The sequence below is a fragment of the Cupressus sempervirens genome, chromosome 2 (assembly GCF_028749045.1).
Source record: "Cupressus sempervirens isolate cs-2001-9-10 chromosome 2, ASM2874904v1, whole genome shotgun sequence".
NCBI lineage: Eukaryota > Viridiplantae > Streptophyta > Pinopsida > Cupressales > Cupressaceae > Cupressus > Cupressus sempervirens.
The window spans coordinates 329,548,627-329,620,715 of record NC_143119.1 but is presented as its reverse complement, the minus strand read 5'-3'; the positions used below and the strand labels follow the sequence as shown (position 1 = coordinate 329,620,715).

Here is a 72,089-nt window from a genome sequence, read left to right as displayed (position 1 = left end):
CACATCTTCCGCACAATCTATGAAAATGACATTGTCATACATCTAGTATAAAATTCTACAAAGACAAGAAACTACCAAGAAAACGTTGCCTCAATATAATTATAGATAGAAAGGAATGCAAAGTCTTCTCATGGTTGTAACTAAAACTTTTTAAAATTTAGATTATATAAAATAATCGAAAGGAATTTTGCATTTGATATTATAAGTTTTTATAAAACATTTAATAGTAGTTTGAATGACTTTTTAAGAGACCTTACATCTATTGTCTATTTAATAAGCTTCAAAATTAGATTTCCATCATGTAATACAATGTAATTTAGGCAATAATAGGGTTAAGGTAGTTATTCATTCCTTTTCTTTTGGATTGTTTTATTTAGGAGGAATTATTTTATTTGGAGAAGAAATTTGATAGTTAAGTATAAATTGTGGTTATTGTTAAGGATATTGAGATGATTATTGTGAATGTCTAATATTTTAATGTTTTTTCGATACGGATGATCTTTTGGGAAGATCTAATTCTTCATCTTTGCGAGCATCACCTAGATGCAATAAAGTGTTAAATGTTCCATTCATTCTTTTGAGATATGAGTTCTTCCTAACCATTACTTATGAAAGAAGAATCAATGACTTTGACTTGACATGGATTAATGTAACTATAATAAAAAGATAAGAATTTTCTCATTGAAAAGAGACAAAGTTTGATCTTCCATAAGAGTGAGTTCATTCATAAAGCTTAGTATGATTATATCTATTTATTTATTTAGATAATATTATATACACATAACTAACAAAGGCCAAACTACCATACATGTACCAAAGTAAATATTAAGGAATTTAATGTTTTAATCATGTACTATCATTTATATGATTTTTCAATTTATTATTAATGATAATGTAAAAGAAATAAGAGAAAGGTAAGGATAAAACTTCAACTTTTATAAATCATCCAAACCAAACTATGCATTAATTTGTTGAACACGAACTTCCATATCCCTAAAGAACCCACATAAGGTAAATCAAACAAGTAGTTCATTAAGAGTCCATGTAAACCAAATTTAAAGATGCAAAGTATGACATTGTTTGCTTCTATGTGTGGATTAATATGTTGAAACTCATATTGATTCGAATGATAAATTAACTCTTTTATTTGCTTTACATGGGATTAATCTAAAAATAGAAATAGGTTATATTAGAATTATAGTTAAAATAACATATGATGCCCATGTTTATTGTTTGAGTAAGAAAATAATGCATAACACTAACATTACCATGTTTGTAGTGTAATGCCCCGCCCGGAGATCCTTGGAAACAAGGATTCAAATCAAGCCAAGATATATATATTTTTTACAAATATGAATGCACATGACAACATCATACAGGGATCACAACGATTGCAACGGAAGACTTCAACACAATCCCGGCAACCAACGAATCTCCAAACGCCACTACCCAATTGACACACCCAAACAAAAGCCAACAACCACCACAACAAGATGAGGGCACAAGAAATGACCACTCATCAACAAAACACCAAGCTAGGGTAAAATGCAGAATCCCAAAATTTGGCTAAGCCTGAAATCCTAAAAATTGGCTAAGTCTGGATTTCTGAAGCCCTGAAATTTCCTAGAATCCATAACTTATCTCTGAGAGGTCTGAAGCCTATCTCAAATGATTTGTCGCATATATTAAAATATATCTTAACTATATACGTCAACTTATACTTAAACGATATATTTTAAACCCCGAAGGACTACAACAGAAACCCAAAAATTGAATTTCAAATGAAACCTCCTCAATTCAAAATGCAACAACATAGGCTTGAAGAACGCCCAAAAGGGTATCCATAACAACTCTCAAAAAGATTGGATCACGAAGAAAAGTGCCCGCTGATGGCACGCGCAGGTTTTTCACAAAAATCGTGCGACACTTTTTACTAAGGGAGGGCGACACTTCTCCCTTACTGAGTGCGACACTTCTCAAGAAGGCGTGCGATACTGGAAAAGTATCGCGCGACATTTCCCATAAAGCCGTGCGACACTCTTCCAGTGTCGTATGACACTTCTCCAGTAATACGTGCAACACTTTACAGTCTCATGCGACATTCTTTCTATGGGCATGCAATACTTTATCAATGCTGCACAATGCTGAACAAATATCACCCATAGAAAGTAAAAACACTTCTAGAACTCAAAAATGGGAAAAAAATTGACAAAAGAACCTCCACACCGGGGAGTACCGGATCCACGAAGGCTCGAGGAATGAACACTTGAGTGCAAGAACAACATAGAATGAAGAACACCAAACCATCTAAACTATAGTAGCAAGAACACACTGAATTAAACATCGCAGAGAACAAAAGCATCATCGCAATGTACATAAATACATCTCAAGAACAAAACAACCAAACTAAGTACGCAGTTCCTCCCAACCATCAATAGCATCATAAGACCATCGTGGGTCCTAGCCATCCCCCGCGTGTAACATCCCAAGCCACCGACCAGATCGTCGGTACTGTCGTAATAGCGACGTCACTACTAAAAACATGCAACAATATAAGCATAAGGAAATCTAACATGCTAGTAGAAAAGCATAAGATAATCCTACAGTAGATAACATCACCTATCACATGCTAAACAACAATAAGCAATAGATATGCTAATACAACAATTCATAGCATCTAATCATATGCTAAACATCATAATAAGGGAATGCATCAAATAAACTAACATCATCTAAACATGATATACAAGCATCCCAATGACAGCATAAATCACAAGAAAGCATACTCCGGAACCCAAAGTACCAAGTGAAGACATCCAGCAACGGTCGCACTAGGACAAAGATCATCTCTGTACACCGATCCCTAGCAGTGGTGAAGGTAGCTACACCTCCCAACCACATGGCACCCATGGGTCCACACCCGTCATGGTAATGGAGATAATAATCCAACCAAAACCACACAAAAGAACATCCATGGCTAACACTCACGCCAGACAGTATGATGGTTGCAACCAAGAACCTAAGACAATGCAAGGAGTAAAGGTCCTGGTCAGACACTCAAAAGGCTACTAAGTAGGGGCTGACATCATGGAGAGTCGCTTGGCATCGACAAGCCCAAGCTTGGATCGTGCGTTTCAACTCCTCAACGGAGGGCCCCACACACACATTTTATTATCTTAAGTTTTATTACTAGTCACACATTTTCTTTAATTATCACTTATTTAAAACTTCCTCTGCCAACCCTATGGGACTAAGGTCACCAGGCTGCGAGATAGAAGCCACCTCCATATGCTAACCTACCCTACCCATGCTCATCCTACGACAAGTTCCCGTGGGCATGCATACTCCCATCCCAACCCAAATGATCATAACTTTCGGCAAATCCACAGAAGATCGGGCCTCGTAAGTCACCCAACAAATGTACGCGTACGTACTCGTGTGTGGCGCACCACCATCATGAAGATCATAACACAAGGATATGAATGAGAACACAATGCAAAGAAAACACCCAATTGAAAGCAACACGGGAAGGACGAATTCTACAGGAATCCCAAAGCCAATAAAATCATACATCACTAAATCACTCAATCGGCCTCAATTCGAGAGTATGGATTCTACACGAATCACAATGATGCAATAAGACCAAACTTCATGAACTCACTCAACCGGCCTCAATCCGAGAGTATGGATTCTACACGAATCCTAGCGTTCGTGAACAAAAGCAAAGGTCCAAAAGAAACCATAACAAATATAAAATCACTCAACCGAACACAATGTCAGGAGTACGGATGCAACACGCATCCCAATGCAACATAAAATTGCAAAACTGGTCTGACTGATATCCAAATGGATCATCAAGGTCCACGACCCACATTGTGCCAAGAAAACTCGAGAAAATAGGGCGGTACGCAAAACGAGGTAAAAACCCAAAAAAATTGGAAAACTTCAAAATTAAAACCCATTTGGCCTTTGGGTTCAAAACCCCCAAAAATCCAAAAATAAATGGAATCGGACACCATATGCAAAAATTGCCAGCATAACGGTGCAAAATCCCAAATCCTCATCCCAACAAATAGGAAAATGTTCATACCTGCCCAACTGGGTAGAACTAGCATACAAAAACAGAGGGGAACACTAGTTCTCAGCCTCCAAACAAACGGCTACCAAAAACAGAAGCAGAAACAATAAAACAGGAAAGCCCTACCTCACAGCCAAAAGGGCAAAACGAGAATCTGAATCATAAAATAAATATCCCGCAGAAGTAGCTGAAAAATCACGGCAATCCAAGGTTTCCCCGAGCTGGATCCAACGAGCCCAACCTCGCGATCATCCCACTCCCGTAGCTCCCACAACAAACAAAACAGTAAATCCTCATGAAGAGGATTTTGGGTTTTACTCTCCAACTTTCCCATTTGAAAGTGAGAGGTGAGGAATTAAATTGCTTTTTGGATATTTATTCACTTTTCAAGTGAATAATCGATTAGGGCATTTAACCACCCAATCTAGTTAAACCCCGAATCGACCCAAACGAAAACAGGCTATTCCTATAAATAGGAATTCATCTATGGCAAAGCTGCCAGAAATTAAAATAAATCAATTAAAAAGCTCGAAAACCCAAAAACACATAAATCTCCTAAACAACTTTCGCAACAAAGCGAAACTCTAAATGCACAGACACGCTTACTGGTCTAATCACATAATGAAAATGAGTTCGGATTTAATAATCATCAAAAGGTTTAAATTAAACATTTAATTAAGGATACGTCGACCATACAAGGATGACATTGGTAAAATATGAATGGTTGAGTCACTAACTCCATGTGCCACTGCCAGGGATATAAATCCTGCACACTAAACAACACGATCAAGTGCAATTGCATATAATAACATAGCCGAAGCAATAAATGCATTAAATCACCTAATTTAACCATTTATTTAACTATATTAAAATAATCTATTTACATCACTCACATTCGTAAAAGGCATAGCAACGCAGGAATGAAGTAAATAACCATAGCATTAAATCCATCACATAACAAAATCAGAGGTATGTCCAAATACCAGATAACCAGATAACATCATAAAACACACTGTCATCTCAAAATGGCATCATCATGCAATATGATTAACTGAACAACATAGTAGTCTAATATCTATGATACTGGAATCAAAGAGTAACATCTGACCCTCGGGTCCTCTCAAATGTAAACATAATATGAGTAACAGATATCTCTCTAATCAGAAATATAACAAGGTAAATATCTGCAGCACATAACCCAATAAGTCAACATGGACAATCCATTTAATTACTTACGCATTAAATAAGGCACTTAAAACACATAAGCGAACACAGTCATAAACATGATTAACCACTGCTACAGGTACCCAGTCCAGTGTAGCATGCTAATAGAACATAGTGCAATCTCTGCACACATCTCAAGGTAATCACGGAACAACCTTATGATACCACATCGATCCTGGTAACCACTGGCACAAACCTCAGTGAACCAAAAATCACATCATAATCTCAAAGATCAGTCAAAAGCATAATCAAAGCAACTGATACAAAAACATAAATCCAAACACCTCAACGGTGTAGACCACTCAAGGTCACAATCATGATCCCATCACAACAAAAGATCAGCAAGGTTGCATCCATCAGGATGACTTACAAAATTCAAATGGGAGAGGCACTACATCATCCCCCCCCCCCCCAAAGACTAGGCTTACTCCTGGAAGCCTGCAATCCAAGAATAGAAACCAAAACACACAAGAACCAAAATCAAAAGCAAGCAATAGGAATGACTCAACAACTTTGTACAAGTCAAACCCAAATCACTCCAACATTCTCAAACCATCATGTTAACCCCCAAATAGGTTAACCACGAGAGAAAGGGTGACACATAGGCACAAGGTCCTCCAACAAGGAACCTTCTATGCGCTAGGAAAAACCATCTAGCCATAAAATCAACAATACAAGGTAAGGAACAAGCCTCTCTACCTTGTCAAAAGGTGCCCAACTACAACATGCACCAACTACAAGACCACAAACAAGGTCAAAATAAGGCACACTTCCAACAAGAGTTGGAATCATGGGGAAATAACCATCCCAAACTCCCAAGAAAACTATCATGTCACACATGATCATTCTAGAATCCACGTAAACTCACCCTTAGAATAAAGAGGATGAAAGTTTACCAACAAAAGGACACACTCCAAAAGACTACTCACCACCAAGCGTAGGAGCATGACACCTCACCAAGGCACAAAAACTCAACTACCACTGGAAACTAGGGTAACACAACCCAACCAGACAAGATATCACCTTCTCACAAGGTTCAAAGACTTTCGTCAATGGACACAATCATCAAATGTCTGCATACCAACTTAAGAGATGGTACCATGTGTCCAACGATACCATGTCTCTCTAGCACCATGCTAGGAAAACTACACCCAATCTACTGCTAAAATCAATCTCTAGCCTCAAGTCAACGGTTAAAGAGAAAACTTGACTGAGACAGTCCACATGAAGATATACGCTTAGGGAGAAGGATACTACAGAGTATTAGGACTGAGAGGGAGTCTCTCTCTCAACCTCTACACTAAACAGTCCATGATGCGTTAGGAAACTCACAATTTCACCAACCATCAACATACTGACTAGAAAGCACTAACTGAGCTAGTGGCATAACCATACTAGCCTACTCTCACAAGAGAGAAAAGGATAAGGAGATGCACCCAAGGAAATGTCCAAGAAGGAGAATCTAGACTCATCAAAGAACTGAATCACTCCCAAATGACAAGGCAACATCATCCTCAACCAAGGAACGCTCACAAACCACACTACACTCACAAGGGCGGTTCAGTGCAATAGGAAATACAAAAACCCAAGCACAAACCCCAACAAGTACCTAGTAGATTATAAAGACAAGATAACTCTTCCGTTATTGAATAACATGAGGAGTTAAAGTTCTCCAATGGCCATAAATACAATATGTCATGATTGAATTGGCCTCTACTTGAAAAGGTACTCAGAACATCGATCAACAACTCCAGAAGCCAAAGCCTCACAACTGAACTCGGATTGAATCCATTTGAAAAGCATCGAAAAGATATCGAAAGGAACTACAACAAGAAGAAGCTAAGAGAGACCTAAGACCTACGATATGAGCCACCACTCAAATCAAAACAACAAAGACAAAATCAACAGCCTTGGTCACCAAGACAAGCAACAGACGAAATGTCCAAATCCACACAAGAGCACACATGCCCAAAACAACATAAGGCATGGAATGAAAGGTAAATCACACATTGAAACCATCATTACTTTTCTTTCATAAATTCATTAATTAAACATAATATAAGCACTAATGCACAATGAACTGAAAGGTTTCAAGCAAGGGTCCAAGAGTCACCATAAAACAAGTACATACCTTTCAATTTCTTTCAAAAATAACATTCCATTTACTCATCTTTTAAACCATCCAATTACATTAACACTTAAAATCTATCAGACACACTAGCATGTTCTCCATGATAATATCTCTTGTACATACTACCAGAGGTTCGAGATGAACATGATAGAGTCACAACACACAATAGGGCAGCAGTGAAACACATCTAGAATAGTCATCATGAAACAAAATCAAAGAGCCCAAATGGGGGAATTATCAATTCCAACAGTAAGTATCAAAAAGAGCTCATTTCAACAATAAGTCAAATGTGACAACTGCCACAAAGAGAGCGATAGATAAAATTTGATGACTACTCCAAGAGAGGAAAATACTAAAAACCAATGCTAGCCCAACAACATGAGGAAAGTACCTCCAGCCCAATAAAATAAGGCATCAAACAAATCACATTACAGGTGATGACTGAGTACAGTCACACAAGAGGGATAAATCACCACACAATGCTAAGGAATACATCATCCTAGCAATGTTAGAGAACACACTCACACACATCAAACAATATACCATCAGTAATCTCCTGCATATGCAAAAAACAAAAATTTTCATGCAATGCAACATTTAAATGTTCATCAAATTAATACAGTTCTACATAAGCTTAAGAAGCAATCAGATTGGGAACTTAAGTCATTAACCCAAATATATAATGCAAAACTACAACTTTGCAATGATTCACAATAAACACTCATTTTCAATGAAAGGAACCATTTCATCATTATATCAACAAAATAAAGAATCACAATAAGATTCATTCATCAACTTACAATCAGGAGAAAACAGGGAAACAATGCACCCACTCCACAAGGAGAAACAAAAAGAGGCACACAAGCCAACACATGGACACCAATTAGTGGTTCAATCCAAAAGGAGTCACACAAGCAACCAACCAACAAGGCGCAACGATTTCGCTCACAAAATCAGGAAGACTCACTTCCTTCTCCTCACACTACTCTAGTTGCATCTACTGGACAAGCAAGTCCATCATGAGTAGATACCAAAGCAACAAAGATCACAAGTTCTCATCAAGACACTCACACTCAACAAACGCAGCAACAACTACAAGGGCAACATAACATAGAGATCCCAATGTTTGAACATGGGCTCTGATACCAAATGTAATGCCCCACCCGGAGATCCTTGGAAACAAGGATTCAAATCAAGCCAAGATATTTTTTTTTTTACAAGTATGAATGCACATGACAACATCATACAGGGATCACAACGATCACAATAGAAGACTTCAACACAATCCCGACAACCAACGAATCTCCGAACGCCACTACCCAACTGACACACCCAAACAAAATCCAACAACCACCACAACAAGATGAGGGCACAAGAAATGACCACTCATCAACAAAACACCAAGCTGGGGTAAAATGCAAAATCTCAAAATTTGGCTAAGCCTGAAATCCTGAAGCCCTGAAAATTGGCTAAGTTTGGATTTCTGAAGCCCTAAAATTTCCTAGAATCCATAACTTATCTCTGAGAGGTCTGAAGCCTATCTCAAACGATTTGTCGCATATATTAAAATATATCTTAAGTATAAGGAATTAAATATACGTCAACTTATACTTATGAATTTCAAATGAAACCTCCTCAATTCAAAATGCAACAACATAGGCTTGAAGAACGCCCAAAAGGGTATCTAGAACCACTCTCGAAAAGATCGGATCATGAAGAAAAGTGCCCGCTGATGGCACGCGCAGGTTTTTCACAAAAACCGTGCGACACTTTTTACTAAGGGAGGGCGACACTTCTCCCTTACTGAGTTCGACACTTCTCAAGAAGGCGTGCGATACTGGAAAAGTATCACGCGACATTTTCCATAAAGTCATATGACACTCTTCCAGTGTCATACGACACTTCTCCAGTAATACGTGCGACACTTTACAGTCTCGTGTGACATTCTTTCTATGCGCGTACGATACTTTATCAGTGTCGCACAATGCTGAACAAATGTCGCCCATAGAAAGTAAAAACACTTCCAGAACTCAAAAACGGGAAAAAATTTGACAAAAGAACCTCCACACCGGGGAGTACCGGATCCACACCGGGGAGTACCGGATCCACGAAGGCTCGAGGAATGAACACTTGAGTGCAAGAACAACACAGAATGAAGAACACCAAACCATCTAAACTATAGCAGCAAGAACACACTGAATTAAACATCGCAGAGAACAAAAGCATCATCGCAATGTACATAAATACATCTCAAGAACAAAACAACCAAACTAAGTACGCGGTTCCTCCCAACCATCAATAGCGTCATAAGACCATTGTGGGTCCTAGCCATCCCCCGTGCGTAACATCCCAAGCCACCGACCAGATCGTCGATACTGTCGTAATAGGGACGTCACTACTAAAAACATGCAACAATATAAGCATAAGGAAATCTAACATGCTAGTAGAAAAGCATAAGATAATCCTATAGTAGATAACATCACCTATCACATGCTAAATAGAAATAAGCAACAGATATGCTAATACAACAATTCACAGCATCTAATCATATGCTAAACATCATAATAAGGGAACGCATCAAATAAACTAACATCATCTAAACATGATATACAAGCATCCCAATGAAAGCATAAATCACAAGAAAGCATACTTCGTAACCCAAAGTACCAAGTGAAGACATCCAGCAACGGTCGCACTAGGACAAAGATCATCTCTGTACACCGATCCCTAGCAGTGGTGAAGGTAGCTACGCCTCCCAACCACGTGGCACCCGTGGGTCCACACCCGCCGTGCTGATGGAGATAATGATCCAACCAAAAAAACACAAAAGAACATCCATGGCTAACACTCATGCCAGACAGTATGATGGCTGCAACCAAGAACCTAAGACAATGCAAGGAGTAAAGGTCTTGGTCAGACACTCAAAAGGCTACTAAGTAGGGGCTGACATCATGGAGAGTCGCTTGGCATCGACAAGCCCGAGCTCAGATCGTGTGTTTCAACTCCTCAACAGAGGGCCCTGCACACACATTTTATTATCTTAAGTTTTATTACCAGTCACATTTTCTTTAATTATCACTTATTTAAAACTTCCTCTGCCAACCCTATGGGACTAAGGTCACCAGGCTGCGAGATAGAACCCCCTCCATATGCTACCCTACCCTACCCATGCTCATCCTACGACAAGTGCCCATGGGCATGCATACTCCCATCCCAACCCAAATGATCATAACTTCTAGCAAATCCACGGAAGATCGGGCCTCGCAAGTCACCCAACAAATGTACGCGTACGTACTCGTGTGTGGTGCACCACCATTCCGAAGATCATAACACAAGGATAGGAATGAGAACACAATGCAAAGAAAAAATCCAACTAAAAGCAACACGGGAAGCACGGATTCTACAGGAATCCCAAAGCCAATAAAATCATACATCATTAAATCACTCAATCGGCCTCAATTCGAGAGTATGGATTCTACACAAATCCCAATGATGCAATAAGACCAAACTTCATGAACTCACTCAACCGGCCTCAATCCGAGAGTATGGATTCTACACGAATCCTAGCGTTCGCGAACAAAAGCAAAGGTCCAAAAGAAACCATAACAAATATAAAATCACTCAATCGAACACAACGTCGAGAGTACGGATGCAACACGCATCCCAATGCAACATAAAAGTGCAAAACTGGTTTGACTGATATCCAAACAGATCATCAAGGTCCACGACCCACATTGTGCTAAGAAAACCCCAGAAAATAGGGCGGCACACAAAACGAGGTAAAAACCCAAATTTTTTTAGAAAACTTCAAAATTAAAACCCATTTGGCCTTTGGGTTCAAAAACCCCAAAAATCCAAAAATAAATGGAATCGAACACCGTATGCAAAAACGGCCAGCATAACAGTGCAAGATCCCAAACCCTCATCCCAACAAACAGGAAAATGTTTATACCCGCCCAACCGGGTAGAACTAGCATACAAAAATAGAGGGGAACACTAGTTCTCAGCCTCCAAACAAATGGCTACCAAAAATAGAAGCAGAAACGGAGCAGAAACAATAAAACAGGAAAGCCCTACCTCACAGCCAAAAGGGCAAAATGGGAATCTGAACCATAAAATAAATATCCTGCAGAAGTAGCTGAAAAATTGCGGCAATCCAAGGTTTCCTCGAGCTGGATCCAACGAGCCCAACCTCGCGATGATCCCACGCCCGTAGCTCCCACAACGAACAAAACAGTAAATCCTCATGAAGAGGATTTTGGGTTTTACTCTCCAACTGTCCCATTTGAAAGTGAGAAGTGAGGAATTAAATTCCTTTTTGGATATTTATTCACTTTTCAAGTGAATAATCGATTAGGGCATTTAACCAGCCAATCTAGTTAAACCCCGAATCGACCCAAACGAAAACAGGTTATTCCTATAAATAGGAATTCATCTATGGCAAAGCTGCTAGAAATTAAAATAAATCAATTAAAAAGCTCGAAAACCCAAAAACACATAAATCTCCTAAACAACTTTCGCGACAAAGCGAAACTCTAAATGCACAGACACGCTTACTGGTCTAATCACATAATGCAAATGAGTTCGGATTTAATAATCACCGAAAGGTTTAAATTAAACATTTAATTAAGGATACGTCGACCATACAAGGATGACATTGGTAAAATATGAATGGTTGAGTCACTAACTCCATGTGCCACTGCCAGGGATATAAATCCTGCACACTAAACAACACGATCAAGTGCAATTGCATATAATAACATAGCCGAAGCAATAAATGCATTAAATCACCTAATTTAACCATTTATTTAATTATATTAAAATAATCTATTTACATCACTCATGTTCGCAAAAGGCATAGCAACACAGGAATGAAGTAAATAACCATACATTAAATCCATCACACAACAAAATCAAAGGTATGTCCAAATACCAGATAACCAGATAACATCATAAAACACACTGTCATCTCAAAATGGCATCATCATGCAATATGATTAACTGAACAACATAGTAGTCTAATATCTATGATATTGGAATCAAAGAGTAACATCTAACCCTCGGGTCCTCTCAAATGTAAACATAACATGAGTAACAAATATCTCTCTAATCAGAAATATAACAAGGTAAATGTCCGTAGCACATAACCCAATAAATCAACATGGACAATCCATTTAATTACTTACGCATTAAATAAGGCACTTAAAACACATAAGCGAACACAGTCATAAACATGACTAACCACTGCTACAGGTACCCAGTCCAGTGTAGCATGCTAATAGAACATAGTGCAATCTCTACACACATCTCAAGGTAATCACGGAACAACCTTATGATACCACATCGATCCTGGTAACCACTGGCACAAACCTCAGTGAACCAAAAATCACATCATAATCTCAAAGATCAGTCAAAAGCATAATCAAAGCAACTGATACAGAAAGCTAAATCCAAACACCTCAACGGTGTAGATCACTCAGGGTCACAATCATGATCCCATCACAACAAAAGATCAACAAGGTTGCATCCATCAGGATGACTTACAAAATTCAAATGGGAGAGGCACTACATGTAGCTACAAGAACATATCAAACATAATTTGGCTTCATTGAAGAAATCATGCCTAATGACAAAACAACAATTGATGTGTCTTAAGGTTTTGAATTATGTTGTATTTGGGCATTCAACCACAAGTTATAATGCCATCTTATGCAAATTTATAGTTTTTTGCTATCGGCATACCCCTTGCACCTACTTTGGGTGCAAGTGTTAGTTTAAAAAAAATGTTGATTACTTAAATCAAAGTACCAAGATATGTAGTAAGTTTGAGGGGTAATATTAATGGTATTAAAAAATTGGGCAAAATTGTAAAACAGTAGAAGATAATAAATGTTTTTAAAATAAGAAATATATTTAACTTCATATTTGATTAAAATATCTATATTTGAATAAAATTTTACAAATTACAAAAATAAACATCAATGTAAAACTAGTAATAAATATATTTAAAATAAGAAATATGGGTGATCCCACAATAATGGGTTCCACTTTTTGACCAATTTTGACACTGAAATCAATATTTTTGCAACAAACATCACGTTCAAGTGACTATATCTTCAAAACTATAAATAATTTCAAGATGACATAAACTAGTGATTTTGAGTACTTTGTTCCTACTTTGCAATCATATTTTTTAATCTAAAAACAAATTTATTTATGTCAATTTTTTTTATCTCCTCCGAAAAGTGGTACATAATAAAATTCAATATTTTAAAAAGTGACAGTTTGTTTGACACACATAACTTTTTTTCGAGAAATGATAATGAAGTAATTCTTTTGACTTTAGATTTGTAACATCAATATCCAGAGGATGCATTTGGTTTGATTTATTTTGGTTGAATATTGTATAGTTTATGAAGTTTTGAAGTGACATGAACCGTAATTCAGATATACGTTCCGTTTGACACAGATAATTTGAAGTCAATTTATCATAAACCATTTTTTTTTGAATAGAAAGGTATCTCAATAAGCTAGTTCCTCCATATTTTTCAAAAAAAATTTGACCTAATTTACTAATTTTTCCGAGGTGTCAAAGTCGGTTGATGTTCAATTGGTAATGAACCTATAATGAGTTAAACTCATATTTGAAAGTCTTAATGATTAAATTATGTATTAAAATTATAGTCATTGGAAAGCTTGCTCCGAGAAGAACATTTTGACATTTTTAATTTTATAGTAGGAGATCATTCTCTTGCAATTATGGAAGTCAAAAGAGGAAAAAAAAAATGGAAAAAAGGTTAATTTTTTTGTGATTTTGCATGTTCGTGCAAACATATTTATCACATATGTTCGCACGAACATACACAGAATGTTCGCGCGAACATGATTAAAAAAAAATTTCGCGCGAACACAATAAGTGTGTTTGTGCGAACATATAGTAAACTCAATTTCTCATTTTGCAATTTTTTTAATTTTTGTTCGTCGCACTAAAGTGGAACCCATTATTGTGGGTTCACCCATATAAAACATTGAAGTCTATATTTGAACTTTGTAAGGAAAATATAGATAGAAATAATTAATATTGATTAGACATATTTGTGAGGTGGATAGTAAAAATGATTTGTTTTTTTAAAAGTTTATCCACTTGTCACAAATGTGAAAAAGATAAAGTTGCAATTAATGCATTCATTGATAGAGGTGTTAGAAAAATGATTGTTTTTTTAAAAAAATTTATCCACTTGTCACAAATGTGGAAAAGATAAAGTTGAAATTAATGCATTCATTAACAGAAGTGTTAGAAAAAATATTTGTATTTTTGTTGAAGCAATTGAATTTTTTCATTGCCTTTTTCATCATGAGCCAATACAATTTTTAAAAAATTGTATTTTTCAATTCCAAAAAAATATGCAAATTAATATAGCTTTTGCAAACATTAGTATATGTTGAAATTTTTAGATTATGTAACTAATATGGAACCTCATGAGTCCATTACTTTCCTGCCAAAGGTAGGAACTAATAAATGGGGAAGAGGTCGTGTCTTTCAAGATATTGAACCTTTTATAAGCTCTCACTATATGTTGGTGAAACTTAACATGCTACACCAAGTGAGAATCCACCTCATCTATTGTGCTACTAGCCTCATTAACCCTTTAAACCTTTTTAGCCCACTAATCAACATCTATTGCTTTTCCTTTCACAACAATCACACACACTGTAGAAGTAACTTTTTGTATAATATTTTGAGAGCTATCTTCAAATCAAATTCTAAATTTCTTTGCTATTGAATAAATTTTATAATATTTTGATACCTTTCATCAATGAGTTCTAAATTGGGTAGAGTTTGCTAAAACTTGACTCTAATTATCTCGAGCCAATTTATATCTAGAAGCCATCAACTATTTGTTCGAAGAATTATTTTTCTATTAAGCAAAAATTGATTGTGATTATACTTCTATTATTTTCTTCATTTTCCAAACTAGAATCAACTTCCATTTTAGAAATTCCCAATTCAACCTCCAATAATAGATCCTTCCCAGGTGAAAAACTTGATATTTCTTTGAGCTCCTTGTTCTAGGTCTTCAACTATGCAACTAGATGAGATAATTCTTCAACGTTGGGTTGGTTAAAGATTATAGTATTCACATATTATCACTCAAGCAATTAGGAAAGGGGATACAAAGGCTTGGTATTTGAACAAGTAGATAATTTTGATTAGTGATCAACTAGAAGATTTGGTTAAATTTAGAGTTACTCATATGAAGTGGGTGTTGAAAAAAATTGGTTAATTATGTATTGTCTTTGATGTTACACTATATGTCATATCATTGCCAGTCAATGTATGTCTAGCTCACTCAAGCGATGAAGACAATTTCCTATATTTGTTGAGCATTCCAGAGTTTGTCAAGTTCAGAAGACAATGACTAGCCAGTTCACTCGAGTGTCAAAGAGAAGTTTGCAGAAGATGAGTGTTAACCAAGTGCACCTGATTAATGAAAGAAGAGTTGGATGGAACCAGTGTTAACTGAGCTCACCTGGTTAATGAACGAAGAGTTGGATAGAACTAGTGTTAACTACGCTCACTTGGCTACCAAAGGAACTCTATGAATATGCAATATTAACTAAGTTCACTTGGTTAACACAGGAAAATTGTTTATGAGTTAGTGTCTATTGAGCAGGACCGACTAACAAAGGATTTTCTTGTTTTGGCATATTGAGTTCAATTAATTTATTTGTTGGTTCTAGCCGATTGAGGAGATGAATATTAAGTATTCTAAGTTGTATTCAAGTTGACTTGACAATGTGAAAGATATAGATATAAGATCAAGTTGAGAATTGAAAGTGTGGAACATAAATAGAAGAGTTGAAGATGCTTAGAGGAAGCAAATTAGAAGGATGAGCATAATATCCTTGTTGAGATGCAAAAATACATTCAATTAAAAAGGATCAAGTATATAAGCCAAAACTGAGATTTGTAATCAACAATTCAGTTACATCAAAAATTAGGTTATTTCATTGTTACTTTCTAACCATTGTAGCAATGATCTAAATCTCTTAATAGAGTTGGCTTAACAACTATTTTAAAATCCTCTAACAAGGTGACATTTCTATTTGAAGTGTCTTAAAGACCTCTAATAAGGCCAGTCCTGATAGGGTGATCAAATCCTCTAATAGGTTCACACCTAACAGTGTGTTTTGTAACCTTTAAAAAGGTTGAATCCTAATAGGGCTCACTTCAGAAAAATGAAAATCAATAACTAGTTGGAATTGGAGGTTTTTCCCAAATTGGGTTTCAACGTTAAATCTTGGTGTCACTTGTGTTCATGCTATTTATTTTATTTGTATGTAACTAAGTAAAGTAAGATTAATCATAGATAATATGTTAAGATTTTCATGTTAAACAATTGCCAAGTTGGTTCAGTGTTTGTCAAGTTACAACATTTTCTAGTTTAAACCGAGTGATTGTGTGTTTACTGAGCATCAATATTTTCAATAGTCTGAAATCTAAGGGATCTGAGATTTATTATTGTGGTAATTGATTCACCCCTCCCCTCTTAGTTACTCCTCTTATATTTCCAATACTGGGAAGGTAATAAAGAGGTAGACTATTTGTCTAACTAAGCATTATCTTTTGTAAATAAAGGTGAGATAAAAGTCAAAGGCTTTAGTGAATTAAAAGATCGTTACTATATATTTATTTTGAATCATACTAAGATAAGTTGCACATTTTGGAATGATGTAACCAAAATATATAGTAACCAAGACAAATTGAGTTATTAAGAACTTTTCAAATGTTATGTGGAAACTTATGGTTCACTCTTTTGGGATCAAATCATATAAATCTCATAATGACCTATGGAAAAAGTTTGATCTAAGTTTTGACCGCATTTGAAAGAAAACTTATGTAGCTTCAACCTTTGTAAACATCTCTCCATACTTTTGATTAAACACAAAAGTTTAGTGATGACTTGTGAGGGGTGATAGAGAGAACTACTCGAGATACTTCAAATGTAAAGTTAACTCAAAATTTGAAAAGCTCCAATAGGGTTAAGATGCTTGCAATAGTTAACAATAGTTTGAATATAGATATAAATATAAAGAGATATGAAAAATGCTAAAGAAAAAAATATCTAGCCAAAAGTAGAGGGATTTTAGCTTGGTTTGTGTATTAGGAGTGGGTAAGAAGAAGGGATTATAGGACAATATATTTTTAGAATAAGGAGATTCTTTAGTATGCTACCAATACACGTGCTATAACCCAAGTTCACAAAGTGAAGCCTCTATGTGCCCTTTGAAATACTTACTTTTTAAATTTTCTTCTGATTCCTATCTATTAATCCTTACTTGATTCACATGCTTAATTTTTTTCTCCCTTCTTCATTTGATGATCTCCTCTCGAGAATATGACCTTCCTTTTATATCTTATTCTCAAGGGACTCACAACCTCTCGTGATTTCTATCCCTTTGAAAGAAGTACACCTATTCATACTTAATTATTATCTTTGGAAAATAATTATTCATTTCTAAACTGATTGATTGCTTCCTTATTTCAATGATTATTAATTGAAGAATGGATGTCCTTAAATTAAATGATCTCCCTTTACTATCTCAAGTTCCAAGGAATCACAACTCTTCATTTCATGCCTTTTTAAATGGTAATAATTGTTATGTTTTGTTTAATTTATAAATTAAATGTCATATCACAAAAAGGACATCACACTAGAGTTGAAATTATTTTTAAGTATAGAAGCTTTGTAGTTCAAACACTAATGCATCTATGTTATCATTTGTAATTTGTATTACAATCTATATTTTGTGTTGTCTAGAAATGTCATACAATTGAATTGCTTTTATTAATTTCAATTTTTTTTGGCATGACTCCATATAAGTAAAATAGAATTTGAATTTTTTTTACTATAAAATGAAGAAAATAATATAATATTATCTTATTGAGATAAGGAAATAAATAATAAATACAAATATAATATGGGAAATGGATATCACCAATGGTAAAGAGAATGAAACTTTCTTGGAAAGTTGAGTTTTCAATGTGTTACTTTAACTGCGATGAAAACATTGGTTATTGATGTCAATAACATTTTTTTCCAATCCATTTTACCACTTTCTAGCATTAGCAAGGTAGATTGAGAGTCTTTTTGCACATGCTCAATTGTTTAGTTAGGGAAGTAAGAATCATTCAAGGTCTTCGTTGACCTTGAGTCATCTCATCTCAAAGGATTGAGATATTGCCCCAGATTTGTCTAATCTTACATACTAACCTTATATAAGCAAGATAGCACATGCAAATTTTGCCTTCAAAATAAATTTAGTCATTAAGCACATAATTAGACAATATATTAATGAAGACATCTTTTGGTTTCACAAGTGATCTATAGGTGTTGAATCCATTAATGACTCTAACATGGTATTAGAGCTTCAAGTTTGTAAGTCACTTCTCAAATCTAAGAGATAATTGGGTAGAAGCTTCTCTTAAATACACGTCAAGACAAAATGAACATCATTGTTAAATTGTGGCAACTTTATAAGGCCTATTTGCATATGTGCGACAATATATTGGAGGCAAAATTTCAAGCATATTTTTAGGATTTAAGAGTATCTTGAAAGACATTTTATTTTACAATTTTATGGAGTCCTAATTGTACATATCCATACATAGGATACACCATTGTTAGGGTTAGTTGTATCCACAAGTGTTGATGAGATGAAATCAACACCTCAAGAAAATATTTTGCAAACTACATCATTGTACCCATTTGCATCATTGGTGTAAGAACCTACACCATTGGGCATGAATTGCTTTATTTAATCAATTAAAGACTTTTCTTTTTGAAATCAACAATTGGTCTTCATTATTTTGCACTTTTATTGGCTGCTCCTAGCTCGTTGCTCCCTCCATCACTTGGGCCAAATGGCCATTGGGGTCCCATCCGCTCAACCTGTTTCTTCCGACAGTAGATCAGGGGTTAGGTTTTATGCTTCTGTTGTTGGTGGCAATGTTGCCTCTTTTGTGGATGTGGCAGATTTTGAAGCCATTGTCCATGGTTTGGGGGTTCTGACTGTGGATTGCCCAAGTTTTTCCTTGGTTGTGACTCCTGTCATGGTTTGCAAACCTATCTGGTTGGAGTTGGAGGATGATATTGCCGAAGAAATTACTCATACAATTGAGGACTTGTTTGAGAGGGCAACTATTTTCAGATTTCAAGGCTTATGGCCTTCCCTTCAAGCTCTTCATGCTTGGATTTCTAAGCACTGAGACCTGTTGATTTTTGAATTTGTCCAAATTTACCCTATGGCTAAGGGTTTTCTCATAGTAAAATTTGATGTTTCCGACAACAGGAGGGCTATTTTGTGTAGTCACTTTAGTTAGGAGGATCATTACCCTTTGTTGGCCAAACCCTGGCACGAGGGTTTCGACCCTATATATGAATCTTTTTCTTGTATGCCTCTTTGGGTCAAGCTCTCGAATGTTCACCTTCACCTGTGGCTGGATTCGGTTCTTGAAGCTGTGGGTGATGCCATCGGTGACTCCCAAATGGTGGATTCTAAATCTTCTGATATCATGCATACTACTTATGCTCACATCCTCGTGGTGGTTGATACTTTTTAGAGCCTCCCTGAGAAGATCAAACTTGAGGTCCCTAATGGTTCTTGGATTCATACTCTAGACTATGAAGGAATTCTTTTGCATTGTAAGGTCTCCTCCAGGACAAGATATATTGCAATGCATTGCCCTATGAAAATGAGGAAATCAAAGAAAAGACCTTCTTGGTGGTCTGGGGCTTTGGTTCAACATTATTCTATCCTTAAAGACTTTGCTTCTATGGTTTTCCTTGTGACTATGGTTGCTGCGAGTGTCTGTAGCTCTGCCTTGTCTGACTAGGCTATTGATTCATTGTTGATTGTAGATGTCGAGGGTGCCCCTCCCTCTACGGGTCAAGTTCCTATGGGTAATTTTTTCTAGTGAGGTTTTGCTTGTTTCTCCAGTTGGGTCAGATGTCGATGCTTTGGTTTGGGAGGAGGCTTCTCTGGTGGAGGAAGGTTGGACAAAGGTTAAAGGAAAAAAAATACAAACGTTCCCAACAGTCATCTGATCGACTTCTTAGATCTCACTCTTTTGGGATTAAAGGGTTCTAAATGGTTATATTGAGTTTTATTAGGTGGCAAAAGTGTACTGTGTTATCTGTGAGGCCACCTTGGTCACCTTATTTTGGTTGGTGATCTATTTCACTTCTGGTCTATTGTATATTTTGTTTGGGCTCCATTGAAAATATTCTGATGTGCAAAGGGTTTCAGGCACCCTTCAAAACCTGTGTTACTTAATTAAAAAAAATTGGTCTTCATTTGGCAATCAATTTCAAATAAGCATCTTCCATGATCATGTAGCTAACAAGAGGGCTAAATTCAAGCAATGTTTACAGAACACCCAAAATGTACCATTTCTTGAAATTGTCAATTAATTAAAAATTAAAATAAAATGAATACATTATTTTTTCTAATTAATCATTAATTACAATAAATTGAGAATTTTGGTTGCTTTGTAGAAAATGATCTAAAGGCATGTGTGGAATGTCCTTTTTTTTTTGTCTCCAAGGCTCCATCTAGATCCATTGCCAAATGTAACAACTGAGAACATGTGTTTTTCTAACTTTAAGAGCTCTACTTGAACCCACTTGGTCAAATGGAGTTCGACGACCAATACCAAGGGCCAACCTTGCCCTTCATATGCCCAAACATGGCCCTCAATTTAAAATTTGCACATACAAGAAACCATTTGGGCTACGTTATGAAAACAAGACATCACCAAAAAGCTAGCTTTGTAAGTTTAGTAGCTAAGAAAAATATTTTTTCTAGTTTTTTGTTTCATACCAATTTTTGCTTCTTGTGGTGAAATCTAGTTTCTTATCCTTTAAGCTCACAATTCTGTTCTTGTCCCTGTTTTTGTGATTCTTGTGACATCATAAAGGTATTCAAGAGCTCTTGATCTACATGTTCACTTGTAATTTTAGTCTAACTCAGTTTTAGTACTTTTGGCATATTCTTTTGTAAATTTCCTAAAAATAAGGAACTTTCTTTTGAATAAAGGGGTCAATTGCTTGTATTGTCAAAAATAAATTGTTGTTCCTCTATTTTATGATTTTAGCATATATTTTTCAAATGTTGTTCTGAATGCATTTAATCATCATGAAGAGAAATCACAAATAGATGTCAAATTGCTCAAGTTGATATTGGAATGGATCAAATTCCACATAGATTGAGAACCCAAAAGTGTTGTCGAAAGAAGAATATAACTTGCTAGGTGAGATGAAATTGTTGGTACTTTGATTTTGTCCATTTCTTTAGATCTTTGATATCACGTTGCATCTTCAACATACTAAATGACATTTAGACTTTTCTGAAGGGTCTCTTTGTGAAGCAAAATAAGAATATGCAAGTTGAAAATGAGCTCATTGGTCTTAATCTATCAAGATTTGACAATATATAAAATCTTTTCACAAGGGCCAATTCTAATAGATTGCAATGGAGTTAAAAAAGAGGATGATCAATTAATTGTTTCTATCCTTACTATTTGATTATTCTATTTCTATTTCTACAATCTATACTATTATTGTTGTTTTAGATACTACAAAGAAATGTTTTTTCTTAAATGTTTTTGTAGCTTCTTATAAGGGAAATAAACAAATTTTAGATTTTCCTAAGACTAAGTAGAAAAACAAATTATTCTAAACGACCACCAACACCATAGATAATAGCCATCTAAGTTAAATAGTAATTGCTTGCAAAAATTGGTTAAAAGGCCACCCGTAAAACTTATTAAACTAATTTAAACTGGATTAAGTCTTTTGTGTTCATCAAAAGTGATTATAAACTCTTTTGACATTTTGTGAACAATAATATTATGTAGTTATCTCAAGCTTAAAATTATTTTGTTAAACACATGATTTTGTAATATTAAACATATCATGTGAGAAACTCGTTTTTCAATCATCTCTATTGATTAACCATTCCTCGATTCACCTCTACCCCTAGGACTTATTATTGCTCGGCCTACCAATCGGCCTACCAGTCTACATCTAGACATGAGAAAAAAGTGGAAACAATATAATAGATTGTAAATAGGGAAGTTTCTACTAAAATTTAAATACATCTATTAAAAAAAAAATACTTTCCCATACATGGATAAATCTATGAAGGGAAATCGAAATTAAAATATGATTTGTTTAAAGGCCAAAACCAAATTATAAACATGCAAGCAGAAATTGTTGTCATCACGATCAGAATAATGTTAAAGAACAAAGGCTATAAATAGCATATCAGTTCACAACGGGCTATCCCATAACTAAATCTTCAATAAAATAAGGCGAGTTTCCTATGACATATAGCTTGGGCCAAAAGTCTCTTTAGTCCACTAAGATATCCAATGATAATAGAACACTGGATAGCCGAATATTTATACAATACAAAGCGTAAGCAGCCAAGCAAGATCTTTGAGGTCAATTACTAAATCCCAGCAGATGGGTTTGCTGAATTTGCCGCTGGCACACCCATACCAGAGCCACGGGCACTTGCAATTTCTACTTGTGTTGGACCATCACACGTTGTGTAAGGACCATTGATAACCTGATCTTGCTCTACAAGTTCATCTATTTTTCGAAACTGCCAAGGCCAACGAGTATTATAGAGGAACTGCCTAAGATCAAACCGGTTGTCCTCTGGAGAATAACTCTGCGATCAAATGCAAGATCCAAAACAATTAGAGGGAACCCAATTTAGTTTAAAAAGGAATCTTGGATTCTCTCATTCAATGTTGAGCATGAGATAGGGTTACATGATCTAAACTAAATAAATCTTTATAACCTTTAGGACATCCTACAGAAGCACAAGCAGTTTTAATTTTTTCCTTGACTTATGTTTAACGTGCCAGAGTCATGCGTTGAAGAACGAATATTAGAACTCTTGATCAATTCGTAAAACAGTCTTGCAATGTGCATCCATACGGCTTCTACGATAGGTTTTTATGTAAGAAACAATATGACTTCTAAAACCAAATGATAGATGTACGCACCTCAGCATGGTACGAAGGGGTCAAGGTTGTCATCTTATGTCGATTTAAAGAATAATATCGGAAGAAATATTTAACTTTTTCTGCAACTTCTGCAGGAGTCAAGCGACCACACCATCTGTGGCAAAGGTGCTGGAGGTACAACCAGAACAAGAGAAAATTAAGACCTATTGTTGATTACATAAGTGATCTAAGACATGCTTTTATTATTAAAACCTCTCCTCAATCTCATCTCGTAAGTTATCTCTACATAAATGTCATGATTCATTAGTCCTACGAGTACTTCAATGACGACTTGAAACTTAACATAAAAAATGGAAATTAATTAGTACATAGAACCCGCAGACTGTTTTGCATATAACACGACCATATAAATGCATGTCAAAAATGATTCAGCCAATTAGGCAGTTCGCTGATTTAAACAAATGACCACCTTAAAAAATGGTTAAGATTGAACATGAAGGCCAAAAATTGTGAAACTCAGACTCCAAAATTTAAAGCAAAATGGGACTCGTCCTTCTCTGTGCAACAATCTCTCTCCATGCAGTTGCCAGAACCTGAGGTGTAATCAAAAGTTAAACTTACAGAAAAGAAGTCATTGAAATCAATTTCACTTGGCAAGCCCAGAGAGGAAAAATTAAGCGAGAAAAAACTGCAATGAGTTGATTAAAAGTAGTATCGATTCATCTAATTTTGAAGGTTTCCGAATTTTATGATTAGTTTTGAAGTCAATTATACATAGTGCTTCGTGTCCTAATGATGTGAAGACATTTGTATACAAAGAAAGTCCAGTTTCACAATGGGATGTAGAGCCAAAGGAACCAGCACAAATTGGCAAGGAAGCTACAATTACAGGGGGCAGGGCTGGTTGGTATTAGTTTGGCAGAGATTGACCATGTGTGATTCAGTAGTTCTAATGAGTAGTTTGGGCATGATTAAAGGTCTCCCTTCACTACATTTAGTTATTTTGACATTATTCTACTCATTGTAATCATCTTGATAAAATCCTGAATATAACAAAAAATTTGAATTTGACATTTTCATTGTTCAGATTATAATCCTAAATTGTTAATGTTGAATGTTCACTTCGAATTTCAGTAGGATTCAAATATTTTAATGTTTACTATTTTACTAATTTGCCAAAATTCCATTTGAAAATTCAAAATTGCAATTCTTATACATCCACTTGCAGCATATAGCTAATTTGGAGGAGGCAGCTGAATAGAAAGCGAACATGACAGTGTATGAACAGACATAAGGCAAACATGGTAACCCACCAAGGGCAAGTTGCCTGAATACGTAGCTTGATACTACCACTATGAATGAAGCTATTGAGGATATTGCAGCTATACCATCCACTACCATAATACCATTAGAGTGGCAACATGTTTTTTTGAGTTTTAGTCTTTAGAAGAAATTTATGATTTATATATTTTTACTAATACTGAAACTTCAAGATCATATGTTTTAGAGGTTGAGCTCATTTTCTGGTCTATGATATACATTAAACACTGATGCTGATTTATATGTAGTGAAAATCAGTAATATGTTCTACAAATTTAGTAATATATGTTTTCAAATGTTCAACAAATACGCTCAGTTTTTCGTCAAGTTTTTGAAATTATCAGGCCTGAATTTTACAACTACAGCTTAAAGAACATTTAGGAGCTTTAGCAACATAATAAATAGCTCAAACACTTAAAAAGTATAAAATAAAATGATACTCTATAGAGTCTATCAAATAGAAAAGACGGAAAAGAGCATCCCATTCGATTGGACAACCAACTCTACAAAGCAGAAAGAGAGGCAGTCTCCGCCAGAAGCCAAAAATCCAGAGCTCGACAACGATTTCATGCAACTTGGGCATCGATTTTCATAACAAACTCAACTGGGATACTTGTAGATTGAAAAGAATCCAAGGGGGCTGGAAGGCATTATACTCTTTACAAAACAAGTGCAGGAACGCAGAATTATGGGATTGGACGACCATGAAAACTCTGTTTGGTTTGCTGGTCACTCCGGTTATTCTATACGGATGTGAAGTGTGGGGCGGTAGTATGTCCAAACAGAAATGGCGGCAAGTAGAAAGAATTCAAAAACACTTTATCACATGCAATCTTAAAGTCAAGACCACAGTTCCGTATGAAATCCTTTTGGCGGAGGTGGGTTCCTTTCCATTAGAAGCCGTCGCATTGACCCGAATGCTAAGCTATTTAAAGAAAACCCAAGGTCTAGAAACACATCGTTGGCCCAAGTTGGTAATAGAGGAAAAACTTGTGAGGCGGAAAAGCACATGGATGAAACAAAATGACAAATGGATGCAGAAATGGGATATCAAAATCCAAGCTTGCCCGGATAACATTAAAGAAATAAAAAAGTTTGTCAATGAAAAATTTCATAATATTCTGTAGACAAGACACATAGGGAGGAAAAAATCTTATTACATTAAAGAATTTAATCCCACTTCTAGTCATGATGAAAAGGCCTATATAAGGGCAACTATTAACTGGAAAGCAAAAATGTTGATGGCACAAATTAGAACTAGTTCACATCAGCTGCGATGTGAAACTGGTAGATGGCAAGTTCCAAAGGAAGAGTGGGCAGACAGAACATGTTTATTTTGCAATATGGGAACAGTGGAGACAGAGCAACACTTTGTCATGGAATGCTTGGCTTACAACGACATCAGATCTGATTATACAAAAATTCTGCAGAACAAGGACTTCAACTATTTATTTGAGGAAGATCAAGTGAAGAGAACAGCGGAGTTGATTATCAAAATTCAGAGAAGAAGAGACAAGTTAACCAAAACTTTGCAACTGACTAGTTTGGCTCCTGACTCGGGAGGGCAATTGCATGGGTCCCATAGACTACTTTAGTCTCGTGGACGTCATTAAAATCTATCATCTCATATCATATCATGCCTTGGCCAAATTTTGTGTCAGGAAGTTAGAACTATTGCCTCTCCATTTCAAATCGGCAGATTTGTAACAATTTGATCTTTCCCTTAAACATGTTGTACGGCAAGGCGCGGATGACATCATTTTTCTGCCCATTAAGCCTGGAGTTAATGCAAGTCCGATCATTGAAAGCCTTGAGCATGCCGGAAATAAATGAAAATCCAATTGCATGGATTTCTAGCCAACGATCGAAAAAGGAGATATATAAAGTAAAATCCACCTGGCAAAAGTTGATCATTCCTTCTCCCTAATGCCCATTTTCAAAATCTGTAATTCAGTTGCTTGCTTAAGTGTTATAGAAAGCCATGTCTGCGAGGTTTATGGGTTATGACAGTCTCAACGGGATTGATTGCACACTGAAAAATCTAAGTGATACTTCATAGAGGTTTTATGATTTGGGTGATTTGCATCAAAGGCTGAATGTGGACCCAATTCACCCTATCACACAGAGGTTGAAGGAAAGCAGCTTAGTTGAAGCAGCCATGTTTCCAGTTGCAGTTCAAGCGCTCGAGCTTATCATGGAATGCATATCGCACTATGATCCCAGCACCAAGCAAATAAAGATGCCTGGAGATGAAGTACTCCTCACCCTCGACCGAAACACGCTATAGACCAGTTTCAGACTGTCCGTGAGGGATGTCTAGAGCAACATGGACTTCCGAAATTCAGCCTCCATGTTCAAGGGAAAGAAGACCTTGCACAAAGGAGATATGATGACCTCTTGGTTATAGACCACTCCAGGAAGAAAGAGCAAAGTGCCAAAGACTTTGTATGGCACGAACTTAAAGAGAGAGATTATCCACATAATGGTTCTGTTGCCAGCTGAAGGGCAAGGAGGTTTCTCTGAATTTTGTGCACTCCTTCTATATGGTGCAAGCTGTGTGCGCGAAAAGAAAGCATGTAGATTGGGCTCAGATCATGAGCGACAACCTCTCTAGCTAGCTCCAGAGCACTAAGGCCCAAATGGAGTTTTTATATGTCATACCTAATCTATGCCTTGGTGACCATCGATTTGTACCCAAGATTGCCGCATGTACAGGAATTCAACGAAGATATTTTGGTTTATGACTTTTACCCATGCCTCCAGCTGCATAGGAGATATGTAGATTTTGTAAAGATAATTGATGCATTCATGATGTGAATTTTTTGTATGTTGCACAGGTGCCCTGAGCATCGTGTCTCTCTAGAAGCTATGGAAATGGTACTTCAGTTTGAGAGTTTCTTCATTCAGTTTCCAACCTTCTCTTACCTCAGAGTAGTGTGTTTTGATAGATTTCCGTGGAAGGTGCCCTGATCTTCAGATGACCAAATAGTATGGGTAGAAATGTGCAGGCAGATCATGGAAGTTAATGAGCTCTGTTCGGTCGTGAAGAAAGCATGCAGTGTTAGGATATTATGTTTTGGAGGTCACCCGTGCACAAAAGGAGGGAAGTCTGGTAGAGCATGACCCATCGTACTTCACTATCCAGCAGTGCAACATGTGTAATGTCCCCGTTATAAAATAAATGTATTTAATTAAACCTTGTTAATGGGCCGATTGATTTAATATATCTTGAACCCATTTTTATTTTGTTTCCATAGTTTGTGTCGCCGTCGGCTATCTTTATACACCCTCGAAAAGTTTCCCAATGGGTATTTAAGCACGACTTGTAAGTAGTCTTTAGGTATGCAGTTTGGATTATTTTCTATGTACTGTGAATTCCTATTGGAGTTCTCTATTGATCACCATTTCGTAAGTGAAAGGCCTTCCCTATTTGGTTTGTTCGATTTCGGTGGGATTCAACCCTCACCCTATTCCATCACCTGTAACACTTCGCTCGGGTCTGGTAAGTCAGAGCATCATCATATTGCAAATATTCATTGTGTTGGTTTGATCTACTCTCTTGTCCTGTGTATTTCCAATTGTGGTTTATCTGCATCAAATCTTGCTATTTATTTACATTATTTGTTAGTTTGCAAAGTCTCTCTATGCATCACCTACAAACTCCATCGATCTCTAGTTCTCACCATACACTGTATGGCCTCCCATTTAGGCAATGGCTCTCACTCTCCCACACATTTTCCCCTCCATCCATACTTGACCTACACTCCACACATTGCCTCCCTCTGATGCCATACGGCCATTACACATTCATCACCGTATTGCACTTTCTTGTGTCATACAGCTTGCTACCTTCTTATATGGACTGGAGATATATTCCCGCCACACATACTCCCCACCTTACACCATACGAAAACACCCACACACACTGTATGATCCCTCTGGTAACACCGTACAATCATTGTAGTTACATTGTACGGTCATTCTGGCAACGCCGTATGACCTTTTTGGGCATTGTCTTGGTACCGTACAAACAATTTAGGTGCCATATTCCGTACTTGCCCTCTTCCTCCATCGTATGGATACCTCCCTTTACACTTGCAAGATTACTTTTTCCACATTGTACGAGTTTTTGAGCTCCTTTTGACCATCATCTAGTCCTCTTGTACTCGGGAACATTATATTGGTATCAGAGCTTTTGATCCTGCCCGCCTGTGGAAGTGAATGCAAGTTAATACTCAAAGGAGAAGGCAGAGTAACCCTATTGATAGAATGGCAGATTATCAAGATTCCATGACAGAACTCATGAATCTTTTGAGAGAGTTGAATAGAAACCAAATGCAAATCAACAAAACCCAAACGCTTATGCAAGAAACTCTACAAAAATTGGCCGAGGAAAAGACAGGAGAACAAAATGGGCATAGTGATGATTTTGTTTCGGGAAGGACAAATTTTCAACCCTCTTGCTCTCAACCCTTGATACCCATCTTCCTTCCAAGGACGGAAGCACCATGCAAAGGAAGAGAGCCCACTTTTGAGGAAATGCAAGAAAAACTTCGATAAGATTGGCAGAACGTGAATATGGAAGGTGATATATCTTATAGAGACTATGTTGATCTAAGAATGAGATATTCTGGTGGGAGAAATCACAGTTATTTTAATGATGATCTCAAGAGAAAGATGAGAAAGGTAAACTTATTGTCATTTGATGGATTTGGAGTCATTACTGCACAGTCATGGGTGCTAAAGGCAGATACCTATTTCCAACTCAATCCAATGCTCGAAGAGGAAGCAATCAAGTTTGTAGCTCTTCATCTGGAAGGAGTGGTGCATGAGTGGTGGCATCATGGATTGGTCACTCTTGGTCACGACCAAGTGACCTCTTATGTCAAGTTCACTAAGAGACTCATTGATCGTTTCGATAGGAAAGATCCTGAGCAAAACTGCAAAGATCTAGCTCAGCTAAAGCAAACGGGCACGGTAGACAACTACATTATTGAGTTTCAAAGGCTATCAATCCTACTCACAGACATCTCTGAAAGACACCGAATTGTGTTATTCATGGATGGGCTGAGGGAGCCTTTGAGAGGTTGGATCAAAGGGTTCAACCCGTGTACACTCAACGAAGCTATTAAGAAGGTGCGTGACATGGCTGCATCTTCCTCGAAAACTCACGTAGCTACACCAACACCATCCCCACAAGAAGACAAGGATAACGAGATAGTTCAAAAGAAACCTCAGATTGATGAAGATTCTCGGCAAGAACTTCGGAGGAAAAAATTTTGTTTTACATGCAAAGAACCATGGTGACCTGGCCATTGTTGCCTTAGCAAGGGAAAGATTCATTACATTGAAGTGATGCCTGATGACGACGAAGGACAAATACCTGCAGCAACAGATGAAGACATTACCTAGTAGGAGAGAATAAATGCCCTAATACAAAAAGGGGGTTCCATTGCTACCCTAACTACATCGAGTGTAGGTGGTATCTTCAGGGTTCGTGGCACACTTCACAAAAAATGAGTCCCAATCATGATTGATAGTGGTGCCACACTCAATTTCATCAATTGATCTTTGATTACTAGCAAAAGCCTGCACGCAATTGAGCATGGAGGACTTGAGGTTAAGGTTTCAGGAGGAGCCTTGTTACCTTGCACTCATGTGATTCCACGACTACAAATTTCCATGAGAAACTATACCATGACAGATGATTTCTTTGTCATAGATTTGGTTGATACCGATATCATTTTGGGCATTCAGTGGTTGGAAACTCTTGACCAACACACCCAAAGTTTCAAAAGGATGGACTTTTCATTCAAGACAGATGGCAAGAAGGTGCTACTAAGAAGAATGTCAAATAAAGGATTGAGGGAAGTCACAATCAAGAAGATGGAGACAATTTTTAAATAGGATTTGGTCCCATACGCTGCAAATAAAAACAAGATAGTTAACACCTCACCACATTCTTTGGATAATTGGCGAGCCCATCTATTGGTTGAGTATTCCAAGAACACTTTTGCATGTGAGTTGATGGATGGCTATGTACGTGATGAAAGATACAAAGTTATTGATGACATCATTTACTTCAGCGGGAAGATTTACTTAGTGCTTGACTCGGAACTGAAGGAGCTGACTACAGAAGGTTTCATACAACCAGATGTGCATTTGCTTGAGGAAAAACAAATTTTGGGACAGGAGGACTATAATGTCCCCATTATAAAATAAATGTATTTAATTAAACCTTGTTAATGGGCCTATTGATTTAATATATCTTGGACCCATTTTTATTTTGTTTCTGTAGTTTGTGTCGCAGTCAGCTATTTTTGTACACCCTCGAAAAGTTCCCTGATAGGTATTTAAGCATGACTTGTAGGTAGTCTTTAGGTATGGAATTTGGATAATTTTCTATGTATTGTGAATTCCTGTTGGAGTTCTCTGTTGATCACCATTTCTGAAGTGAAAGACCTTCCCTATTTGGTTTGTCCAGTTTCAGTGGGATTCAACCCTCACCCTATTCTGTCGCCTGTAACATTTCGCTCGGATCTAGCAAGTCAGAGCATCATCATATTGCGAATATTCATTGCATTGGTCTGATCTACTCTCTTGTCTTGTGTATTTCCAATTTTTGTTTATCTACATCAAATCTTGCTATTTATTTACACTATCAGTTAGTCTGCAAAGTCTATCTGTGCATCACCTACAAACTCCATCTATCTCTAGTTCCCACCATACACTGTATGGCCTCCCATTCAGGCAACGCCTCTTACTCTCCCACACATTTTCCCCTCCATCCGTACTTGACCTACACTCCACAAATTGCCTCCCCTTGATGTTGTACGACCAATATTAGGTACGACCATTACACATTCATCACTGTACTGCACTTTCTTGTGTCATACAACCTGCTACCTTCTCATACAGACTGAAGATATATCCTTGCCGCACATACTCCCCACCTTACACTGTACAAAAACACCCACACACACCGTACGACCTCTTTGGGCATTGTCTTGGCACTGTACAAACAGTTTAGGCACCATAATCCATACTTGCCCTCTCCCTCCACCGTATGGATACCTCCCTCTGCACTTGCAAGATTACTTTCTCCATACCGTACGAGTTTTTGTGCTCCTTTTGACCATCATCCAATCCTTCTATACTCAGAATGGGCCTGCCCTAGCACGATACAAGAGATACCTATGGGAGTTCTTCAATAAAGAGATTGGCAGTGAGCTCAATGAGCTAAAAAATGACTAAGGCATAGCTCAAGGCCATGAACAAGTTGTCAAATTACATTAGGTAGATGTTTGTCTCCATAGCTACTGGAGTAGGCGAATCCTCAGATTCCCAAATTTTTGATTTGTCTGCAAAGGAGAACAAGGCCCTGCTCTTTGACATACTACATTTTCTTGTGAAACTAAAATATTTTGGTTCCTAGCTCTGGTGGAGCATCCTTCCACCATTGTTTTAAGAGGCCATCAAAGTGGGGATGATGATACCATACACTTTAAAACTTAAAAGATGGTATTGAAAAACTACTAAGAGGAGAATCTGATGGAAGGATGGACAATTGAATAGGGAAATGGCTAAGTTCTAAATATGGTGGTACATTCGATTGGATAGTATAATTCACCAATTTCCAATATTGTGAACACAAAAATCTATCCAATCTAATTGCAATCTGGTGTAACCCAACTCTTCTATTAGTCCAAGTAAAAGATCCATCTTGTGGGGGAACATCAAATAGAGCATTATTGTTAACAAAGTCATTAAAGTCCTGGGTAGCTGTAGGAGGGGAATAATACCTCCATACTTATCTCTAGGATGAAGAATGACACTAAAGTCATTGAAAATAATAAATTTGGCACCTACTGATTACTGGATAAAACCTATGAGAGTAAGCCATAAACTTTGTTTATCTAACGTAGGGGTAGGGCCATAAATATTAATCAAATGGAATGAAAGTTCATAGTGTTGAATGGATAAAATTTGCCAATTAGTTCCTTGATGAAGATGTTGAGCCTTGATAGTCTTAGGATTCCATAATACAACAAGGCCCCCAAAAGTACCTAAGCTAGGAACATGTGAGGAATTCCATGTTGACTAGCATCCAATATTTTTCTGAAAGCTATTTATGGATAGTTTAGTCTCCTAAAGAAAGATTAGATCACATTGGATAGAATCAAGACACTACTTGATCTTATTACATTTTTCAGGGGGATTAATACCCCTGACATTCCATGAGAGAATTTTCATAATTGACAAGGAGCACTCTTGGTGCTCCTTGTTGATCATTTAGAGGTAGGAAAATTACCATCCAAAGTTGACTAGATCCCTGCATCAACTTCTTTTTTAGCTTTTGGTGCTTTTGATGGTCTATCCCTAGGCTTAGAAGATTTCTTAGTTATAGGAGATGATGAGAGGGGGGTTTGCAGCACAGACAATTTTTGGGAGAAATCAAAATTAACATTAGTGAGAGTTAGATCAACAAAATGGGACCTAGACTGAGCAGAATTATCTATTTGAGTAGGAGACTTTTTTACTGCCAAGCTAAGATCTAAAACATTCATAAAGCCTTCCATCCTCAGTGAAGGAGGATTTAATTTAAAGTGTACATTGTCCTTAGGTAGGTCATGGAGCATGATATCTTCATCAAAGAAATTGGGAGGAATTAGTACAGTACACTCTATTGCTAAAATTTTGGCATATTCAAAAGACAATGAATGTCCTTGTGAAACTAATGTAGCTTCTAATCTAGACAAGAAAGAAAGAGGTTGATCATTAAAAATGAGCTCATTAACAACAACTGAGAGGGATAAATAACACCTTCTTCATTGGTAGCCGGATATGTAATTGCAAGTTTAGAAGATGTTGATGACGTAAAAAGAGACTGATCTAGACTTATATACTTATCTTGATGAGTATCCCATTTAAACAAAAGATGGGTAAAAAAAAACATACAATTTTTAGGAAAAATTAGAGGGAAAAGACCCTAAATTGGGAAAAACCAATAAGAGAAAAAGAATTCCCCAAAAACAACATTGGGAGTTATTAGGACTTGAACAGTCTCCATGGGATTGATCTTTTTGTGTATAACAGTGATCCTTTAGCGAATGGTAAAAAATTGGATTTACAAATGAGAAATGATATGGGCCCCTTGACAGTTTAGCTTTAGATACACAGGCATCATTAGGGTCAGAAGGAACAGACTATGTCCTAAAAGTGCAGTTTAGTGGGTCAGAGCCATGGTTACTACAAACTATTAGATTAGAGCAACTTGGATCTTGACATTGATTAGTAAAATGACCCAACCAACCTGCCATCTTAACCACAGTCTGTGTGTCCTAAATAATAATTGTTTGGTTCCAACCTCCATATTTAGATGACATAATTAAGGAAGAAGGTCATGGTTTATTCAAATTTAGCAAGCCACAAAACCTTATAGAAAGAGATGGTTCATCAAAAGGCACTAGATCATGTCTGATGAATACCCCTATTGTATATGCTATTAATCCAATAATTTGTAGATCTCTATATTCCATTGGTAAAGTAGGAAGCTCAATCCAAAATGGCATAAAATCACAGGTTGTATGACTAGGTTTAAGGTTTGGAAACCAAGTGTTGGTATATATTCCCAACCCTTTACAAAACCAACTGTTAATTTGAAGAGCATTATCTCGAGAAAGCTTAGAACCAAATATAGCAATTAAAAAGAAAGTCTCAGATCAATGTAGAATAAATCAATAACACCATACCAATAACGCTTTTCCCAAAAAAGAAGATTTGCAGCCGGGAGGAAGGACCAAATCTTACTGATGATTGCTATATCGAGCATGTAAGAGATCTATGGTTCGAGAAGTCCATCTTCAATCACAAGAAGTTGGGCATCGCCATATGTGAGTGTGGCAATTGAACTATCCAGATTATTATTGGGACCAGATGATCTTATTGAAGATGTAGACCCCAAATTTTCCTTCCAAACTTTGAGAGGCTGATTTCCCACAGATTTTTTACCTCCAAGTGAAATAATATTAGGATAAGAACTAATTTTTGGATTAATAATGGAGATGTTATTTAGACATGACACATAAGAAGGGAGTTGGTAGTTGAAATGTTCAATCTCCTCACTAGTTTTAGAAAAAATAGGTGTGGGCCACTAAAGTGGCCCATGACAAATGTCAAAATCAGCTGGATCTGAGGTTTGGTAGCCTTAGACCATGATTTGTCTTCTTTGCACCACATCAACTACGATTAGAGCCATATGATATGTTGAAATCCCTTACATCTATTTTTCCACCATGATGACAAAGAAGAGGAAGATGAGCTTGGTTCAAAGACCTCCCATGTACATCAAGAGCTCTAGTCCTTCCACCTCACTCATGCTCAATACAAAACTCAACCAATTCCCCTTTTGCCAGAGATCTAAATCCATTATAGAAAATCAATGTCTTGTGAACAAAAATTTCTTTTCTATCATCATCAGGGGCAATGAATCCATAACCCTTATGTGAATCAAACCACTTGACCTTTCCAGTCCTTTTCCCACTCTGTACCATATTTTTGTTTCAATAATCCAATTACAAACCTTAGCAAATATATACAAAATCGCAGATCTGGATTTGCTGAAGGTCACAAGTCCTGATTTCCTCATATGTAAATATAGTAGCAAATTAATGATTGATGAAAGTCACAAATTGGTATCCTGGGCTACAAATCTAATTCTAACTTTTCTTGATCCAACCAGACTTTTTGATGCAACTTTTTTAGAAGTTGATATCTAGTGCAAGAAATGGTTTGATGTAGTTGTAATTTTATCCAACTAAAATCAATGTTAATTTTGCATCTTCGACTCCGCTTCCCAATAATGAATTGTGAAAACTTGTTGAATCCTTTATGAAACCTTATGAATCATGTGTTGCTATAAATGGAGGTCATGGTGAATTGGAAATGAATTGGAGGCACTTTATTGAAAATTGTTGTTGCTGTTGGAGTTCGTTGCCACTATTGGAGTTCACTACTGTGGAGGAGAAATGGGCACTCTATTATATCTTTGTCAAAACCACCAGAAACTTTGTCAAATTCTCAATATCTTCTTTGGTTCTTTGAATCACACACTAGAACCAACAGATCAAAGGAGATTGCATAGATTGTATTCCTCAATCTGAGTTCTGTACTCTAGCTGTTGCAAAAATAAAACAAATGAAAAACCCTTTGAAAGAAATAATGTTCTTCACATCACGACAATGGAAGGGCATTTATGGATTCTTCAAGATGTGAAATGTCTTTCTAGAGCTTACAATGCCAATCTAAATACACCGTTGCCTTCTCTTTCGATGTTTTTTCTTACCTAATAAATAATTATCTCACCCTTGGCAGAGACAACTTTGCTCCCGAATTGTTTCTGTTGTTTCAAATTGCCAAATCTTGATCTGGAAAGCCATAGAAGCACCTCCTCTCTCACCACTGTGATCTCTCCTTTGAGAAAAACCCTAGATCTGAGAAGTTGCCTTCCTAGAAAACCCTAGATCTGAGAAGTCACCTTTAAAAATTGAATTCTAGTTTTAAAAGATCAATTTCCTTGTTTTGAAAGTAGAGCTTGAGAGTGGAAATCACACAAAATGTGTCTTTCGCAAAGCATACAACCATGAAAAACAAGTGAGGAACAACTCCGAATTGGAAACAATTTTGAAAATAGTAAACTCTTTATATTTGAGATGTGGGTATGTGCAGGATCATGGTGTGCCAAAAAGTGGCGATGTGAAAAAAATAGAGTTTAAACACGTCTAAAAGTGCTTCAAAATCTTCTCTAACTTTTTTCCACCTATCTAGGTACCAAGCCTGGAAGGAAAAGCCAAGCCTTATCAGATATCTGATAATCATATGACATTATTATTATAATATTATAATAATATAAAAATATTATATTATAATAGTATAATATATTATTTAATATTATATAATATAATATAATAATAATAATAATAATACTATAATATAATAATAATATTATTATATTATAATCGTATAATATTATACTATAATAATAAAAAAGTATAATATATTATAAACTATAATAATATAATATAATATAATACATTATAATAATATAATATAATAATAATATTATATTATAATAATATAATAATAATATTATATTATAATAATATAATAATATAATATAATATTTTATATTATAATATATATTAATGTAATATAATATATATAAAATATAATATAAAAATATATAAAATATAATATAATATAATATTTCAAAGCTATATGTTATATGTTATATATCTTATATCTTATATATAAAATTTAAGATATGTGGGCTATTGGATATTCGATAATATCGGATATCCGATATCTGTAACATTACATATTTTAAAAAGACCAGACCCGCAGGCCTTTATTTCTCACATTTTGGGGGCTAGTATTAGTGCGCGACTGGATATCAGATATAGGATCGGATATTAGATATTAAGGTTTTTATTTTTTGTTTTTTAAACTAATTTTTAACCTAAATTCGATAGATTTTAGCATGATTTTGTTTGTTTTAGTTGAATCTAGGGTTTTTTTTGAAAAAAGAGAGGTTAAAATTAAGGTTTTTTAAAAATATATTACGTTTTGCAATTCAATAGGAATGACAATCAGAATGATGACACTGAGGCAGGAAATAATATTCCTCATAACCCCCCACCAAACGATCTAGTACCCCCACAAAACCGTCCACCAAACAATCCTCTACCCCCTCAAAACCCTCATTGAATCAAGGATTTGATAAATGAAAATCTCACTGAGTCGAGAGGTTTGCATAGAACATATAATAATGTACCCACATTGGCTCTCCATGTTAAACACCATAGTGGATAACATTAAAACCCTTACAAACCAACAAAATGCTGCTCTTCATTGGCGTGATCAAATGCATGAGATGTTTGATGATGGTTTGGATTATGATGAGGTTGCGACCCTCAACATAAGCAAAGAAAATTTGGCCAACCTTTTTGTGAACCCAAAAATGGGTTTACTAGTTGACCCAAAATAATCCAAAGTATTGATTAAATGGTGCACAAATGACACCATACGTGCAAAATTTTGGGATCGTTGGTGGATGGTCTTTGATATCCCTTCACATGGAAATTTAGACATACCATTTTATTTCCTTAGAAAATTATATGCTGAATTTGTGTTGAAACTTAAAGTGAACTATTGGAGCATGAAGCCAAACATGGGCTTAGGACTAGGAGCTCCTCAAGATAGACCCTGTTCCCAGCAGAAGAAAGCTAGCACTTTTGTCCCCCCCACTGATATCTCCCCTCCTCCTCGAGTGCAGCATCCAGATATTATGATAGAGGCTAGCTCTCAGAATATCAAAGCCATTCATAGGCTGAGTAGCCTAATGATATCTCAGGCTAGGTCAATCCTGCCTCCTCATGTTGATGATGTTGGTGCCAGTTCATCATCAGCTAGCTCATCACACGTTTGTCTGCCTCACACTTGCATTATGTGCAAGAATATTTGCCTGGGTCCCATAGGTGATCTTCTTGAGTATCCTTTTGTATTAGATGAGGATACACTAGAGACACACAGAGGCTACAGACCCTGATGCGAGAGAGGAGGGGAATGCAGAGGCATGGACTCCTTTGGTGTCGATACATGTATATATATATTTTTTTATGACATATGTGATTTAAAGTTAATTTTTATAATAGAGTAATTTTAATTTTTAAGCCATATTGACTTTTATATGTATGTAATCTTCATTCACGTTTAGTTGATGACCGAGGAGGAGCTTAGACAGATTGATGATGCCACACTCTTGACCATTTCATTTGGCCTTGAGACATCTATGGTACATTATGTTGTGTTTGCATTTTTTTTCTATTTGATAGTGTAGCATATATGGTTGCTAATCTTTCTTTTATCTTGCAAGTAGCACCTGTCCCAGAGGGACAAAGTGCGGAGGGTGAGCCAACACGCATTGACAAAGGAAAGGTAATTAGGCGCTTTCTATTTGATTAAATATCGATGCATTCTTGTCAAATGTTTGTAGTAATCCCATTTAATTACATTCTTTATTGTATATAGGGTGTTGCTACTAGTGATAAGCCTGTACAGATTTCGCATCGTAGACCATCAGGGATTTCCATTCGCACTGAGAGCCCCATTGTATGTATAAGTATCATTTATTTTTAATTATCCTTATCTTCATAAATAAATTCAAAATTGATTTCCGTGATATTAACAACTACTATTTTGTATCTCATAGGATACTACTAGTGCACATGAGGTCCGATGGGAGTGTTATGTAGATTTGATGACGCGACCACTCACTCCTAAGGAGGAGCCTACAATAGTAAGTTTTGAATTCATGATTAAATATGTTATAAATTTAGCATGCTATGAATTATAATGTTATAGTTTAAATTGTTGATTCATCTGACAAAGGTATTTGAACATATACAGCCCACAATCAAAGAGGTACCAGCATTGTTGAGGGCATACGAGAGGACTTTTGACCAGCGCAGGAGGACAATGAGAGAGGTATTTATTATGAAATTTTGATAGTATTAATCTCCATTAAAAAAAAGATCATTATGCATTTGAGTAATTCAATGTTAGATACGTAGAATCATATAAATTTAGTAGTCTAACTTTGGGTTTTCCTTTTTTGTTTATGTAGGAGGCATCCAATCCACCTAGTGTAGCGAAGAGGCTGCATTTTGATCATCCACCAACACCCTAGGATAGTATAGTTTTCGTAGGATGCATCATGAGACATTTTGGGATGGCATATGCCACATTGTATACAGAAACATTGATATTATACACATTCTAATGGCATGATCAGCCACATTTTGTATATGGATCTATGTATTTTGATATATATTTGAGTACTTTGTCTATGGATACATGATCTTTGATATATATTTCTATAAAATTTTGTCTATGGATACATGTATTTTGATATATATTTTTTTCATTTATGTGCACAATGATATACATATTAATTTAGTATCTAGTATTGTTCAATTTATCGTGGATCATGTGTATTATTCATGTTTATGGAATATCATTAATTTTGATTATGTTTGTTATATTCAATTCAAATGCAATAAGTTTTGAATAACATTTTAACAACCTTTATTATCAAATTTGGATGCAATGTATAATTTGAAGTGCTATCATGACATAAACACACTTGTTAATCTCCTACACAAGGTTCAGATAACCCCAAATCTGATTTTAAACTCCACCTTCAACCTTGAAACTAACTCTTGGCTTCGAATCTAATCTCAAAACATTTAAGGACTCCACTCCTCAACCATGGATTCTATCCCCAACCACCAAGTCATTCATAGATTCATAATCTTTGATAACTAGCACTTCACTTTGTTACTATCCTCATACTACAACTTTTCAATTTCAACATAACTTCAAAATATCTCAACTTAAGAGACTTGATTGGATAGTTCATCGATAGCCCTCATGAGCTCTGAGTTATTTTAGGCCTCAACATCACCGTCCTATAGCATTCAACGGTTCATTGATAGCCCTCACGAGCTCTGAGTTATGACTCTCAAAATATTGACCTCAAAATGCACTTAGAGCACCTTGGAGACTCCTCAGTATGGGATGGCCGTGGATGATGGATGGTCTCCGTGGCTAGAACAAGGGTGTTACTAAGGTTCACCAGCCCACCCGGAGCTAATGGCACAGATAATTCGATGCCAAGATTAGCAGTTTCAAAGTTACGTTGTGGTGCACCTATGAACTGAGGCACACTACGAGTTTTGGCATCGAGCAAGATCCCTGTGCCGAATCAAAATGAAATGTGATCTCTCAAAAATGAGATAGATTATTTTAGGTCTCAGCATCATCGTCCTATAGCATTTGACAGTTCATTGATAGCCCTCATGAGGTCCAAGTTATGATCGTTGAAAGATCGACCTCAAAATGCACTTAAAGCACCTTGGAGACTCCTCGGTACGAGGTGGCTGCAAATGATGGATGGTCTCCGTGGTTAGAACAAGGGTGTGACTAGGGTTCACCTGCCCATCTGAAGCTAATAGCACTGACAATTCGATGCCAAGATCAATGGTTTCAAAGTTATGTTGTGGTGCACCTATGAACTGAGGCACACTGCGAGTTTTGGCATCGAGTGAGATCACTATGCCAAATCCAAACAAAATGTGATCTCTTGAAAATGAGATAGGTTATTTTAGGCCTTAGTATCACTGTCTTGTAGCATTTGACAGTTCATCAATAGCCCTCACAAGCTTTGAGTTATGACCCTCGAAATATTGACCTCGAAATGCACTTAAAGCACCTTAGAGACTCCTCGGTACGGGGTGGCTGCAAATGATGGATGGTCTCTGTGGCCAAAAAAAGGGTGTGACTAGGGTTCACCCGCCCATTCAGAGCTAATGGCACCGATGATTCGATGCCAAGATTAATGGTTTCAAAGTTACGTTGTGGTGCACCTATGAACTGAGGCACACTACGAGTTTTGGCATCTTTCAAGATCGTTGTGCCAAATCCAAACGGAATGTGATCTCTCAAAAATAAGATAGATTATTTTAGGTCTCAGCATCACCATATTGTAGCATTCAATAGTTCATCAATAGCCCTCACGAGGTCCGAGTTATGACCCTTGAAAGATCGACCTCGAAATGCACTTAGAGCACCTTGGAGGCTCCTCGGTACAGGGTGGCCGCAAATGATGGATGGTCTCCATGGCCGGAACAAGGGTGTGACTAGTGTTCACCCACCCATCCGAAGCTAATGGCACTGACAATTCGATGCCAAGATCAATGGTTTCAAAGTTACGTTGTAGTGCACCTATGAACTGAGGCACACTACGAGTTTTGGCATCAAGCAAGATCATTGTGCTGAATCTAAACAGAATGTGATCTCTCAAAAATGAGATAGGTTATTTTAGACCTCAGTATTACTGTCCTGTAGCATTTGACAGTTCATCTATAGTCCTCACGAGCTTCGAGTTATGACCCTCGAAAGATTGACCTCGAAATGCACTTAGAGCACCTTGGAGACTCCTTGGTACAGGGTGGCCGCAAATGATGGATGGTTTTCGTGGTCGGAACAAGGTTGTGACTAGAGTTCACCCACCCATCTGGACCTAATGGCACTGACGATTCGATGCCAAGATCAATGGTTTCAAAGTTACGCTGTGGTGCACCTATGAATTGAGGCACACTGCGAGTTTTGGTATCGGGTGAGATCGCTGTGCCGAATCCAAATGGAATGTGATCTCTCAAAAATGAGATAGGTTATTTTAGGCCTTAGTATAACCATCCTATAACATTTTAAAATTCATCGATAGCCCTCAAGAGCTTCGAGTTATGACCCTCGAAAGATCGACCTCGAAATGCACTTAGAGCACCTTGGAGACTCCTTGGTACGGGGTGGCCGCAAATGATGGATGGTCTCCGTGGATGGAACAAGGGTGTGACTAGGGTTAACCTAACCATCCAGAGCTAATGGCACTAATTATTCGATACCAAGATTAGCAGTTTCAAAGTTACGCTGTGGTGCACCTATGAACTGAGGCACACTACGAGTTTTAGCATCTTTCAAGATCGTTGTGCCGAATCCAAACGGAATGTGATCTCTCAAAAATGAGATAGGTTATTTTAGGCCTCAATATCACCATCTTATATCATTTGAAAATTCATCGATAGCCCTCACGAGCTTTAAGTTATGACCCTTGAAAGATCGACCTCGAAATGCACTTAGAGCACCTTGGAGACTCCTTGGTAAGGGGTGGCCGCAAATGATGGATGGCCTCCATGGCTGGAACAAGGGTGTGACTAGGGTTCACCCACCCATCCAGAGCTAATGGCACTGATGATTCGATGCCAAGATCAACAGTTTCAACGTTACGTTGTGGTGCACCTATGAACTGAGGCGCATTGCAAGTTTTGGCATCGAGCGAGATCGTTGTGCTGAATCCAAAAAGAATGTGATATCTCAAAAATGAGATAGGTTATTTTAGGCCTCAGTATCACTATCCTGTAGCATTTGACAGTTCATCGATATCCCTCACGAGCTTTGAGTTATGACCCTCAAAAGATCGACCTCGAAATGCACTTAGAGCACCTTGGAGACTCCTCGGTATGGGGTGGCTGCAAATGATGGATGGTGTCCATGGCTGGAACAAGGGTGTGACTAGGGTTCACCCACCCATCTAGTGCTAATGGAGTTGACAATTCAATGCCAAGATCAATGGTTTTAAAGTTACATTGTGGTGCACCTATGAACTGAGGCACACTACGAGTTTTGGCATCAAGCGAGATTGTTGTGTTGAATCCAAACAGAATGTGATCTCTCAAAAATGAGATAGGTTATTTTAGGCCTTAGTATCACTATCCTACAACATTTTATAGTTCATCGATAGCCCTCACGAGCTTCAAGTTATGACCCTCGAAAGATCGACCTCGAAATGCACTTAGAGCACCTTGGAGACTCCTCGGTACGGGGTGGCCGCAAATGATGGATGGTCTCCATGGCTAAAACAAGGGTGTGACTAGGGTTCACCCACCCATCCGAAGCTAATGAAACTGATGATTCGATGCCATGATCAGCGGTTTCAAAGTTATGTTGTGGTGCACCTATGAACTGAGGCACAATGCGAGTTTTGGCATCGAGCGAGATCGTTGTGCCGAATCCAAATAGAATGTGATCTCTTGAAAATGAGATAGGTTATTTTAGGCCTCAACATCACTATCCTGTAGCATTCAATAGTTTATTGATAGCCCTCACGAGCTTCAAGTTAGGATGCTCAAAAAATTGACCTCAAAACGCACTTAGAGAACCTTGGGGACTCCTCGGTACAGGGTGGCCACAGATGATAGAGGGTCTCCGTGGCTGGAACAAGGGTGTCACTAAGGTTCACCCACCCACCTGGAGCTAATGGCACTGACGATTCAAATAGTTCTAGCCATTAGGAGTTAGATTTTGAAAAGTTGTCAAGAAAATTGCAAAAGTTGCTAAGCAACTTTTTGCAATTTTTGCGCCAAGACAAGTTTTATTGCAAATTTGATTGCAAATAGACTCTAAAAACTCCTAGGGACCCTAATAATGTTCTAAACATCTAGACTTACCTAAAAAACTTGGAATTTACCAAAAATCAACTTTATTGGACCAATTAATGGCCAAGGCTTATAGTTGCACCATGGGGTCTTGTGTCCATTACAAATGTGGATGGTCACAGGGAGATCATTAGATCTATCTCTAGACCTTATTACATCAAGAAAAGAAAATTGATTAGGTGCTTTGCACTAGTGTTCCCTTTATTTCATAAAATTTAAACTATGGAGTTTCCTTCCAAAATGCTCATGTAGCCGTTACATTCAAGATTTGAATTTTCTAAAGCAAAAAGCTAAATTTTAAGTGACTTATTGAATGTTTCAACTTATGAAATGACTTGAGATTATTATGAGACCTTATTAGGACCTATCTAATGACTCACTTACCCTATGCAAACCTAGACATTACTAAAGTTCAAATCTCATGGTCCTTTACAACTTTTCAATATGAAAGTCTTTCAAAACATTATACAATATTATGACTCTTTATGCTTTCAAATGCCATGATTGGTTGCAAAATGGAAGAAATCAGGCATTCTAATTGTTCATCCATACTTTCTAGATTTTTCTTATTTGATTAGTTTGATAAAAACAGTTTTAATAATCATAATGTTAGCTTTATGTCAAATAAGGAAAAAATCAAATTTGTAATAAGATATCCACAAGAAATTATCTTTCATATAGTTATAAATGCTCTTAAAATTGTCCTTATAGCCTTGTATCACATGCAAATATGATTTGCAAGAACTTGTTCAATATCTTCCTCTTATAATTCCTTACAAAGAACCTACCAAAATACAAATTAGAATATGCAACTAATTTAACCTATCTTTTTCATTATTACAAAAACCATATACAAAAAAAGTTCACATTTTACATCATAATACATCATAAATCTTAGGAATTCTCTCCAATACCACCCCCTCCCCTCCAACTCTTCATGATGTACCTACATTCCAATATCATAAAAAAATTAGTAACTTATTGTATTAAACAAGATAATCATTAGTTCATTGAATCATTATGAAGAAAATAACATAAGAAGTAAATATACTTAGTCGAGTGTTCCAATAGGGTCCTCTCTTTGTTTTAGGGTCTCCAACAGGGCTTCATGATCAACATTAGCAATAGTAAAAATTTCTTTCACTTTTGGTCTTCCTTGATGCTTCAATAACTTTACATTTATTGCTATAATAAGATGCGAATATATGAGAATTATTTTGTGCTTCTGATAGTTTTCAAATGCAGGAATTCCGTTCCTTCTAAGCATGTATGTCTGCAGCCATGTTCTAGCGACAACCATTGAACCAGTAGGATATGTGAATCCATCATCATTCGTGATTGGTTGTACAAGTTTTTGTTTACCTCTTACACAACGTGCTAACCAATAATCAGATTTCTCATCATTCCCTTGTGGTGCAACCAATTCAAAGACATGTCCTAGCTGAAGTAGAAGTGATAAATGGTTATGCTCAAGTGAACTTTCCATGTCATCATTTCTAATAGAGGGTATGATAGACAATGGAGTAAGATAATGTGGAGCCCATGTGTCCACCCACTCACTTGATTCACAGTGATCCCAATCACACTGAAAACAACTAGGACAAAAGCAAGCTAGCTGTCGTGTCCAAATGGTCCATGTACTAGAATCAGAACTCTGAAATGAATGCATTTTTTATGAGTCTCTCACTGTAGCACAATCTAATCTATCAACTATAGACCCTTCCTCAACCAACCAAAAGAACCTGCGTACCACTGAATCAAGAGTCCCCCCCTGTGATAATGCTAAACTACACCAATCACCAATGTTACGAGCATCAAGAAGCTCTGCTGCTGAAATCTTCAGTTGCTCCTTGACTAGAGCTCTCTTCACACATGCCCCCACTCCATCATGTTCCCCTTTTCCATGGCCGAACTCAAAAAAACTCCAAATATGAGGCACCCCTCTCTCTATGTGCATCCTACACAACCAATAAAACATGCGAGCATTCTTGAATTGACCTGTACAGTTATCTGACCAAATGATATGTCTATCCATAGCAATTGCATGCTCATGTAAGAAATCAAAATAATTCTTGAAACAATGTTGCACAAACTCCTGAGAGTGAGATCTATCATCACTCATATAAAAATGATTGTCTAATAATCTTCTGATTATCTTCCGCACTATCAGGGGCATGTCTCTATGTTATGTGAAAAAAAATAGCAATCTGAATAGAGTTGTAATACTGAGATTGTGTCTCATTTTGAAGTTGCAATGTGTAGTTCTCAGCTAAATCAACAACTGATATAATAGTGCCAATGGGAAAAGTCTCTTTGCACATTCTAAATTGTTCATCCAACCACTGAGACCTGTGACTATGTCTTGCATACTTGTAAAAAAGATTTGCCTTGAAATCTAAAATAAAACTAGTCACACTGATATCTTTTCTAACCAATTAAAATCTAGAGCTCTCACCTCCACTCTTCAATGTGTATTTCACCGTTTCATATACCTTTTTTTTCACTATTGTCTTTCCAAAATATTGTTCGCACCCTTCATGGAAACATGTGTCAAACTTGGATAAGCCATTACATTCTGAGCACTTCTCATTTAAGCAAGCATTTCTATAAAAGAAACAACCATCAACTCTACGACATAAAAGTTGATCTAGCAAGTCTCTTGATGATTTTGGAAGCTCACTAGCACCACAATCCTCCAACATTTCTTTACCATGCAAAGTAGAATGGATGGAACGTAATAGTTCATAGTGCATAGAAAACTCAACATGATATTTGCAGCAACATGTATTTCAAATTTTGAGTGGAACACAATAAAATGGCTTCAAAGATTCAAAAGCCCTTTGTGATATATGAAGACTTGGATGACTCTCTCTAAATCGTTTGAACAACATAGTTTGACTTACCTCCAAACAGTGTTTAGGATGTGGCGTGTGGTCTCTGATGCCAATTCTCAACTTTAACATGTCTTTAGCATTGGGTGATACTTGTGAGTTAAAGTGTCAAAATTGTGTAATTTCTTCCTTCACATCATCAGATAGCTTCTTATCAAAACGTGGAAGTCTCCCACCAAATGCCCATGTTTCATTTTGAAGAGGATCATCAATTTTCTCTTGTTGACTAAGTGCTCTTCTCAAAGTAGTACGATTTAGATTCAAATCAATACAAGTTTGTCTCATATATCTACCATTTTCTCAAATGATGACTTACCAAAGAGGTTGTAATAACCCTTTGAGCAGCTTTGTTATCCTTCTCCCTGTTATTTTTCCCAATGCTATTGAGAGCACTGAAAAGATTCTTCACAATAATGACATTTCTTTCCAACTTTTTATTGACACGAATCTTCAATTTGGAAAGCATAGGTCTCATCTTTTGCACCTTTAATAAGTGCATGAAAAGCTGACATTGCTCTACCACTGTCTTGTTGCCCAAAAACATCTGATATAGTCTTGAAGCCCATAACCGAATGGTTCTTTCTGATTTTTTCCCTTCCAAACTAGTAATAATCATTTCATTAATTTCAATTATCCATTTTGGTGTTTTAGAACCTTCATGTCGATTATAATTAGGAGATATGTAACGTTCTTATGCATTAGGTTCCGGTGCATTGTCATTTTCGACATGGTCAATTATGCAATTTGGATTATGACTTGCTAGCATTTCATCTTCAAAATTTTCATTCTCTAAATTTTCAATTTCGACATTATCGTTTTCAATAGGTACATTTTCATTCCCCAACTGTACATATTCATATATCTTCTTTTTACGTTTATCCTTTCGACGACTGTTGTTCCCCATTTAGATGACAAATTTGAACATCTAAGGTTATATTTTCGAATTTTTTTCGATTGGTTGGGCCCCAAAACACACTTTTTTGCAAAACCCATGAAAAAAGAACTGAAAAAGTGATGTTGTCGAGTCTGTAGGGACGGGGATATGTTAGAAATTGGTGCCAGAAAAAATTTGATATCGGATATCCGATTTCAGATCGGATATCCGATTTTCTCCAATGACATTTGGAGGGAAAATAGCCTTTGCTATAATAGTATTAATATTATAATAATTATTGGAGGGAAACCGACTTTGGTTTATTAGTATTAATATATAGTATTAGAGCTATAACAGTATTAATATACATATTATTATCATAGCTATAGTATTAATAGATAGTATCAATATTATTATTATACCTATAATAGTATTATTATTATTACTATCGATATAATAGTATTAATATTTAGTGTTTATTTATCTTACTATTATTATGATACAATAGTATCAATATATATATATATATATATATATATATATATATATATATATATATTAATACTATGCCATAATAGTATTAATATATATATTATTATTATAGCTATAATAGTATTATTATTATTACTATAGATATAATAGTATTAATATTTAGTGTTTATTTATATTATTATTATTATTATACTGCAATAGTATTAATAGTATATAAATATTTCGTCATTTAATGGTTCAAAGGGAGTCATAGGTCACCCTATGACCTCCTTTGACCCATATGAACAATTTTAATATGTCCCTAGGGGTCCTAGGACAACAAGGGACATATGTTGTCATTTAAAGGGTCAAAGGGGGTCATAGGGTGAGGGGTCATAGGTCACCCTATGACCCCCTTTGACCCATATGAACAATTCTAATATGTCCCTAGGGGTCCTAGGAACCCTAGGGACATATGTCATCATTTAATGAGTCAAAGACATATGACCCCCTTTGACCCATATGAAAAATTTTAATATGTCCCTAGGGGTTCTTGGACCCCTAGGGACATATGTCATCGTTTAATGGGTGAAAGGGGGTCATAAGTCACAATATGACCCCATTTGACCCATATGAACAATTCTAATATGCCCCTAGGAGTTCTAGGACCCCTAAGGATATATGTCATCATTTAATGGATCAAAGGGGGTCATAGGTCAAATGACCCCCTTCAACCCATAAGAACAATTCTAATATGTCTCTATGGGTCTTAGGACCCCTAGGGACATATGTCGTCATTTAATGGGTCAAAGGGGGTCATAGGGTGACCTATGACCCCCTTTGACACATATGAACAATTCTAATATGTCTCTAGGGGTCCTTAGGACATATGTCATCATTTAATGGGTCAAAGCGGGCCATAGGTCACCCTATGACCCTGTTTGACACATATGAACAATTCTAATATGTCCCTAGGGGTCCTAAGAAACCTAGGGACATATGTCGTCATTTAATGGGTCAAAGGAGGTCATAGGTCGACCCATAAGAACAATTCTAATATGTCTCTAGAGATCCAAGGACCCCTAGGGACATATGTCATCATTTAATGGGTCAAAGGGGGTCATAGGGTTTTGACCATATGAACAATTCTAATATGTCTCTAGGGATCCAATGACCACTAGGGACATATGTCGTTATTTAATGGGTCAAAGGGGGTCATAGGGTGACCTATGACCCCATTTGACCCATATGAATAATTTTAATATGTCCATAGGGGTCCTTGAACCCCTAGGGACATATGTCGTCATTTAATGGGTCAAAGAGGGTAATAGGTCAACATATGACCTCCTTCGACCCATAAGAACGATTCTAATATGTCTCTAGGCATCCTACGACTCCTAGGGACCTATGTCATCATTTAATGGGTCAAAAGGGATCATAGGTCACCCTATGACCCCCTTTGACCCATATTAACCATTCTAATATGTCCCTAGGGGTCCTAGGACCCCTAGGGACATATGTCATCATTTAATGGGTCAAAGGGGGTCATAGGTCACCCTATGACTCTTTTTGACCCATATGAACAATTTTAATATATCCCTAGGCATCCTTGGACACCTAGGGACATATGTCATCATTTAATGGGTCAAAAGGGGTCATAGCGTGAACTTTGACCCATATTAACCATTCTAATATGTCCCCCTAGGGACATATGTCATCATTTAAGCCCATGGCTATACAGCCACGAAAATGCACTTTCTTTACATTGCTCTTTCTAACTTTTTAAAAAATTAACTAAGTCCTCTCCTTTGTATGAAAGTGCATTTTCATGGCTGTATAGACGTTGCCATCATTTAATGGGTCAAAGGGGGTCATGAGTCACCTTATGACCTCCTTTGACCCATATGAACAATACTAATATGTTCTTAGGGGTCTTAGGACCCCTAAGGACATATGTCATCATTTAATGGGTTGATAGGGGTCATAGGTCACCCTATGACCCCCTTCGACCCATAAAAACAATTATAATATGTCTCTAGGGGTCTTAAGACCCCTAGGGACATATGTCATCATTTAATGGGTAAAATTGGGTCATAGGTCACCCTATGACCCCCTTTGACCCATAATAACAATTCTAATATGTCCCTAGGGGTCATATGTCATCATTTAATGGGTCAACGGGAGTCATAGGTCACATTATGACCCCCTTTGACCCATATGAATTATTCTAATATGTCCCTAGGGGTCCTTAGACCCCTACACACATATGTCATAATTTAATAGGTCAAAGGGAGTCATAGGTCACCCTATGACCCCCTTTGACCCATATTAACCATTCTAATATGTCCTTAGGGGTCCTAGGACCCTTAGGAACATATGTCGTCATTTAATGCGTTAAAGGGGGTCATAGGTCACCCTATGACCCCCTCTAACCCATATGAACAATTCTAATATGTCCCTAGGGGTCCTAGGACCCTTAGGGACATATGGCGTCATTTAATGGGTCATAGGGTGAACCTATGACCCCCTATGACCATATGAACAATTCTAATATGTCCCTAGGGTTCCTAGGACCCCTAAGGACATATGTCATCATTTAATGGGTCAAAGGGGGTCATAGGTCACCCTATGACCCCCTTTGACACATATGAACAATTATAATACGTCCCTAGGGGTCCTAGGACCCCTAGGGACATATGTCCTCATTTAATGGGTCAAAGGGGGTCATAGGTCACCCTATGACCACCTTTGACTCATATGAACAATTCAAATATGTCCCTAGGGGTCCTTGGACCCCTAGGGACATATGTTATCATTTAATGGGTCAATGGAGGCCATAGGTCACCCTATGAACCCCTTTGACCCATATGAAATATTCTAATATGTCCCTAGGGCACCTAGGACCCCTAGGGACATATGTCGTCATTTAATGGGTCAAAGGAGGCCATAGGTCACCCTATGACCCCTTTTGACCCATATGAAAAATTCTAATATGTACCAAGGGGTCCTAGGACCCCTAGGGACATATGTCGTAATTAAATGGGTTAAAGGGGGTTATAGGTTCGACCCATAAGAACGATTCTAATATGTCTCTAAGGGTCCTCGGACCCCTAAGGATATATGTCGTCATTTAATGGGTCAAAGGTGGTCATAGGTCACCTTATGAGCCCCCTTTGACCCATATGAACAATTCTAATATGCCCCTAGGGGTCCTAGGACACCTAGGGACATATGTTGTCATTTAATGGGTCAAAGGGGGTCATAGGTCAACCTATGACCCCCTTTGACCCATAAGAATAATTCTAATATGTCTTCAGGGGTCCTAGGACCCCTAAGGACATATGTCATCATATAATGGGTCAAAGGGGGTCATAGGTCACCTTATGACCCTCATTGACACATATTAACCATTCTAATATGTCCTTAGGGGTCTTATATGTCGTCATTTAATGAGTCAAAGGGGGTCATAGGTCACCCTATGACCCCCTTTGACCCATATTAACCATTATAATATATGTCGTCATTTAATGGGTCCACGGGAGTCATAAGTCACCTTATGACCTCCTTTGACCCATATGAACAATTCTAATATGTCCCTAGGGGTCCTTGGACCCCTAGGGACATATGTCGTCATTTAATGAGTCAAAGGGGGTCATAAGGTGACCCTAAGGGTCCTAGGATAGTTAGGGACATATGTCATCATTTAATGGGTCAAAAGGGGTTATAGGTCACCTTATGACCCCATTTGACCCATATTAACAATTCTAATACGTCCCTAGGGGTCTTAGGACCCCTAAGGACATATGTCATTATTTAATGGGTCAACAGGAGTCATAGGTCACCCTATGACCCCCTTTGACCCATATGAACAATTCTAATATGTCCTTAGGGGTCCTAGGGACATACGTAATCATTTAATGGGTAAAAGGGGGTCATAGGTCACCCTATGACCCACTTTGACCCATATGAACAATTCTAATATGTCCCTAGGGGTCCTAGGACCCCTAGGAACATATGTCGTCATTTAATGGGTCAACGGAGGTCATAAGTCACCCTATGACCCCATTTGACTCATATGAACAATTCTAATATGTCCCTAGGGGTCCTTGGACCCTTAGAGACATATGTCATCATTTAATGGGTCAAATAAGGTCATAGGTCACCCTATGAACCCCTTTGACCCATATGAACAATTCTAATATGTCCCTAGGGGTCCTACGACACCTAGGGACATATGTCATCATTCAATAGGTCAAAGGCGGTCATAGGGTGAACCTATGACCCTCTTTGATCATATAATTTTTTTAAAAATGTTCCTAGGGGTCCTAGGACCCCTAGGGTCATATGTCGTTATTTAATGGATCAAAATGTACCTAGGGGTCCTTGGACCCCGAGGGACATATGTCATCATTTAATGAGTCAAAGGAGGCCATAGGTCACCCTATCACCCCCTTTGACCCATCTGAACAATTCTAACATATCCCTAGGGGTCCTCGAACCCTTAGGGATATATGTCATCATTTAATAGGTCAAAGGGGGTCATAGGGTGACCTATGACCCCCTTTCAACCATATGAACGATTCTAATATGTCCTTAGGAGTCCTAGAACCCCTAGGGACATATGTCATCATTTAATTGGTCAAAGGTGGTAATAGGTCAACCTATCACCCCCTTCGATCCATTAGAACGATTCTAATATGTCTCTCTGGGTCTTAGGACCCATAGGAACATGTCACCATTAAATGGGCCAAAAGGGGTCATAGGTCACCCTATGACCACCTTTGACCCATATGAACAATTCTAATATGCCCCGAGGGGTCCTATGACCCCTAGGAAAATATGTCATCATTTAATAGGTCGAAGGGGATCATAGGTAAACCTATGAACCCCTTTAACCTATAAGAAGAATTCTAATATGTCTCTAGCGGTCATAGGACCCCTAAGGACATATGTTATCATTTAAAGGGTCAAAGGGGGTCATAGGTCGACCATATCAACAATTCTAATATGTACTTAGGGGTCCTAGGACCCCTAGGGACATATGTCGCCATTTAATGGATCAAAGGGGGTCATAGGTCACCCTATGACCCACTTTGATCCATATGAAAAATTCTAATACATATGTCGTCATTTAATGGGTCAAAGAGGGTCATAGGTCACCCTATGAGCTCTTTTGACCTATATGAACAATTCTAATATGTTCTCAGGGGTCCTTGGACACCTAGGGACATATGTCATCATTTAATGTGTCAAAGGGGTCATAGATTACCTTATGACTCCCTTTGACCCATATTAACCATTCCAATATGTCCCTAGGGGTCCTATGACCCCTACGGACATATGTTCTCATTTAATGGGTCAAAGGTGGTCATAAGTCAACCTATGACCCCCTTTGACCAATATGAACAATTCTAATATGTCCTTAAAGGTGTTAGGACCCCTAGGGACATATGTCATCATTTAATGAGTCAACGGGTGTCATAGGTCACCCTATGAACCCCTTTTTACCCATAAGAACAATTCTAATATGTCTTTAGGGGTCCTAGGACACCTAGAGACATATGTCATCATTTAATGGGTCAAACGGGGTCATAGGTCACCCTATGACCCCGTTTAACCCATAATAACCATTCTAATATGTTCTTAGGGGTTCTAGGACCCCTGGGGACATATGTCATCATTTAATGGGTCAACGGAGGTCATAGGTTACCCTATGACCCCCTTTGACCCATATGAACATTTCTAATATGTCCCTAGGGGTCCTTGGACCCCAAGGCACATATGTCATCATTTAATGGGTCAAAAGGGGTCATTGGTCACCCTATGACCCCCTTTGACCCATATTAACAATTCTAATATGTCCCTAGGGGTCCTAAGACCCCTAGGGACATATGTCGTCATTTAATGTGTTAAAGGGGGTCATAGGTCATCCTATGACCACCTCTAACCCGTATGAATAATTCTAATATGTCCCTAGGGGTCTTAGCACCCTTAGGGACATATGTCATCATTTAATGGGTCAAAGGGGGTCATAGGGTGAACCTATGACCCCCTTTGACCATATGAACAATTCTAATATATCTGTAGGTGTCCTAGGACCTCTAGGGACATATGTTGTCATTTAATGGATCAAAAGGGGTCATAGATCACCCTATGACCCCCTTTGACACATATGAACAATTATAATACTTCCCCTAGGACCCCTAGAGACATATTTCATCATTTAATGGGTCAAAGGGGGTAATAAGTCACCCTATGACCCCCTTTGACCCACACGATCAATTCTAATATGTCCCTAAGGGTCCTTGGACCCCTAGGGACATATGTCATCATTTAATGGGTCAAAGGTGGCCATAAGTCAAGTTATGAACCTCTTTGGCCCATATGAAATATTCTAATATGTCCCTAAGGGTCTTACGACCCCTAGGGACATATGTCGTCATTTAATGGGTCAAATGGGGCCATAGGTCACCCTATGACCCCCTTTGATGCATATGAACAATTCTAATATGTCTCTAAGGATCTTCGGACCTGTAGAAACATATGTCGTCATTTAATGGGTCAAAGGGGGCCATAGGTCACCCTATGACCCCCTTTGACCTATATGAACAATTATAATATGTCCCTAGGGGTCGTAGGACCTCTAGGGACATATGTCATCATTTAATGGGTCAAAAGGGGTCACATGTTACTCTACGACCTCCTTTGACCCATATGAACAATTCTAATCTGTCCCTAGTGGTCCTAGGATCCCTAGGGACATATGTCGTTATTTAATGCATCAAAGGGGCTCATAGGTCAACCTATGACCCTCGTCGACCCATAAGAACGATTTTAATATGTCGCTAGGAGTCCTAAGAATCTTAGAGACACATGTCATCATTTAATGTGTCAAAGGGGTTCTTAGGTCACCCTATGACCCCATTTGACCCATATGAACAATTCTAATATGCCCCTAGGGGTCCTAGGACCCCTAGGGACATATGTCATCACTTAATGGGTACAAGGCGGTCATAGGTCAATCGATGACCCCCTTTGACACATAAGAACAATTCTAATATGTCTCTAGGGGTCCTAGGACCCTTAGTGACATATGTCGTCATTTAATGGGTCAAAAGGTGTCATAGTTCACCCTATGACCCCATTTGACCCATATTAACCATTCTAATATGTCCCTAGGGGTCCTAGGACTCCTAGGGACATATGTCGTTATTTAATGGGTCAACGCCTATGACCCCCTTTGACCTATATGAACAATTCTAATATGTCCCTAGGGGTCTTTGGACCCCTAGGGACATATGCAATCATTTATTGGGTCAAAGAGGGTCATAGGTCACCCTATGACCCCCTTTGACCAATATTAACTATTCTAATATGTCCCTAGGGGTCCTAGCACCCCTAGGGACATATGTCATAATTTAATGGGTCAAAGGGGGTCATAGGTCACCCTATGAACCCTTTTGACTCATACGATCAATTTTAATACGTTCCTAGGGGTCTTAGGACTTTTAGGGACATATGTCGTCATTTAATGGGTTAATTGGGGTTATAGGTCATCCTATGACCCCCTTTGACCAATATTAACAATTATAATATGTCTCTAGGGGTCTTAGGACCCCTAGGGACATATGTCGTTATTTAATGGATCAAAGTTGGTCATAGTTGAACCTATGACCCCCCTTTGACCCATCTGAACAATTCTAATATTTCCCTAGGGGTCCTAGGACCTGTAGAAACATATGTCATCATTTAATGTGTCAACGGGAGTCATAGGTCACCCTATGACCACCTTTGACCCACCTTTGACCCTTATGAAAAATTCTAACACATCCCTAGGGGTCCAAGGAACCCTAGGGACACATGTCATCATTTAATGGGTCAACGGAGGTCATAGGTCACCCTATGACCCCCTTTGACCCATATGAACAATTCTAATATATCCCTTGGGGTCCTAAGACCCCTAGGGACATATGTCATCATTTAATGGGTCAAAGGGGGTCATAGGGGAAACATATGACCCCCTTTGATCATATGAGCAATTCTAATATGTCCCCAGGGGTCCTAGGACCCTTCGGGACATATGTCGTCATTTAATGGATCAAAGGAGGTCATAGGTCACCCTATGACCCCCTTTGACCCATATGAACAATTCTAATATGTCCCTAGTGGTCCTTGGACCTCCAAAGACATACGTCGTCATTTAATGGGTCAAAAGGGGCCATAGGTCACCCTATGACCCCCTTTGACCCATATGAACAATTCTAATATGTCCCTAGGGATATATGTTAGCATTTAATGGGTCAAAGGGACCTATGACCCCCTTTGACCCATATGAACAATTCTAATATGTCCCTCGGGATCCTAGGACCTCTAGGGATATATGTCATCATTTAATGAGTTAAAAGGGGTCATAGGTCAACACATGAGCCCCTTCGAAACATAAGAATGATTCTAATATGTTTTACGAACATATGTCATCATTTAATGGGTGAATAGGGGTGATAGGTCACTCTATGACCTCCTTTGACCCATATGAACAATTCTAATATGCCCCTAGGGGTCTGGAGACCCGTAGGAACATATGTCGTCATTTAATGAGTCAAAAGGGTCATAGGTCAACCTATGACTCCCTTCGACCCATAAGAACGATTGTAATATGTCTTTAGGGGTCCTAGGACCCCTAGGGACATATGTCGTCATTTAATGGGTTAAAAGGGGTCATAGGATGAACCTATGACCCCCTTTCACCATATGAACAATTCTAATATGTCCCTAGGGGTCTTAGGACCGCTAGGGACATATGTCATTATTTAATGGGTCAAAGGGGGTCATAGGTCACCCTATGACTCCCTTTGACCCATATGAAATATTATAATATGTCCCTAGGGGTCCTTGGACATATGTCATAGGTCACCCTGTGACCCCCTAGGGACATATTTCATCATTTAATGCGTCAAATGGGGTCATAGGTCACCTTATGACTACCTTTGACCTATATGAACAATTCTAATATGCCCCTAGGGGTCCTAGGTCCCCTAGGGACATATGTCATCATTTAATGGGTTTAAAGGGATTCATAGGTCAACCTATGAACTCTTTCGACCCATAAGAATGATTCTAATATGTCACTAGGGGTCCTAGGACCCCTAGGGACATATGTCATTATTTAATGGGTCAAAGGGGGTCGTAGGTCACCCTATCACCCCCTTTGTCCCATATTAACCATTCTAATATGTCCCTAGGGGTCCTAGGACCCCTAGGGACATATGTCTTCATTTAATGGTTCAACGAGGGTCATAGGTCACTCTATGACCCCCTTTGACCTCTATGAACAATTCTAATATTTCCCTAGGGGTCCTTGAACCCCTATGGACATATGTCATCATTGGACCCCTAGGGACATATTAGAATGGTTTATTAGAATGGTTAATATGGGTCAAAGTGGGTCATAGAGTGATCTATGACCTCTTTTGAACCATATGAACAATTCTAATATGTCCCTAGGGGTTCTAGGACCCTTAGGGACATATGTCATCATTAACCATTCTAATGTCTCTCGGGTTCCTATGACCCATAGGGACATATGTCATTATTTAATGGGTTAAAGGGGGTCATAGGGTGACCTATAATCTCTTTTGACACATATGAACAATTCTAATACGTCCCTAGGGTTCCTAGGACCCCTAGAGACATATGTTATCATTTAATGGGTCAACGGGGGTCATAGGTCACCCTATGACACCCTTTGACCCAGATGAACAATTCTAATATGTCCCTAGGGTTCCTAGGACCCCTAGGGACATATGTCGTCATTTAATAGGTCAAAAGGGATAATAGGTCACCCTTTGACCGCCTTTGACCCATATGAACAATTCTAATACGGGACATATGTGATCATTTAATGGGTCAACGGGGGTCATAGGTCAGCCTATGACCCCCTTTGACCCATATGAACAATTCTAATACGTCGCTAGGGGTCCTTGGACCCTTAGGGACATATGTGATCATTTAATGGGTCAAAGGGGGTCATAGATCACCCTATGACCCCCTTTGACCCATATGAACAATTCTAATATGTCCTTAGGGGTCCTAGGACCCCTAGGGACATATGTCATTATTTAATGGGTCAAACAGGGTCATAGGGTGAACCTATGACACCCTTTAAGCATATGAACAATTCTAATATATCTCAAGGGGTCCTAGGACCCTTTGAGACATATGTTTTCATTTAATGGATCAAAGGGGGTCATAGGTCACCCTACGACCCTCTTTGACCCATATGAACAATTTTAATATGTCCCTAGGGGTCCTTGGACCCCTAGGGACATATGTCATCATTTAATGGGTCAAAAGGGGCCATAGGGTTTGACCCATATGAACAATTTTAATATGTCCCTAGGGGTCTTAGGACCCCTAGGGACATATATCAGCATTTAATGGGTCAAAGGGGGTCATAGGTCACCCTATGACCCCTTTTGACCCATATAGAAAATTCTAATATGTCCCTAGGGGTGCTAGGACCCCTAGGGACATATTGTCATTTAATGGGTCAAAGGGGGTCATAGTTCAACCTATGACCTCCTTCGACCCATACGAATGATTCTAACATGTTGCTAGAGGTCCTAGGACCCCTAGGGACATATGTCATCATTTAATGGGTCAAAGGGGGTCATAGGTCACCTTATGAGCTCCTTTGACCCATATGAACATCTAATATGTTCTTAAGGGTCCTTGGACACTTAGGGACATATGTCATCTCGTTTGACTCATATTAACCATTCTAATACATCCCTAGGGGTCCTAAGACCCCTAGGGACATATGTCGTCATTTAATGGGTCAACGGGGGTCATAGATCACCCTATGAACCACCTTTGACCCATAAGAACAATTCTAATATGTCGCTAGGAGTCCTAGGACACCTAGAGACATATGTCATCATTTAATGGATCAATAACCATTCTAATATATCCGTAGGGGTCCTAGGACCCCTAGGAACATATGTCATCATTTAATGGGTCAACGGGGGTCATAGATTACCCTATAAACTCCCTTTGACCAATATGAAAAATTCTAATATGTCCATAGGGGTCCTTGGACTCCAAAGCACATATGTCACCATTGAATGGGTCAAAGGGGATCATTGGTCACCCTATGATCCCCTTTGACCCATATTAACAATTCTAATATGTCTTTACGGGTTCTAGGACCCCTAGGGACATATGTCGTCATTTAATGCTTTAAAAGGGGTCATAGGTCACCCTATGACCTATGACCATGTCTAACTCATATGAACAATTTTAATATGTCCCTAGGGGTCCTAGCAACTTTAGGGACATATGTCATCATTTAATGGGTCAAAGGGGGTCATAGGGTGAACCTGTGACCCCCTTTGACCATATGAACAATTCTAATATATCCCTAAGGGTCCTAAGACTCTTAAGGACATATGTTGTCATTTGATGGGTCAAAGAGGGTCATAGGTCACCCTATGACCCCCTTTGACACATATGAACAATTCTAATACTTCCCATAGGACCCCTAGGGAAGTATTTCATCATTTAATGGGTCAAAGGGGGTAATAGGTCACCCTATGACCCCCTTTGACCCACATGATCAATTCTAATATGTCCCTAGGGGTCCTTGGACCCCTAAGGACATGTGTCATCATTTAATGGGTCAAAGTTGGCCATAGGTCACCTTATGAACCCCTTTGACCCATATGAAATATTTTAATATGTCCCTAGGACCCTTAGGGATATATGTCATTATTTAATGGGTCAAATGGGGCCATAGGTCACCCTGTGACCCCCTTTGATGCATATGAACAATTCTAATATGCCCCTAAGGGCCTTTGGACGCGTAGGGACATATGTCGTCATTTAATGGGTCAAAGGTGGCCATAGGTCACCCTATGACCCCCTTTGACCCATATGAACAATTCTAATATGTCCGTAGGGGTCGTAGGACCTCTAGGGACACATGTCATCATTTAATGGGTCAAAGGGGGTCACATGTCACCCTATGACCCTCTTTGACCCATATGAACAATTCTAATATGTCTCTAGTGGTCCTAGGATCCCTAAGGACATATGTCATCATTTAATGGATCAAAGGGGCTCATAGGTCAACCTATGAACCCCTTTGACCCATAAGAACGATTCTAATATATTGCTAGGGGTCTTAAGAATGCTAGAGACATATGTCATCATTGAATGGGGTCAAAAGGGGTCACAGGTCACCCTATGAACCCCTTTGACGCATATGAACAATTCTAATATGCCCCTAGGGGTCCTAGGGACATATGTCATCATTTAATAGGTCCAAGGGGGTCATAGGTCAACCTTTGACCCCCTTCGACCCATAAGAATGATTCTAATATGTCTCTAGGGGTCCTAGGACCCCTAGGAACATATGTTGTCATTTAATGGGTCAAAGGGTGTCATGGGTCACCCTATGACCCCATTTGACCCATATTAACCATTCTAATATGTCCCTAGGGGTCCTAGGACCCCTAGGGACATATGTCATCGTTTAATGGGTCAATGCCTATTACCCCCTTTGACTTATATGAACAATTCTAATATGTCCAAGGACCCTTAGGGACATATGTGATCATTTAACGGGTCAACGAGACCCATATGAACAATTCTAATATGTTGCTAGGGGTCTTTGGACCCCTAGGGACATATGTCATCATTTAATGGGTCAAAAGGAGTCATAGATCACCCTATGACCCCCTTTGACCCATATGAACAATTTTAATATGTCCCTAGGGGTCCTAAGACCCGTAGAGACATATGTCGTTGTTTAATGGGTCAAAGAGGGTCATAGGGTGAACCTATGACACCCTTTAAGCATATGAACAATTCTAATATGTCCTGAGGGGTCCTAGGACCCTTTGAGATATATGTTGTCATTTAATGGATCAAAGGGGGTCATAGGTCACCCTATGACCTTCTTTGACCCATATGAACAATTCTAATATGTCCTTAGGGGTCCTTGGACCCCTAAGGACATATGTTGTCATTTAATGGGTCAAAAGGGGCCATAGGTCACCCTATGACCCCCCTTTGACCCATATGAACAATTCTAATATGTCCGAGACATATGTCAGTATTTAATGGGTCAAAGGGGGTCATAGGGTGAGGGGGTCATAGGTCACCCTATGACCCCCTTTGACCCATATGGACAATTCTAATATGTCCCTAGGGGTGCTAGGACCCCTAGGGACATATGTTGTCATTTAATGGGTCAAAGGGGGTCATAGTTCAACCTATGACCCCCTTCAACCCATAAGAACGATTCTAACATGTCGCTAGGGATTCTAGGACCCCTAGGGACATATGTCATCATTTAATGGTTCAATGGAGGTCATACGGTCAAAGGGGGTTATAGGTCACCCTATGACCCCCTTTGACCCATATTAACTATTCTAATATGTCCTAGGGGTCCTAGGACCCCTAGGGACATATGTCATTATTGAATGGGTTAAAGGGGGTTATAGGTCACTCTATGACCCTTTTTGACTCATATGAACAATTATAATCTGTCCCTAGGGGTCCTAGGACCCGTAGGGATATATGTCATCATTTAATGGGTGAAACAGGTTCATAGGGTGAACCTATGACCCCGTTTGACCATATGAACAATTTTAATGTGTGTCCTAGGACTTGTAGGGACATATGTCATTATTTAATGGGTCAAATGGGGTCATAGGTCACCCTATGACCCCCTTTGACTCATATGAACAATTCTAATACGTCCCTAGGGGTCATATGTCATCATTTTATGAGTCAAAGGGGGTCATAGGGTGAACCTATGACCTGCTTTGACCCATATGAACAATTCTAGTATGTCGTAGGGGTTCTAAATGAATCAAAGAGGGTCATAGGTCACCCTATGACCCCCTTTGGTCCATTAAATGATGACATATGTCCCTAGGGGTCTTAGGACCCCTAGGGACATATTAGAATTGTTCATATGGGTCAAAGGGGGTGAGAGGACCCATTAAATGATGACATATGTCCCTAGGCTTCCTAGGACCCCTAGGGACATATTAAAATTGTTCATATGGGTGAAAGGGGGTCATAGGTTGACCTATCACCCCCTTTGTCCCATTGCATGACGACATATGTCCCTAGGACCCCTAGGGACATATGAGAATCACTCTTATGGGTCATAGGGGTCATAGGTTGACCTATGACTCCCTTCGACACATTACATGACGACATATGTCCCTAGGGGTCCTAGGACCCCTAGGGACATATTTCATTCTTATGGGTCAAAGGGCTTCGACCCATTAAATAATGACATATGTCACTAGTCGTCCTAGGACCCCTAGGGACATATTTCGTTCTTATGGGTCAAAGGGCTTCGACCCATTAAATGACGACATATGTCCCTAGGGGTCTTATTACCCCTAGGGACATATTAGAATTGTTAATATGGTTGAAAGGGGGTCATAGGGTGACCTAGGACCCCCCATGACCCATTAAATGATGACATATGTCCGTAGGGGTCCTAAGACCCCTAGGGACATTAGAATTGTTCAATTCGGTCGAAGGGGGTCATAGGTTGACCTATCACCCCCTTTGACCCATTACATGACGACATATGTCCCTAGGACCCCTAGGGACATATGAGAATTGCTCTTATTATACATATTAATATGTGTTATATATATATATAATAACATAATATTTTCATTAAATATAATATGTATTATATTAATATGTATAGTAATATAATATATGTATAATAACGTAACATATTATATATATATATATATATATTAATATATGAATAATATATATATATATATATAACGTAATATTTTTATTAAATATAATATATGTATAATAACGTATATATATATATATAATATGTATTATATATTATTTTATTATATTAATATGTATGTTTTAATATACATAATAACGTGATTTTTTTATTAAATATAATAACGTAATATATGTGTGTGTGTGTGTGTGTTATTAATATATATTATTATATTAATATGTATGTTATTAATATATATGTATATTATTAATATATATGAGTCAAAGGGGGTCATAGGTTGACTTATGACCCCCTTTGACCCATTAAATGATGACATATGTACCTAGGGGTCTTAAGACCCCTAGCGACATATTAGAATCGTTCTTATGGGTCGAAGGGGGTCATAGGTTGACCTATGACCCCCTTCGACCCATTACATGACCACATATGTCCCTAGGAGTCCTAGGACCCTGAGGGATATATTAGAATCATTCATATGGGTCAAAGGGGGTCATAGGTTGACCTATGAACCCCTTTGACCCATTACATGACAACATATGTCGCTAGGGGTCCTAGGACCCCTAAGCACATATTAGAATCATTCATCTAGGACCCTTAGGGACATATGTCGACATGTAATTGATCGAAGGGGTTCATAGGTCAACCTATGACCCCCTTGACCCATGTGAACGATTCTAATATGTCCCTAAGGGTCCTAGGACCCCTAGGGACATATGTAGTCATGTAATGGGTCGAAGGGGGTAATAGGTCAACCTATGATCCCCTTCGACCCATAAGAATGATTCTAATATGTCTCTAGGGGTCCTAGGACCCCTAGGGACATATGTCGTCATTTAATGGGTCAAAGGGGGTCATATGTCATCATTATATTATTATACATATTATATTTAATGAAAATATTACGTTATTATATATATAGATTATAATATTTAGTAAAAATAATAATAATAAAAATTATATTTATAGATTATAATAAGAATAACGTAATATATTATTATATATTAATAGATTATATCTTATATCTTTACATTACGTTAGTATATATATAATATATTAAAATACATTTTTACATAGTAATATAACTGAAATAATTAATAAATCATAAGCTATAACTCTTAAACCTGATTTTCCCTCCAAAATGGGTTGGGATTTCAAATTGCCCAACAAAATTCATTGAGCCATATCGGATATCCCATTAGGCTTGGTATTTACCAACCCTTCCCGGTCAACCCAAGAGACGTGTTTGAAGAGGGTATTAGTGATACTCAGACTTCGGGTAGCCGTCTGACAATGTTATTTTGATCGAAATTGAATGAAACAAAAAGGATTCTTTAATATCGCTTTGGAGATTCCATCAATATAATTTTTGTCAAATTCTAAGTTCGATAAGAATTTATTAGTTAATTATCAATGAAGATTATTGTAAAGTGCTGATTGACATACTGATTGAAAAATAGCTATAACTTTCAAAAGGTATAACATTTTTTAAATCTAAAAGTTGTGTCACATTCTATGCTTCGCCTAGTATAAGAAAATTAAAAAAAAAAAAATTTGGTAAAATTTTCTATCAGTTAAGGTGGTTAGACACGAGACTTTTTTTTTTTTTTTTTTGAAATTTTTTTGGTAAAAAATTTATATTTAATTATTTATTTGGAATAAAAATACCAAAAAATATGCATCACATCCAGGCATGAGTCTACTTTTCATATCTATAATTATATTAAAAAAATATTATCATTTGATTTTGATTAAGGTGGTCAGACATACACCTACTTTTTATTTTTGCCTTAAAATTTTCGTAGTATTGCATTAAAATTCAAAATTTTTACCAATCAATTATTTTTTCCTCCTGATAGGGCCTAGTAGTTTAGAAACTACATTCTATTTCCTACAAATTATTTTCTTACAACTTTTTGATATAAAGTCCATAACCACTTTAAAATTATGTGTCAAGTTGACATAACCTTGATTTGTTTGTTTTTCACTGCCACTTAAGGCCATAGTTTGGTTGACCATGATCCTGCACATACCCATGTGTGATATATATTTATTTACAATAGATATTCAACAATAATTATAGTTATTACATTCAAGTATGAAGACTAATGTTCACTTATTGAGAAACAACACAATTTCAAGTTCATCTTCATTCAGTGAATTGGTATTTAATCAGACAAGGTTAACTGAGCTCACAACTAAAATTGCATAAATACAGACCAAGTTGGCATTAATTCAATTTTAATTATTGTCATACATAGAGATAATTCAGAAGGTGTTTTCTATTGCCAAGGAAATATTATAGAAAGACACAAATTTTCACACATTGCAAGATTTATTGACCTAGCTATCGAGCTAGAGATTTGGTTTCAAATTTTGGACAAGGTACAAGAAATATGGAACCATAACTATGCTAATATTGTAGCAAGTCATCAGTTTTTTTTGAGAAGTTCTAACTAACTCCAAGTGCCCTAGTTGCCATCAGTGACAAAAGAAAGAGGGATATTACAGTGGTAAGAAGGGAGAAGTAACAAGTAAGGTGGAGTCACAGTCAGAGACTTATAAATATCAATCAGAAATATAATTTTTGTCTCAAGGGAGAATATTTTTTTGTAAGGAATGATTTCGTGACAAAGTATTTTTGCCACTATTGTCAAACAAAGAGATTGTTGATCTCTAAGCCTATTTTGTTGATTAGGACCAAACATGTAGTCATTTGCAAGTCATTTACTAGGAAAGATTACAAGGTCATTACTGTGACTGAGTTATCTAGAAAAGACCAAGCAAGTTACACTTAGACCGAGAAAAACAATGATTGTCAAGCATTTAGTAGAGATTGAGCAGATATGAGAGTTGAGGAATATAGTACGAGTCGAGTAACATAACGATGACCAAGCATATTGAGAAGTTACCAAGTGTCGAGCACGTAGACTTATAGAAGTGGAGCAACAACATACATGACTGAGCGTCAAAAGCACTCAAGTACCGAGCAGTGTAGTTTTGATATGTGAGTTTGTAATGGCACAAACTCATATGTGAATCATTTTGGTCGACATTTCTATAATATTTAATATCTATAGAGCCAGATCAGATTCTATTTACGCATAATTGGCAAAAGGTTATGATCCCTAGGCAAACAAATCAACCAATCATAAAAAAGGACATAAAAAGACAAAAGATGATGGCATTTAAACCATTGATCAAGATCTAGAAGCTTTACATGAAGTCTACTTAAGGAGGATTCTAACCCTAGAATCATAGAGGATGAAAAAATGTGAAAAGGAAACACACATGTGAAGGAGTCGAAGAGTCAAATCAATCAGAGCAGTAAAGGATTGAATAGATATATAAGATTAGGTGAATCAAATCAAAGACAAAGGAAAGAGGAGACTGAAGATCAACTTACAGAGCACATCGAGGGTCAAGTATTGAATAAGTTATTTTGTAATTGAGACAAGGCAAATCTCTTAACAGAGTGGTCCTAACAAGCCTATGTAAATCTCCTAACAAAGTCTTTACTTTATTGTAAGTGTCAAGCTCTCTAACAAGGCAAGACCTAATAGTCTTTTTAGTCTTTAACAGGACCAACCTTTCACTAGGTAGATCATATCTTACAGTCAAACATTGTAACCTTGACATGTTAACTTTATTGTTGCAATAGTGACGATTTGTGGGTTTCATCCCTACCCCAGATTTACTTTCATCTTGAAGTGTTTCAGGGTAACCAAATCATTATGTTATGTGTTGAATTGTTATGGATGTGATGAACTTATTTTATATTTCAACATTATAGTTTTAATGATGAATTAGGTATGATTTAATGAGATTAACTTTTGAAGTCAAAATTTTAAGATCCTGATTCATCCCCCCCCCTCTCAGTATCTTGTTTCCTATTTATATATTCCAACAAAGTCATGCCTAAATATTCAATCAATCGCACCATATACTATACTACCATTCTTTTATAGTTATTGCGACCCATGAAAAGTATTTAATTCATCCCTTAAACCTAATCCATGCATCCCACATCCATAAGGAAATTTTGAAAACAAATCCATCCATTCATGACTGATAAATTCATGCAACTATGAGAGAAAGATATATGTGATAAAACATGGTCAATTTTTTGATTAATTATTCTCTATAAGCAACTTTCTGTTCATCAAACATGTGATTTCATGAAAATATATTATTGTTTATTATCTCTAACCACCTAGTACAAAATCTCAAAGTTTCAAAATCCTTCTCCAATCAACCATGAATTCCCTTTATAAAAACACCGAGCAAAATAAAATTTTAGAATGATGACACTTGACAAAATGTGGTTATATTACAAAGAATATACTCGAGGGACATATTGATCAATTATTCTCTCATACTTAAAAAGGATTTGATTCACTTGATCCACATATCAATTTGCAAAGAAAAAAATAGTTGATGAGATAGTTGTAGTGACATCCATAACTAATATACTCAAAAACAGAAAAGGTATCTTCTTATAGAGTTTCTACTTTTCTTATAGCAAAAAATCATTGCACTTTTTTGACACGGGCATTATAAGGTCGGATTGCCACAATTGCACTCTATTTTTTAAGATAAATAGTCATGTACTCAAACTCATATAACCCATCCAATTACTTATGCAAATTCTTTACTAGCCTATCAACATCATTAGTAGTCTTGTCCATTGAGTGAAACAAAGGGTGTTTCCCAAGATTCATTATTCACACATTTTCTATTTTATTAGCACCCATGTCTTTAACAAGGGGCGCATGCGCCAAAGTTCCTACCTTCATGTTTTTATGGTTGACTGAAGTAGCTTTTGCAATGATCTCTATCTTGTTTCTAATTATTATGGTATAGCTTTTGGTCAATTTTACAAAAGAATCTAATAGAAAATGTTGAAATGTCTTTTAAAATGGAAATGTTCATAACATTTTTCTGTATATATACAACTAAGCTAGTGTTGATATCAAGGATGCCTATGGCCCTTGGGATATAATGTTATATGAAGAGAGAGCTAAAGAGAAAATGATATGTTATTATAAGGACTAGTAAAGATAGAATAATAGAAAGAGTTGAACAAAATTTGAAAAATATTAATAATTTTATTATTTTAAGAATTATATAAATTACAATAAAAATTATATTATATGAATAAGTTAAAATATTTAAACAGCCACCCAAAACCTGTCCGACACTCAAAACAAGTAATTTTAATTGGGTGGTTTGCAGTTTTCAATAAATGTTGTATCGAGCAAAATCAACTATTTGATCCGATAAGGCGAGAGATCTATCTTTAAATGCGTCCGTCGTCTCCCATCTTTTTGCTTCAAATAACGATCGTCGTCAACATTTTTATTCGAAGACAATGCGCTCAGTGGCATTGGACACTCCCATCCATCGATTTTTGCAGCAGATGAAGACAATGTAGTTCATAAAATGGGTGTTTTGGAACAACATCTACTCATCCAACAAAGCATAATATAATGTGATGTTTGCAGATGCACAAAAAGTATTTCCTGAAAAGAACTCAAAAGGAAATAAAGCAAATACAATTTGTATTATCTTCCCAGCCTATGCGAAAAGGGGAGCCTGAGGATAGTGTATGGACCGACATCATCGGATGCTAGAAAAGACTTTTTCAGTTGCAGCGGCTGGTAGATTTGTATGCAAAATGTGTTAGCTTTCACAAGGTACATTAAATGTTTGACAAAATGCCCTCTTGGAACGCTCTGATTGCTGGCTTAGAATGCATTCTTACTTTCATGGAGTACCAAAATAATTTTTAAGAGCCTCAAATATTTAAATATTTAGCGCGACACTGACAAATGAAATTTGAACAGCTTACTCTGGGAGACACTGAGATTAATGTAGTCCTCCTTTCTTATGACTTTTTGAAAGATAATAATCTCTTCCCATTACTTGTTGTCCCTGTATACAGCAAAGATGATGCATTAAAAAGTACCCAGGAAGAACCATTGAATTTGTAGTGTTGATATCCTTCTCAACGTTGTCCTCAATAGAAGGGCCCTGTCCAAGCTAAACAATGGATGCCCAAGCTCATCAAATTCAAAGCACTCCAGTGCCAGACAACCACAAACCATCTCTTGGGAATGAAGACGAACTACAACTTCACATATTTCTGTAGCCCTCTTTGACAAATTGTTCAACACTTCATCAATGGTGGGTTTCAAACTAGATGTTGGAGACTTTAATTCCGACAGGATAGAACGAATAAAAATAGTTTTTACTCTTTGTAACTTCTCACAAACCAAATACACAATCCCCTTACAGCTCATCCAAAACCCAAATACCCTACAAACTTTCCTATTCAGCAAAGAATGTGTCGTCAAAATATTCAGCTCTAACCTTATATGTTGCCCCAACCTGTGCAGGAATCCTGTAATCCTTTCAGAGTATGAATTTCCTTCGATGATTTCTGGGGAAGGTAATGGGCAAGAGGCGGTCACATGAGCACATATTGGCGTCAGTCCAACCAACTATTTGTTAAAATTAGTTCCAACCATCAGAAGACCAAACAAGCATAAGCCCATTATCTTCTTCGACTGCAGTTTCTAATTGAATCGCATCTTCTGGAATGATCCAATTAGCCCAGTCTGTACAAGGGCTATGTGGGTTTAAGCTACAATTGAATTTGGGTGGCTTGAGTTCCGTATTTTTTAGCTTATTAGAAAGGTGGGGTTTTGGCTTAAACTCACCCTTCTTGTTTTGGTTGAAGAGCATGAATGAGACGGAGGAGTTCAATGTTTTTTGGAAGCCCAGACGGGCCTTGCAGAGGCAATTTAACCCATTGAGTGCATACAGGATATTTGATCGAGCAGGACGGGGAAGAGGAGGAAGAATGGCGAGGCAACTCATTTAAGCAGGACTGGCATTGAGAATGCCCACATGACAATACTCTTGAAATTCTATCGTCTTCTTGTAAACATATTGAACATTCGGGCATCTCCATTGTCAACTCTCGATCTCTTTTCACTGTAAAGGACAACTAATGTTGCAGTTCAGCCCAAATTTCCATTTCAACCATGTCGAATGTCCACCATGGTGGGAACGGTTGAATGCCCTTCCTTCAGTAGCTCTGGTAGAAACAGCGATTTCAAAATCTCGTGGAAGGAGATTACCTGCCTTTTGTTCGAGATAGAAGAAAGAGTAATGGTCAAAGCATAGTAACTCTGAAAAAGAAACAAGGACAAAAATATATTTTTCTAAGCACAATAATATATCTGTAAGCCACATTTTCCATTTTATACTGTGAAATCAAATCTTTTCCACAGTAATATCATGTGACCAAATTATTAATCTAAATTAATGTTTAGAAAAAAGAGTCAAATAGTAAGACGAGCTAAAGCAAAAAAATTATATGTAAATATTTCAAATAGTTTTTTTATTGTTTATTTGTATTGAACGAGAAATAGTAAGACATTTTAATAACAATTTGAACAATATTTTTTTTCATATTTATTATAATTATTATGTTTAAATAATTTAAATTCTAGCACTAACTTTATCTAATATTAATCTATGTCTAGCCTAAAAACAATAGATTTTTTATAATTTTATTGTGTTTTGTATAGATTTTTGTTTTACAACCTTATTGATTTAGTAAACAAGATTTAAGATTCATAAATATATTAATTTATAATTAAATCATTAATAAAAAAATCAATCTACACTTATATATAGTAAATATTAAAATTAATATGATTTATATGATAAAAAATAATTAGATCACTAAATACTCTCTCTCTCTCTCTCTCTCTCTCTCTCTCTCTATATATATATATATATATATATATATATATATATATATATATATATATATATATATATATATATATATATATATATATATATATATATATATATATATATATATAAAGTCTAAGTATAAATATAATATAAATAGATTTAAACTTAAATAAATATACATCAGTATAATTTTAATGATCAAAATTTTTAAAAATCTTTATGTGATGGATGGATGAAGAAAAAGAAATCATGCCTAGTAATCTAGTGTAAAGGTTAAAAACAAAAATATGGAGGTGTCTCTTGCACAATCATTCCAATGTTGTTTGATTTACATTTGTGATAGTTGTGATGATTTTTTACACCTGTTCAAATAGAGCAAAATCAGTTTTAAGGGAGACAAAAAAACCCTTGTGCCAAATATGCATATGCCTACTCTCGAACTTTCACTTGTTTATAAATTTTATTAACATTTTTTGCTATTTGATTGCCAAATCAACCCTCCATGTTCCCTGCAATTGAAGAGGAATGAATCTACTTGGAGAGGCCCTCCAATTGGTTGTCATCTATTGCATCTATATCGTGGGGATGCCAATTGTGGGTGGGAGGAGATGGGGAGGCCCTACAATTCTATGGGGCGTTGTAGACGTGGATATTAGTTGTTCATTGCTGAAAGAGATAATGGTGAAATGAACCTTGATGAACTTGGATGGGAGGGCATAGTTCGATGCAAAGTTGCTAATAGATCTTGTTGCATGCAAAGTCCCATGTAGTGGGAAAGCAAGACAGGAGATCCTAAGATATATATATATATATAAGGCAGGTTATCCCCATAACACATAGGGGGGTAAGCCAGTCAATTAAATGTTGGCTTCTTCTGAGTCTCACAAGGAAGACAAAAATCAAGGACAACCTTATGTAGGGCATCCATAGGTCTTCGTTTATGTAGGCTTTACCAGAGTAGCACTATGGGCATGCAAAAATTTGCATGAACCCTATGTCTCCCTATTGATTTCATCTTGCTTCTATTTATGGTTCAAGTTACCAACAATAAAAATTATGTTCCAGACAAAGCCCTATCTGTTAATTGTGCCTTTTACTTATAGAAATTGTGAGATGACAATGTGCATCACCAGTTGAGGTCCCTGTTGCTACAAATTAAGGAGTTGAAGCTGAAAGTTGTGGCTATTTCTGAGAAAGAAATGGATAGCAACCAACCATATTTTGTGCACTAGTTTCCCAAAAAAATTTCTCATTAATCTTACATTTTTGAATAATCTACACTATGTTCAGTTGTCGAGATGGCTACAAATCTTCATACAGTTATTGATCTTTATATGGCTGCCAATTTTTCTACTCTCATAGGAGAATGAACAAAA

The 72,089-nt window shown here is 37.3% G+C and overlaps 1 protein-coding gene across 1 annotated transcript; it reads right to left on the bottom strand.

The window, feature by feature from the left end:
- Positions 1–22,831: 22,831 nt before the first annotated feature.
- On the bottom strand, positions 22,832–69,822 carry LOC149572444 (glutamine-dependent NAD(+) synthetase-like). Its single transcript, XM_089815840.1, has 5 exons — positions 69,663–69,822; positions 69,468–69,560; positions 23,998–24,068; positions 23,515–23,643; positions 22,832–23,174 (listed from the first exon to the last, which is right to left on the bottom strand). Exons 1-5 carry the CDS (start codon positions 69,820–69,822, stop codon positions 22,950–22,952), a joined length of 678 nt encoding a protein of 225 aa, XP_089671966.1. The 3' UTR covers positions 22,832–22,949.
- Between the last annotated feature and the right edge of the window lie 2,267 nt (positions 69,823–72,089).

Coding starts and splice junctions, on each gene's coding strand:
- LOC149572444 (XM_089815840.1), bottom strand. CDS start 69,822: ATGAGTTGCCTCGCCATTCTTCCTCCTCTTCCCCGTCCTGCTCGATCA. Junction 69,561..69,662: donor CTTCAACCAAAACAAGAAGG/GTGAGTTTAAGC, acceptor GCCCTTGTACAG/ACTGGGCTAATTGGATCATT. Junction 24,069..69,467: donor GCTTGTTTGGTCTTCTGATG/GTTGGAACTAAT, acceptor ATTACACCTCAG/GTTCTGGCAACTGCATGGAG.